Genomic DNA, 72,089 nt, shown 5'->3' with positions numbered 1-72,089 from the left:
GCGAGTATGAAAATTAGTATCGTATATGTGTTTTCTTGCAATAAACAGAATATGTAATATATACTACACAAAAGTTTGATGGGTTTTTTTTTACTTTCAAATACAATAAAATTAGCTTAGTACCATTTTCATTTGAAGAGTCAGCATCTCTTGTTTCGGTGGGCTCTTCGACGGGGGCTCCGTCCATTTCTATGCCAGGACATGTGTCGAAATACCTGTTTCTATTCCATTTATGGGAGTGTTGCCTATAACCCCTACATCTTTATCCTGCAATGGATTCAGCTCTTCGGGGGGGGGGGGGGGGTCCAACGCCAGTTTTCTTTGATTATCTGCGTATTCTGGCAGCCTGCTTTTTAGCATTACTCGTGTGTGTACTCCATTTCTGTCTTATTTCATCTACTGTTCTTCTGTGGTCGGTGTTTTACTGCAGATGGAATACCAAGCCCTCTACTTAGCACCATAGGTTGAAACATTCGAAAGCCTACTAAATAGTAGTCTTTTTCTTTTCAACTTTGTCCAGGAGAATCTGTAGTTCAGCATCTGCAAAATTCGGATTTCGTCTCCGTATTTATATCAAAGATGCACGAAATTTCACATCGACCTTTTAAAAGTATGAGACCGTGACACTTCGGTGTGAACTCACTCAAAACATAAGATGATTTTTACCGATTATATATCTCGTTTGTTAAATTTTATATGAAAACCAAATTTTTAGAATTAGAATTTAGTTTTGTAAATTGAATACTCACCTTCATAAATTTAGATATCCGTCCACTCGCTGCATTATCCACTGTCAACATCTGAAATACCACCTTGGTCATCCACAATGTTACCTTCCTAACTTCTAGGAGCCAAAGACACTGAGTCATCTTCCAACAACTGTCTAGGAGGGTCCTGTGCAGGATCTTGAGACAGACCCCTAGACTCCATAAGATCAAGCCTGTTAACAAACTCCAAGAACTTAGCATTAAAAGAAGCACGTATCTTGTGTATGGAGGTGGTAAGACTCTTCATCTCATCCTTAAAAGAGTATGACTCTGAAGAGGGTCTACCACCAAACCTCTGACCAGACCAAACTGATTGAGCCGAATCAAAGGGCTGGGGATAAGGCGGCAAGTTGGGCATACCTATATATAGGTAGGCAAAATTCATGGTCCACCTAGTCCTAGAAAAGGGGTCAATCCTGATGCCAGCTGGTAGAGTCTCCTGCCTACTTGTCGTGCAAGACAAAGGAAACATTGGTATCTCTGCAGGCCTAGCTACGGTATGTGATATCCTACTTGGCATAGATAGCCTCAACTGACTAGCACAAGGAGTGAATGGCATAGTCCGGACAGGAACAGGTTCTGAGTCCTGTTCCATACCAACACCCGAAACACCTGGAATAAATTCCAAACTTCTATCCCAAAAGTGATCAGAATGGGTGGCCGAACTCCAGGGGGACAACAAATTACTATTGAAGTGTATTTGACTGTCACTTCTTACCACTTGGGTAGCCGAAGCTGGAATTTTATCCGTAATATTCAGATAAATGATTTTAAATTTATCCATATATACTTATAACTAACAAAAATATCAATTCAAATTTCTATATATATAAATTATCAACTTGTTTGCAAAAAAAAAAACTTTTTCCTCCTCCACAAAAGCGTGCAGCATGCGATGTTGAACCGGAAAAAATGATAAAGGTTTAGGACGCGCAGGTGGGAGTGGTTGTCACGGGGTCATGGTTCTTTTTCTGGCTGGTTTCCAGTTGAATATTGCAGTGAGTGGACTGATATCTAAATTAATGAAGGTGGGGTATTTAACGTAATAACACGTAGTAATTAATTTTGTTTTATACATTTTAAATGTACAATTAGTATACACTAAGTATTTATAACTTTAATTTAAAACTGATAATTAGTTTCTAATAAACCTCATCTACACAAAATAATGCTATTTTCTTCTACGCCCATTCTTAGGACATCATAGCTAAGACTATCCTAAGATAGCTTCGATGTGCATTCTGAGACATGTCATAAGTCGCGGTCCTTACTTTATCCTAAATTCTGTCCCAAGAAGTATTCAGGACGGATCTTAGGACAGTTTCGATAAAACAGGCCCCAGAATGCTTTCGGTCTTTTGTTTGATTTTTTCTGTAAAAGACCATTGGCGTTTAAATAGAACTGTTCCTTTGCATAAATAATCATGTTATTTTCTTTGCTGAACTTCAATTCTTTTAGTATTTTGCTCAAATCTCAACCTTCATATTTTTTTATAAAAAATATCACATAGACTAATCTTTTTTACGAATTTCCTGTTTATCTGATTTGATTATCTATTAGTGGCGGTTTCAATAGGTAGTGAATTTTTGGCCATTTCTATATATTATTCTATGAGAAAATAGATTACTTTGCTGAGTGACCTGTTTTTCTGCTACCAGTCTTTCATATAGCTTTGGATAGTATGTATGCCTCTCTTTTGTCGTGAAAACCTTGGATGTCCTGATTCCGTCTTTTTGCTTTTAGACGTCTATAAAAGGCCCCGTATAATGGTATCTTGGAAAGCTAAATTGAACTGAATAGCTAATAATAGCTTTACAATACAACGCTTACCGAATGCTGGTGTACGTTTTATTCCCGAGGGTATCACAGCCCAGTAGTTGGCACTTCGGTGTTGGCATGAATATCAATTGTGTGGTCATTTTTATAAATTTCCTGTTTACAAAACTTGAATTTTTCGAAATTAGGGATTTTCTTATCCCAGGAATAGATAACCTTAGCCGTATTTGGTACAACTTTTTGGAATTTTGGGTCTCCCATGCTCATCAACTATGTACTTGTTTAGCTTTATTACTATTTTGATCTGAGCGTCACTGGTGAGTCTGATATAGACGTAACGTGCGTCTGGCGTACTAAATTATAATCTTGGTACCTTTGATAACTATTTTCATACTTTTTCTTGATATGAATATAGCACAAAGTGATGCAATGTGGAGATTATATACATATATGTTAGCGGCAATAAGTGAAATTAGGCATTAAGCTTAAATCCTATGCAATAGGCTAACGCCTAGGCAGTAAGTCTAATGCCTAAATGATGTTAGGCATTAGTCTTAAATCCTAGGATTTTAAGCTTACATCCTGAAAAATGTGTGCAGGCATTAAGCTTAATGCCTAAACTATAAATGCGAGTAAATAAAAGACATTTATTAATTTAAATGAACAAAAAATTATTTGTTACATCATAGCATTATAAGATCTGTTTATCAAAACTGTCCTAAGATCGGTCCTATAAGATACTCTTCAAATAGAAATTATAATAAAGTTACAAAAAATATAGGACCGACTGACCACATGTCTCAGCATGCACATGGAAGCTATCTTGGTATTATCTTAACTAGGATGTCATAACTGCTGTCCTAAGTATTGGGGCCATAATTAAAAATATTTTGGTTTGCCCAAACTCTACCCAAAGGTTGAGACAGTGGGTAGGTAGGAAGGCATGTTCTTTTTTTTTCAAAAAAAGAAAATGAAGTATCAGATGTTTATTAGTCTTCATGCCTATTTCATTAAAAAAAACTTCTTCAAATCAGGACAATAAAAGAATTAGAGTAGGCATCTTTTTTCTGGGTAGGTAGCGTTTGGGCAAACACACCTATTATTTATTATGGCCTGGGGTCAAAGAAAAATACCAATTGAAAATATTGAAACGTTGTATTAACTTTAACCAACAATTCTAATTTAGAAAAAAACGATTAATTATCAGAAAATAATTATTAGTTTTTAATTAAAGTTTATAAGTAGTTTTGATATAATAATTATACATTTAAACTCTATAAACAAAACATAAGTAAAAAAAAAGATTTGAACAAACTGATTGTAAATAGATAAAATTAAATATATATTTGAGGGAGCTGAATTTGAAGTATCATGGTTTCAGACCGTTGGTTTTCCCGTTTGAACGGGTTTACACTAGTAATTTTGGGCCCTTTATAGCTTGTTGTTCGGTGTGAGCCAAGGCTCCGTGTTGAAGGCCGTACTTTAACCTATAATGGTTTACTTTTTAAATTGTTATTTGGCTGGAGAGTTGTCTCATTGGCACTCACACCACATCTTCCTATATCTACTTAAAAGTTCAAAGTCAAATCTCGTGCATCTTTCATATAAATTATGAGTACTTCAACAATTCTATTTTATTACTGCAAATAACATACGACAGGCGTGTTAATATGACTGAGCAGGAGAAGAGATTCGAATTTTACTGATGCAGGGCCCATGCAGTTTCATCCTAATTATAAAAAAGAATATATGGTATGATTGCCATGAGGAAACTCTCCACAAGAGACCAGAAATAAAATCACTAATAAAATATGTTATTTAAATTGAAACTCATCAAATAATAAATTTAAAAATATGAAAACTTGATAGAAATTTGTTTAAAAAAATGTGGAACTGTTAACAAAGGCAATTTATTTATCCAATACAAAAGATTGAAAATGGTGTGAGCAAAATATCATATCTTAATTTTGTCTAATTTTGACCAGCTCAAACCAGCTCGAATTAATTTTCAAACAAATATTTTAATTATTCTATAGAATCTCCCCCTTTTTGAATTAAATACAATCACTTTTTTAAAATCTTTGCAATACTTTGTTTAACCACAAACACATGAGAAAGCCTGAGTTAATTCTGTTTATAACCATAATTAATTGCTTAAATTACTAAATAAACTTACTAAACATGCTTGATTTGAAGATCTGTGAAATGGATTTATATTTACACATGTTATATTGGAAATGTTATTAGGAAACAACTTTATATCAAGAATATTCACCTAATATGCATAAATTCCAGAGTTCACTTATTGCCTAAAATTATGTTCGGCAATAGGATGAATAATCATCATCAGATTTCAGGCAATAAGCTTAATGCCAAAAAATTCCAGGCAATAATTTAATGCCTATGCGTTAGCTTATTGTCTAGGATTTAAGCTTAATGCCTAATTTCACTTATTGCCGCTAACATATATATTTTTTAGAGAGTATAATTTTTTTTCAGACTACTTAACGATTTGAAAAGCCCTAAAATTAAAGCAAATGTACTAATTAATTAAAGACTTCATACATCTTATCATCGTAGTGCATTAACCGGTATGGAATTTTAAAAAAAATATCAATAAATACGCATATGCTTGTCTTTAAAATGTAATATGTCTAATTAGACAAGTCGTACACTATAGCTTGACAGATTTTAGAAGAGTAGGCTGGAACTGTGTACCCTTCCTTAGCATTCGAGTTTACCCAGTGTTTTTGTTGGGTTTGTGTTGCTCAATCTTAAATGTTCTTACATTGTTTTGTAGAAGTGAGCATCTTTTCGGGTTTTTTTTACCAAGGTATCGATGTTTGTTTTTTTTTTTTTCTCGATTTGTGAGTTTTGAACATGTTGAGTGTCTTCTTTTGTATTTTTTCTATGAATTTACTTTCATATATGTTTTTTGTAATTTTTCACATTTATATATAGCTATTATATATACTTGTGTTTAATTAACAACTATTGTGTTATAAAATATTACTTAACCCCACATATCCCAGTCAGATTAAAAATACAGTTTCTTTAGCATGTTTAGTAAGACAGTCATTAGAACTGAAAACGGGAGACCCAAAACAATAATTTGAACTGCTATTTTGATAATATTGTATTGTTTATTTTTGTATAATATGTTATGTCTGTCAAACAAACAAATATATCTATTTAAATTAAGGTTTGTGCACCGACTATCTTTAAATAAATAGTACAACCTTTAGCATTATCCCTCATTATACAGAAAATATTTTTAGCAATGACATCATCATGATCATTTGAAAGGTTGTTACTAAAAATAGACGTTAGAGGATTCTTGTTGTTGTTTACATTCGCTCAAAGGTGATGTTATACATTTTATGTAGAATGTATCTTCTTATGAATTAATTGATAACTTTGGATTAAGAATTGATATTCTCTAAAGCTTTAAGTTATTACCGATTACACTGTATAAGATACACCATTATAACGTATTGATTAATCTTGCACATAAGATATATTTTAAGATTGTGTGTAAATTGATTTTCTTTTTAAAAGCAACATATTAAAGCAATTTATTTTGATTGTAAGCTAGAGCTTAGCGCTAGTTTCACATCACAAGTGTATATAATATTTTGTTAACTATTCGATTAATTAATATGATCTTCCTCACAGTACTTACAAAAATGTATATATTTCACGAATATATTATGAAAATTACTGTCTGAAACGATGTGTGTAGGTAATGTATGATTACGTACTAAAGTGTGTGTGTGCATGTTAATTGTACTACTACCACTCGGAAATTCACCTATATTTTCATGGGAAAACACATCTTCTAAACACATCGAAACTTTATTTAAGGTCTGATTAACTTGAAATTTTCGTTGTTACTTTTTCGCAGTCATGGCAGTTGAATCCACATTTGTGTACAGATTACTATGACATTTTAGAACTTGACATTGCTTACTCCGAAATACTTATTTATATATGTATATATATATATATTGAATTTGCTATCTCCAAACGGACATGTGATACTGTCTCCGACTATTTTAAGCTGTATCATGGTAGGACCCCATCCCCTTTTCAGCTTTATTTTTGTGTGGTCCCTTTTAGAGGAACCCAATTTTGCGGAAAACAAAGTGACAAATCTTAAATTTGTTTCCCTTGGATATATAAATTTGTTAACATTGTTTATGAAGAACCTTTCCTTATCATGCTTATGAGTTAATTCAAATGAAATTCACAGTTTATATAATTATTTGATTGACAGATATGATTTATACGTGTATGTTATTGTTATCATGTCATAAGCCCGTCGCAAAATTTCTGTCTCTATCAAATACCCTCATTTTCCAGTGGCAATCAAAATTTTCCCGACCATCATCCCAAATGGCCTTTATTATGACAAGATCTACCTATTGCATTTATTGTGAACTTGTCTCGTCCTGAATATGCGTGAAATATTTGCCACAGGACGTTAAGCAACCATCAATCAATCAGAAGCCCGTCCTCTTACTCGACTCGTCCTGAACATGCATGAAATATTTGCCACTGAACGTTAAGCAACCAACAATCATCAATCTTTTCCTCGACTGAGACAATAAAGAGACAGTAATCGCCTTTGAACATTATGTGTACTATATGTGAAGCATGATCTAGCTGCTTTTTCTTCTGGTGCAACTGAGATTTCCTGAATAATGGCGTGATTCCCGTCATACAGTGTTCATACGCGTAGCCAGGGGTAGTTCGGAGGGGGGTATTCGAACCCCCCCCTTTTTGAACCCCAAATAAGCACTGTTTAAGTCAACGTTATGTTCAAATTGTGACAGTTAAAGTCGAGTTCATGAGTTCAAACCCCCCTTTGGAAATTCCTGGCTACGGGCCTGCTGTTTAGTTTTGACTTCTAATTGTTTTATAAAAAAAAAAAATCTTTTCAAACTTTTGATTAGGATTTTTTTCTGAAATCGTGTGTTTAACGTAGGAAAATCATAAAAAATACATATACTTTTTCAGATATGGTCCGCTCAACTTCTTTATGTCATCGTATACTGAACTGGGTAAACAAGTCATGCTGCTGTAGGCGCTTATGCAGTAAAAAAGATAGGGAGGCCTCTTCATCAAAAGAAGCAGCTTTAACAGGGGAGATTGAAGATTTACCGGTTTGTACTTCTGTATTATATAAAACCCTTCAAAGTAACTAGACTTTAAACAAATGGAAATAATGCTTTAATGATTTGATGCGTCCGATGCGCTTTTCGGGATTATTTTTTCATTCCACATGTCAATTTATAGATATAATAAATTGTTTTTCCTGTCTTATTAAGGTTTAGCGAAGAACTCGACCAGAGGGACTAAAATGACTTAGTTTAACTTTATTATACAGAATGATCTGGTGCAAAAAAATGTTATAAAACTTCTTATCGTATAGGGCAAAATATTATGCACAAGAATAACGCAACTTGACCTCCATTAGTGTGTGTATTTTTGTTTTATTTTAGGGGGGTTTATGAAAACAATTTCGGGGGTTGTCTGATCGCTAAGCTTCTAATTTAACACTGTAGTCCTTTGTTAACGTGTCAAGCCTGATTGAAGCGATGGCCATTGTGTACTTTCTCTTTTTAGAGTCGGTATTATTTAGATTTTGGCATATTTTTTTTTTTTTTTATCTTTAGATTTTGGCATATGGAAAGATACTTATGTATCATGCTTAAGGTGGTATGGGTGTCTTTCGCCATCTTGGATTGTAAAAAACAGAGAATATAAGGTCCATATTTTCTATCAAGTTAGCAAAATTTGATGCAGGAATGCAGAAATTTAATGTGAATTTTCATTTAAAAGAATCAATTTATAAGAATATAACTTAGAAATATTAATATTTTTACAAGTGTAGATTAATTTTGGTTGTTTTTGAATATTTTCAAATTGGCATTTTAAGGGGAGGTACCTCTATAACAGTGCATTTTCTGAAGGACTCTACATGAAATTTTCCTATTTTGATTTTTAGCCGGAAAAAACGTACGGTGACCCTATCTTTTCTTTTGATATTCTCAAAGCATTGTCTGAAAGCAATCTTTTCCTAATTTATTTAACAATTCTATAATTTTGTTTAGTTTCTATTCACAAAATGGTGTTTTTTCCTGGATAATCCATACAACATTTGTCATTTTGTCACAACCTGTAGCTTGAGAAAATGCACGATGACCTATCATTTTTATAATATTTTTGATCATGTATCAATAGATACTACATTTTGACAAAGTATGAACAAATTCTATCATTTTTATTTTAGACTCCCATACCACCTTAATACTGTATATATAACCTCCAAACCGTTTATTTGTATTTTGTCGTTAATATACTGACGTGTTGACGAATACTTTATATCCCGTATTTTATATACTTTAGTACCTGATTTTTGCAAATGCGGTACGAAAATTTTGATTTGATTACACCAAACAAAATAAAAGAGATACAAGATTAGAAAAAGCTACATCATGTTACATAGTGCATTCAAAGTGCTTTTCTGAATTTTCTTTACCAGAAACACTCAAAACAAACAAAAAAAAAACCATTGAGGTTTTCAGTCTAAATGAGAATACTCGCTTATAAATAGCCTTATTTATCTGTTGTGTTAAGGTCACAGAACAGTAAATGGGCTATGCACAATCACGACGGTTCTGCAGTATATTAAACATCAGCATACTCATTGATGCAAGATGTACACGATCTCATGAACACCATGTTGCTTTGATTAATTTTTACTGTCGCTCTGTTGTTAAACTTTGTCTTATCTTTTTCATTTGAAATGTATAATATATCAATTATGTTGTCATTCTTATAAAGGAGTAGAGAACCCTTTTTGGCCCCAAAATTTAGCAGTTTTACAAAATTGTTAAAATGCAAACTTTTAGTTATTTATTATTGGACGGAAGAATGCTTCTGCTACATAGGTATGGGCTGTTTTTGACAATACAATGCACATATATCCGGTAGTTGCACCATTTAGTCATGCTAATTTACTGAAATCTTCACAATTCTAGCATTTTAGTTAAAATTTAGACGATTTCCGTGTAAACCGCATTCGTGTTCATCTTTAATATTGAAATGTAAGTTGCATTTGATGACAATACATAACATATTATATCTTTATTTGTCATATAAGTAACATTATACTTGTGACATATATAAAGGTTGAGGATGAACACGGATGCGGCCACTTTCATTTTTGACAAATACTGTACCATCTAAAAAGTGACATTTTTCGACATATTTGGTGGATTTTTCATATTTGAGCTTGAATCGGATCGTTTTTAATGACTAAATCAGTTAAAATCTTTCACATAAACTAATTAATCCAAATAAAATAGACACTTAAGGGTTTAAAAAGTGGTCAAACTCTTTCGTCAGATGAACATGACATTTGAGGCCAAAACCGGTCCTTACCGGACCTACTCTTTTCCTGTTAGCAAAATTTTTAATTTATCGAAAAACTTAGGATTTTCTTATCCCATGAGAAGATTACCTCAGCCGTATTTGACACAACTTTTTGGAATTTCGGGTCCCCAATGCTCTTCAACTTTGTACTTGTTTGTTCTTTTTAACCGTCATTAGCGTCACTGATGAGTCTTATGTAGACGAAACGCGCGTCTCGCGTATTAAATTATAATCCTGTGGTACCTTCGATAACTATGTTATATGATGCATATTTCATTTTTACAGGTGTTTTCCTCTTACGACTATCCACTAAATGTATATCAGGATGTTTTCCATATAGGAGTTGCAGAATGCCATCAAAAACTTGACAAACTCGGTGAAGACAAGAACTGGGACGAGCTCGTTTCTTTGGTTAACACTGGAAATGTAGATTTCTCTAGACTCCCTATTAAAGATGATTCAAATTCTTTACCCTCCTTGTATACACCACTTCATCATGCGGCTGCTGGGAATGCTCCAAAGTATGTATTTGAAGATCTTTTGAAAAAAGGGGCAACTAAATGCTTTAAAACAACAAATGGAGAAACCGCATACGACTTAGCAGTGGAAAATTCCTTAGAGGAGGACATATTAAAACTTCTTGAGTTACCAGAAAATGTAAAGAATAAATTAGAATCTATAGCTATAATGGAGAAATCTCTGCATGCAATTATATTGGAAAGAGTGGAGAAACTAATCCAAGAACATGGAGTCCAACTCCCACAACTTGCCTTTTTATATGAAAAGGGTCCGTTTCATTATTCAGTTCCAATGATGTATGGTGGATTTAACGTGAAGAAATATAATGATGGCATAAAAGTTCACAGTTTTTGTCGTGTATGGGGTGGAAGTGAGCAAGACCATATAATTGAAAGAAATGGCAAAACTACTCTAAAAGCTACAGGCCATGATTGTGCTTACTAAAAAGTAGAAAGAGAGGTCGATAATAAATCTTTATATACTGGTTTTAAATTTTGTGAAATAAATGGAATTCCTTTATTTATATGTGAAGCTGATACTTTTATTTTTATTTTTTCAAATTGTTTATTTTAAAAGAGAGGCCGACGATACCTATGGAATATCCAATCTCATAAGTCGATTAAAAGCCGACAAAGCAATGGCCAAATAAATAACGACTAGGATGAACGAAGGTATACAAAGCACTAATACAAAATGACTCGAACCGAACAAACAACCATTGTTATCTCATGTTATCTCATGTTCTTTGAAAAGTGAGCAGATCTTGCTTCATATATGGCAACCAGCGTGTTGCTCGTTCGATTACAAATGCATTTATAATAGGAAAACCATAGATAAAAAAAATCAGTACATGCACAACACAAATCACACAAAAAGCAAAGGAACGGCGCAATTATTGTAGTTCTTCATCTCAAAAGAAACTGCCATCGCACTGCAAGTGATTCGGATAGACTTTGTAAGATGTATCAGTACTAAATCGGGCCATATCGATGATGTTTCAGGTTTATTTTTCATCGGCACATCTAACTCAAATCATGGTATTTCTCCCTGCCTTTGATTCGAAATGTTATTTATATAAGATATTTGGTAAAAGAAAACACGACACACAAGAGAATCAAGTTTGAACTTTGTTCAATCCTTTCCATGTCATTTTTATTAAATGTTCTACTAGTATTTCATTAAAGGGCACTCGAGTGGATAGAGTGACTTCAAAATTTCGACGGGACGTATTATCAGTCTATGGAAGAAGCGTATCGATAAACACTTTTCTTATATCAATGAGCGATATTGTTTAATATCAATTGTAAATATGCAGACATTCCATGCGGAAAATGGTGTTTTCGGCAACGAAAAAATAAGAAAATACTAGCTTTAAAACTTTTTTTTCAAATACTGTAAATTCAGAAATTATTGCGTGCATTTATTATTGCGATTTTGTCATTTTAAACTTATATGCGATTTTAATTATTGCGATTTCGAGAAAAGTCATGCTTAATTCAGTTAATATATTACAAAATGCGAGTTTCAATTATTGCGTTTACAACTCTTTCGCATTATTCGCAATAATAAAAACCTCGCAATAATTTCTGAATTTACAGTATAAACAATAATTGAGTCTAAATATACATTCAGAAGTTAGTTAGAAGCTAAAGTTTATGTCAGTGTAAAATTTGAAGTGCTGAGTTTTTCTTATATACACAATCTAGATTGTTATATACATAAAAAGACAATGCGATACTTTTAAAATATCAATGCGATACTTTTATAATATCATAGCGGTGTTTTTGTAATATTGATATTAGTAATTATTAGTATTAATATTTGACTGCTGTATTCATATTTTTACATTTTCTCCTATTATGTCTGTTTTGTTCATGCATCGTTGTAAATATGACAGAATTTGATGATACTGTCACACACGTGACAGGTTTTGCGCAATATAATTTTTCAAAATTTGAAAAGGCCAGTACCAATGGGGTATAATAAACAATGTCGTAATCAAATAATCATTGTTCACATATATATAAAATTTAGCAAATTTATAATGAACGCACCGAAATAATATATATCAGATATGCTCGCAACGCATGCATTCAAGACTTTCTTCAGTATTGAAAACAATGAAACTAACTTTTGACAAAAATGAATCATACTGTCCTCGTTCAGATTGATTCGACAAAATTTGGCCTCTGCATTTTTTGAATCTTCTTTTTTTATACAAATTAGACTGCTGGTTTTCCTGTTTGAGTGGTTTAGCACTAGTGATTTTTTGGTTCCTATATAGCGTGGTGTTCGCTGAGAGTCAAGGTTCCGTGTTTAAGGCCCTACTTTGATCTATAATGGTTTACATAAAACAAACTATTACTTTGATTGAAAGTTCTCTCATTCGAACTCATGCACTATCTTCTTAATATATCTGTAAATCTTATATCAGATAAACCCTTTATAAATAACTGCTTTATTGTCCTTCAAAACGTCATTTGGGTGCTGAATCTTTTGTTAAGTGCAATATGAACAAACACACTTCTAAAGCTTTACAGGTAACGACAGTTATGATGGTAAAAGAACGATTTCGTCAATAAAAATACCAAATAAACAGCACTGAACGATCTTCGTGTATAAATATAGAAAAAATATATTCACATTTCTAACGTCAACAGACATTAACATCTTATTCATTTGATTTCTAAACATTTTTTTTTTAGTATTGACTATTCATTGAAGAAATGAATTTATAACAAGCGATACGGATTGTTATTTATACGATCGATTACTAGTCAAATTTGCAAGTCAAATCTCTGTGGTAACAAAGCAACGGAATGCCCTCACGGTCATCGCGATGTAAAAGAGCGTCCAGGCGGCGAGCTGATTATGTTCATAGTGATATCGATTTACCAACGGGGAAAGTCTTTGATATAAAAAAAGAACCGCTTTCCTTCTCAATATTTTGTCTATGTTAATAATAAATTCTTTTTCTGTTTGACAAGATTTTTGATTTTCGTTGTATCTGAAGTTGTTCAATTTATAGTCTGAGGCTACTCGGTTGGTATCTTCAAAGTTCGGGACATCAGCATTTGTACATTTTAATTTGTTTGGAATATTTATTTTACCATTTGAATATTTATTGTTATTTGGAGCTGTATTGGATTGGACTGTTTGAGAAAATGTTGGTTTTTTTTAAGTAATGATAGGTATGGTCCGTAACGAAGCTGTCGGTGCCATATAGCTTTAGCCTCGTTCGAAATTCCGTAATTCCAAAAATCCGAAATTCCGTAATTTCGAAATTCCGACACTCTGAAATTCCGTCAATTCGTAACAAACCATTATACGGAGGTTTTTTTTAAACGCCTTCATATATTGGGCTGATTATTGTTATGTGAGTTAACCATGATGAGTTACAGATCAAGTTTAAGTTTTGTTCTGCTTGGCTATTTTTTGCCGAAATTACGGGCTATGGGCTTTGATAAATTGTTGAAAATCTCAGTTATACAGACTTTTTTTCTAAATGCTTTCAGATATTGGACTGATTTTGTTTTGTATATGAGCTAACTATGATGATTTGCAGATGAAATTTAATATTGTTTTGCCCCGCTAATTTTGGCCAAAATTAAGGGTTAACAACTTCGAAAAATTTTGAGAATCACAGTTATACTGACTCTATACGCCTCTAGATTTTGAGCTGATTTTTTACATGTGAGACTACCATCATGTTTGTGTCCACATTTGTTATTGAAATTGCAGATTTTTCAACATTTTAAGACGGGACAATTCGTGTTGCTTTGACATATCTAGTTTTTGTCTGTTTCGATATTACCCATGTGGATAGGCTAGTTAGCAGTGTGACCTCAAGGGCAGATCCAGCAATTTTCGAAAGGGAGTTCCAAACCTAGGATAAGGGGGTGGGGTCCAACCATATGTCCCAATTCAATGCATTGATCGGCCTCTAATAGGTTGGTAGTCTATTTACAACTGCATTTAAATTCCACCATTGCATCATCACTTCAAACAGAATGAGTCGGTTAAACCATGTAATTGAAAACAATAGACTGAACAGGTTGTTAACACTTTCAAATATCAATAGGGTCAAGCAACATTTTTAAAATGATAAGATCGTGTATGCGTTAATTCTGTTACAGATGCGAAATTTTAGTGATATTGATCCTCAAACATTAAGCCGGTCATGAACTAATTTTGTGAATTATGTTTGCGGTTCTTTTGACATGCATTGTGACGTGTCATCGTATTAATTTTATATTAGAAAACTATAGCAGTTATATTAGAAAAGTATCGCATTCATAAATTTTTGATATTAAAAAAATATCGCTATGATATAAGACAAACATCGCATTGATATTTTAAAATATAGCAGTATCTTTGACTTATAGGCGATTTTGGCTTATCCAACAATTGAATATATCTCAATTGCATTCCACATAATTTGCTACATGACATTAATTGAATTTGTACATCTACAAATGATAAATCGTGCATTTATGTCTCATTTATTCAACAATTCAATTTTCTCGTTTAGATACACCTTGCTTGGTATAACTTCAAATAATTCATGGAAATTATACAGCAGACGTATGTCTTCTTAAATGTCAGCCTGTTTTTAGAAAAGAATCATTACTTTATACCGAGAAATCTTCGTTCCTTCATAAAAATGTAAACATTCGTCTGAGATTTCCCACATTGCAACTCGTTGATATAAGACAATATCGCTCATTGATATAAGAAAAGTTCTAATCGTATCGCACCTTCCATAGACTGATTATGTTATACAAATGTCCGGTGACCGTCCGTCTGTCCGGCGTCAACATGTCGCACCGTAATTTGAGAACGACTTATCCAAATTTCATGAAACTAATTATAGTTTTTTCTTATGATGGTCAAATGATCTGTATAATTTTTGGTCAAAAAAAAATTAAAACTCTTTGAGTTACGGCAACTTGTTTTTGTAACTAAAACAGGGGTGGGGTTTTCACATGTCGCACCGTATATCAAAAACGATTTTTGATTATTGCTCAAAACTTTACACACTTCTTAGTTATATTAATCTCAAGATCTGTATACTTTTTGGTGATAATTCAAAATTTCATTTTTGAGTTATTGAGTATTTTGTAAAAAAAGGGGGAGGGGGTTTTACATTTCGCGTCGTATCTCAAGAACGATTAATGATTATTGCTAAAAACTTACACACTTCTTTGTTATATTAATCTAAAGATCTGTATACTTTTTGGTGATGATTCAAAATTTTATTTTTCAGTTATTTCGTATTTTGTAAAAAAGTTTGTATTTTTTACATGTCGCGCCGTATCTCAAAAACATTTTATGATTATTGCTTAAAACTTTACACACTTCTTTGTTATATTAATCTAAGATCTGTATACTTTTTTGGATTTGATTCAAAATTTTATTTTAGTGATATTTAGTTGGTTTTTTTTAAATGAGGGGGGGGTGGTCATATGTCCCTATGTTTCTCATAAACAATATACTGAGTAAAAATATGGTTATTGCTTAAAACTATCATGCGCTCATGGCGCAGCTGTTTATTTTCATATAAAAGCTATGCACTTTTTGTACGACCGTAACATTTTTCAGGACAATTACTTGTATATATACTAATAAGCTAAGTAAAATTGAGAAGGAATTAAAACAGTGAATGTGTCCAAAAGATAAGAGAACAGCCTACTGCCACTAATAGGTTTTCAACACTGCGAGAGGCGGGCTTCGGCTGCTCCTTTAACAATGTATACAAGTTTTTAAAAAAAAACATACAAGACTAACAGAGGAGAGATGTTCCTGACTTGGAACAGCCGCAAAATCGAGGCAGGATCTCTATGTTCCATACAACACAAGGTCTCAAAAGAAAAATTGGGATGTGTTTTGTTTTGTTTTGTTTTTCGGGGGAAACCGTTTCGGAATTAGGGACTAAAACAAGTACCAGTCTTTGGATCTCTATGAAATTGTAGAACAAGTCTCCATACTAAAGAAGCTGAGGATTGTCTTGAGCAATTTCAATTTGATTTAATTCAAAGTCTCGAATTTTTTGTGTGCAGTGATATACTGAATCTAACATCAAATTTGGATGATTTTTGAACCCGTTTTTCAATTAGTCCACATTAAAATCATAAGGGTCCAAAATTAATATTTGTTTGATTTCATCAAATATTAAATTATTTGGGTTATTTGATATGCCGAAACTTACCATGCATTTAGAGATTTTGAATTGTGGGCCTTGTTTTCAAATTGGTAAAAGTTACAATTCGAAGGGTCCTATTGCAAACTTTGTTTGATTTTAACAGAAAATTAGTTCTTGCTTTCCTGGATATTCTGAACTTGACCGCGTGTTTAGATTTTTCACAGCCGATTGCATGCATTGAGTATGTAAAGGTAATATCTTTGGTTATATGTCTGTAGGACTAGATTACTTCGAAAGGAGGGTAGTATACCTTACCTAATAATGACTTCACGGTTCAGCTAGCACGCGGCAAACCAACCAAAGATATTACATATAACTACACCCGCAATGCAATCGGCTGTAATTCGAGGCCGGTTTTCAAATTTGTGCACATTACGGTCCAAAATTAAGTTTGAGTTTAACAAACAAATATTTTTTGAGGTTCTTTGGTGTGCCTGGGACTAGTATAATAGTACCAGGATATGCTGAATATAAATATGTACTTGATGTTAGGCACAATTTTCAAGTAAGTAAAATTCGGTTTCTAAGACAATACTGTGTTTCATTTCAACAAATATTGAATATATCAAGTTCTTCGATATGCTGATTCTAACTGAATTCAGATTTTGGATTTTTGTCACAGTTTTCAAATAAACCCACATGGAGGACCAAAGTTTTCAAAATTTACACTTTATCATTAATTTAATAATTGGGGTATTTTGATAAAATGAAAATAACCATATATTTAGATTTTGGATATTTGACCACATTAGAGAAAAGTCTAATTTCATTTCTCAATGCTTTTCAACCTTGTACTTGTTTGGCTTTATAAATATTTTGATTTGAGCGTCACTGATGAATCTTATGTAGACGAAACGCGCGTCTGGCATATTAAATTATAATCCTGGTACCTTTGATAACTACTTTAATTTCTTAGGCCACATTCATTTTGTCTCAGAAACCTATGATGTGTCAATGAAAAATCTAATCACAATCAAAATTCAGAGCTGTTTCAACTTGATTTTTGTCCATACGTGGTTTGAATGTTCAGGATTCGACCTCTGCTGTTTTATTGACCAATTTGAGATATAATGTGTATAAATATAACTCCAAATTATTGAGACATGTCTTTATTTTATAAATCAATTACATAATCATATATGGTAATATTACTACAATTGAGGCAACAAAACAAGTTTAAGATTGTACTAATGACAATTGGAAATATCTGTGGGCATCTGTGACAGACGATAGATGGCATCAAAATAACAATTCATCAAGATATATACGTCTTTTAAATTTTTGAACACGTATGTTTTAATAATAAAAAAAAAATGTTTTCGAGTTCTTTTGGATACCCTTGGATTATTTTTTTACTTATAGAGAGTACAGTTAACTTATAGACTTGATTGTTGTCTCTTTGACACATTCGCCATTTCCATTTTCAATGCTATTGATGTTTTAAAATGCATGGACGGGATAATGAAACAAAAATAAAAAATCTGCGAAACAAAAACTTCAATAGAAATTGATAAATATCCACAGAACATAATAGTTTACTTGGAATTCGACATTTTGGTTAATTATTATTATTAACAGGAAGTCCTTGAAGTTGATTGGGAAATTTCTATCTTTATCTAATTATTGTGTATTTTTTCTATGAACATTGCAATATCACATCTTTATTTAATGCAGCAGCGTGTTATTCATAAAATAAATTCATCTGAATACAATTAAAACTACTGTTGAAACAAAGGAAGGTTTGTTTTAGTATTATTAATCGGATTTTTTTGACAAAAATGTCGGTTATTGATTTGGGGATGAACGGCGGGCGGGGGCCGGGCGGCAATCAAATGTTGTCCGTGCATTATCTCTTAAACCGTTCAACCAAAGCTTTTAAAATTTTAATATGTTGTTATTGACAACTAAATGAAGGTCAAGTTCAATAATGGCGAATTTGACTTTTACCGTTTAGGAGTTATGGTTCTTGAAAGATTGAAAAATGGTGTTTCCAGTCGTGTCCGTGCATTTTCTCATGAACCATTCAACCAAAGCTTTTTAAATTTTAATATGTTGTTACTAATGACAAAATAGAGGTCAAGTTCAGTAATGGCGATTTTTACTTTTACGGTTCAGGAGTTATGGTTCTTGAAAGATTGTAAAATGGCATTTCCAGTCGTGTCCGTGCATTTACGCATGAACTGTTCTACCAAAGCTTCCCAAATTTTAATATGTTGTTACTGATGACAAAATGGAGGTCAAGTTCAATAATGACAATTTTAACTTTTACCGTTCAGGAGTTATGGTTCTTGGAAGATTGAAAAATGCTATGAAGAAGTTTGTATTGGTAGCTTATTCAATCCAACACAAGAACAAGACAATATTCACAGTAATCTTTCTTACAGACCAAAATAGATCACTTTTAATAGACTCATATCAATACTAATTATATCCCAGAACAATATTACAATGGAACCCTCTTCATGTAGTTGCAATAAATATACTTCACTTTATTATTTCCGAGAAGCGATTCCAATATCTGCTTACGCAGCAAACACCTTCATATCTAAATTAAACATACACTGTACTCAGTTTTAACCAAAATTTTAATGTGCAAAACAGAAGAAAACAGAAATTCACTTATGAACTTTTATTTGTGTGTGTCAAATGTAAATAGAAATTAGACTTCACACAAGCGGCAAAGTGACATTACTTCACGGCATATTATCATCAGTATGTTGATGCCAATGATAGGGTGATGAACTAAAGAAGAAAAACTTAAGTTAGCATGTAAATCTTATTTTGTAAGAAACTCTTACGATAATCTAACACAGCTTATCTCGGCTTTCATAGTTTCCTTTTTTGACACTTCCCCAATCCATAAAACTTCATGTTTGTCAATGTGAAGACTTATGGGATATTCTATTCCCAAGCTTCTTACATCCTTGCATACAATAATCTCCCCTGTCTGATTTATTACATGTATAGCATGATTCATATAATCAGAAACTAAAATCATATCGGAAGAAGTTATTGCCAAATCTCTTGGATTAAATTTATCCTGATCAGAATTAATTCTTGTACAACCATTGTAGGTCCAATGGAGTAGTCCACAATAATCCAACATTATGACTTTGCCGGCTTTCTTAATATTTGAAAGTTCCACAACTACTATCTTATCATTTAAAGTTTTGATTTTATAAGGACATGATAACAGTCTCTGGTTATCTTTGTCGTATTCAATAGTATATTGTATATCACCATTTAGGTTCATGACTACAAGTCTTCTGATGCTAGTTTCTGTAGCAATCACTTCTAGGGAATCTGACAATCCTACTATTATCTTACCATTTTTTGTTAAATGTATACCTAAAGTTCTTAAGGGAGTAAATGTCATAAAAGTCTTTAATGTTCCATCTTTGGTATAAAGTAGTATATCACCTTCCCCATATGACACAAGTAGTTCACCATCTTGGGTCTTTTCCATATCATTCACTATTATCTTAATGTCTGTCTCTACTTTGATGCGGTCATTGTCAAATTTGACTTTTTGTAGTTTACTGCTAGCAAAACTGGCTATGAATGCAGTATCATCTTCACAAAAAGTAATATTTGTCACGCTTTTATTTTTACTTTGGTAGTGTTTTATAACTTCAAAGTCTGGAACTGAATAAAGGTCACCAAGAATGTTACTTCCCATTTTCACTTGCCTACTGTTAGGAATGAACTTTGTTTTACACTGTTTGAATTGTTTAACTAAATATATTGGTACTGACTTATCTAAAGTTTGAGTTGTGGAGAAAAGTTCTGTCACCTGGTGAGTTTGCAGCGCTTGGCATAAATTGTTCTTCCTGATTTCCAACTCATCTACATTCTGTTTTAAGGCAGACAGTTCAATTTTGATCATATTTTCAGACAGTTTCCATTTCGCATCTAGATCTTGCAAGAGGTTACTAGCATGGTTTGAAATAGCCTCTTTCATATCCTTCTCAGTTTGTAGAATTATATTCCTGGTTTCTTGGAAATTTTTATCCCCATCTGCAAGCTTGTTTTCCAGTTGATCCCTTTCATTAGTGATGAACTTAAGATTTGTTTCAAATTTTTCTATAAGTTCCTCCATTTCACAGATAATATTATTATACACTTCATCAAGGTCTTTATAGTCATGCATTTTGTGAGTCTCATGTCAAACATTTGCAACAAACCGGTTCATTGCAGTCTTTGCAATAAATAATACACTTTTGGTTACTATGAAGTGTACATTGCAAATTTTGGAGGTCCACTTTACGCATTGTTTTAGCAAAGTTCTCTGTATCCATATCTTTTAGATTTATAACTTCATGTTCCATGGATGCTTTACTTTTACTGTGTATCTTTGAACAGCATTGGTTACATAGAAATAGTTCGCAGTTTATACACTTCCACTTAATCTCTGGTGATTCTTCACAGAACTGACAAATTGCTGGAGTTTGTGCTTTCTCCGTGGACTGGGAACACGCCATTTTGGGTATAGTTTCTAGTCACTATCGGTGATCTAAAAATAGGTTTTACTTCCTCATTGAAAGAGCACTATTAAAATGACAAGAAGGTCATATCTTACATTTAGGAAAGTTGTATAATAGTGTTTTGATCATTGATATATTTTAAGATCTGATAAAAAAAGAAGAGATTATTATAGAGAGAGACATTTAAATGTTTAGTCCATACGTGCGGGTTTAGATGGCGGCCCTTTATTTATGTATTTTTTAATTTCTTAAAACATTTTGTTTGTATTTTTTTTATTACTTTTTGTCCCTTATTCTCTATTGTTTATATATTTGAGCATCTCATTATTCTCCATTATTCTTTTTCTACTTTTCTCTATTCGTTATATTTTTATGTCCATCATTTTCTAGTGTCTCAGTCTCGGTCTCAGTAAACCTCCATCCACACACTCATACATTCAATTGAATATAAATTATTTACAAATCAAATTAATTGTTAAAAAAACCATGGCCAATGGAAAAATAACAAAGTAAAAAGAGTCCTTGAATGATCGACTTCCCGTCTCTAATAATATTGGAAATTATTTATGTACTGAAAGTTTTTCGAAGCTTTGCTGAATACTGTCAGGTTACTTGATAGTATAAAAAAGAAGATGTGGTATGATTGCCAATGAGACAACTATCCACAAAAGACCAAAATGACACAAACATTAACAACTATAGATCACCGTACCGCGGCCTTCAACAAAGAGCAAAGCCCATACCGCATAGTCAGCTATAAAAGCCCCGATAAGACAGTGTAAAACAATTCAAACGAGAAAACTAACAGCCTTATTTATGTAATAAAAAATGAACGAAAAACAAATATGTAACACATAAACCAACGACAACCACTGAATTACAGGCTCCTGACTTGGGACAGGCACATACATAAATAATGTGGCGGGTGTAAACATGTTAGCGGGATTGACCCGATACGAAGGGGTTGATTTTAATTTCTAAATATTTTATATTCAATATGACGGTGTTAAATCTGTCCTCTACGCTTTCCACTGCAGCAGCCCGCGTTGTCCATCCCACAGGCACTTGTCACACACAAAAAATCCTATATAAAAAAATATTCTGCGACCAGTGCCTGTGGTCCCTCCGTATCAGTATGCTGAACGGAGACTTTGCAGTCTAAATTTTAACTATCTAAGTCTATTCTGCAAGCTCGTAAGTATTACTTCACAAACGCTTGTATAAACAGTATATATATAACAACGGACCTGTGCGTATTTAAGTTTATAAGAATCATGATATATATCAGATTAAATTTTACACAAAAAAACACAGATCTGAAATTTAATTATTTAGATTTTGATGTAATATTAGTTAAAATGTTCTAACATTGTAATAGGACAGCGACAATAATAGGACACTGAACAAGACCTTGTCTTCCTGTTCCCGATAAAGGTCCTATATCCCCCCTCATTTGAGCATGCATTTTTTTTTATATCATAAGCTAGATTCAAATTTAATCAGAGAATTGCTTACATAAATGCAACATAAAACTGTATAGATATAAGTAATTTACCATCCGACATTCCAAAATTTAATGTACATATAGTATAATATTACTTCTTTTTCCTGGTTAGCTTGAAAATTATCAAATTTCATAGATCGCTTGAAAGAAGCAACTAATCCGGAATTACATATTTCACCGTAATTGATTGTCAATTAACATCGATCAGACGTTTCCGGAGAAGACGACACTCATTCTTGAAAAAAACTTTAATGTCAAGGAAAACAAGCGTAGGTTTAATCCATTACGATAATTTAACAATATATCGATCACCAATAATTTATTTTGAATAGATGATCGTATTATATATACTGAGTCCACGTTAGTGTGGTTAATAATCTGCATATATTTGCTCCTGAAAGATGCATAATTTTTTTTATAAAATTTACTGTCTTACTGACTTTTTTCATACACATGATACACCACTCATACCTGACAACTGTCACTATTTGCGGGGGGTTTCCCCCATGGAAGCACCCAAAGGAAATTTTGAAAAAGCAATTTTAAACAACACAATTAAGTTTACAATGGCTTTAGGCCTCAAAAAGTATGAAGAAACCAAAAAACAACATTAAAATGTATTAAAAGACCCCTTGAAGGTTTTTAGGACTAGGTCAGCCATTTTGCACGCAAAACCCCCATGCGCATTTTGTAAAGTTGACAGGTATGACCACTATACTTATGATATGTACATGTGTCGTCATGTCATATGTTTTCATATCAACCACATTTCGTTTGTTTGGACTGCAAACGAATACATTGTAGTATGTTTTTCGGTTTCTATAACAGGAAAAACAACAGCAGTACGTCTACAACCTGACAAATGTTTAACAAATTCATAATCGCTTTTTTTTTAAGATGTAAGAACTAACTAAATACACCTAAACGCTATTTATTCCATTCCGGATAAGTTCTAAAATTACACAACTTTTTCGTCCAGTTGAAGCTTTATGGGACCCTGTTAAAACAATTCACCATGCATGATACTTTTTAATGAGACTTGTTTAAACTACCTTATCTACTTAAAACAAATTTTGTTTTAACTTCTATTTTAATTCCGTAAAAGGTTGATCATATTCTATCAAAGTTTCTTGATGATCGCTTTCTTAAATTTTTCCTCCCTCAGATCCCTTCTGATGACCTCTATTATCGACAGCCTGACCCAAACAGAAAGTTGTATAAATGATTGTTTTTCACGGATTGGACTTAATAGCGATAAGGTGTATTAAACTAACCTGTTCAGCCATTTTTATTTAATGTTAAAATTATGCCTTACTAGCTAGAATAGTTTGTGAATAATTCTGTAGTTCTGAGAGGTTACTTGAAGTATAGCTATATCGTCTGCCTGTCAGACACCTGATCTTCAAAACATGTTACTGTCATGTGTTTTTTTGGTCATTTTTATTACAAACCATTGAGTCAAAGTTATCATATCATGGTTCTTATATATATATAGAATGTTTTTTTCGATACCCTTTCATTCAATATTCTATTGACAATTTTATTTATACATGTTATACAATGTACATCCTTGATACATAAAGAAGAAAACAGTCTTAACTTTATATGTTTATAAATCTCAAATTTTGAAAATGGCTTTATATTTAAAAAAAAAAATAATGTCCTTTGTAGAATCCCAATGCTAATTATCTGAAAAAAATCACTATTTCAATTCAGCACTTGAAACACCATACTATTTACTAGTTGTTTTTAGTAATTATGAAAAGTATAAAATAACTTTTTTATAATTCAAGCAATCACCAGAACCACAACTTTAGAAAATACTCATTTCCAAATTTTAAAGTTATTACCTGCTTGTGTACTGAACAAATTTTAATTCAAACTTAAAAAAAACATACATTTGTACATGTATGACGCTATTATTTTGACATACAAAAATCGCAAATAATCTGAAACACTAAAAAAGTGTAGTAAGCCTTGACTGAAAAATCTAAATACCTAAAAAAAAACATGGGACAGAACATGCTTATAAAATTTGAGTAAACACTTGTATAAAAACTCAACAGTGAAAACTGAAAGCAGTGAAAATTGTTTTAAATATGAAAACACATCACAGGAGTATACTATTGCATTATGTGTATGATTTAGATATAGAATTTAATCTGATAAGAATAAGGTCAAATCTGTACATGTACATGTATGTGAGTAACTGAGCAAAAGGTAGAAAAATCCAATACACCTTACTGCTATTCTGAAATCTGCTGCGATAACCATGTTTACCAGAGTACCTGTGCCTCTTGAACTTATGATTGACATCATACAACTATCCATTTTCCATTGTGGCTTCAAAATGTTATGTACCAGAACCTTTGACTTGTTCAATAATGGCGGATAAATAGCGATAAGATGTATACTGACCATTATGACTTTTTCTTATAATGCCAAAAATAACCAATAAAATGTTGCATGAACTGAGGCATCAATAAACCAGATTCGTAACAATGTTCTGTTGCCTTGGTGAACAGATTGTTTTCAAAACAGAGGACAATATTATGATGGAAACATGCATGGATGCACAGATTTACAAAAACTACAGATTGTTCTCCATTTTTTCAGCAGACATCCTTTTCAAATTTTGAAAAGATTTGCAAGTCACTTGTTTTATATCCATTGATAGCACAGGAAGTATATAGCATAATGTCAGTCAAAGTGTTGATTCAATTCCAAGGGTTTTACACAATGACATTATAAAATTCACATCAGGGCATGAAGGGGGAAAACTGAATTTTACAGCACCGTATTCATGGTATTATCTTTTTATCAACAAATTATTATATAATGACTACATTGCTGTACTAAAGTGTTTAATTGTTTAATATATGGTAAAGTATTATTTCATATACAACTACCCAGTATTCTTGACTCTGGACATTATATACATTTGTAGAGCTCAATACAATGCAATATATTCTATGTCTCTCGTCTATTCACTATTGTTGAAAATTGTATTTTATTAATACAAAATGTATCTGGCTTATTCTTATAGTGCAAAAAATTTATGTCAGTATTCTAATTTCAGATTTATAATGTCTTGGGCTTGTCTGCTTCCTGAGGAACTTCTATGTAGACCTACTAGTCTAATAGTGCTGACTGGTCTAGATGTTACTTACAATGCAATTCATAAACTGATATGGGACTCATTTTGTAACAACAGGAGACCAGATCGTGTACCACTGCAGTTTAAGGTCTTCTCAGGAGATCATGAGTACCCTAAATGTAGGACAAACAAGGTAATTAAAACAAGATGTTCCTGTGTCATTACATTTTGTCATAGGGCCATAATAAATAATAGGTTTGTTTGCCCAAACGCTTCCTACCCAGAAAAAAGCTGCCTACTCAAATTCTTTTATTGTCCTGATTTGAAGATTTTTTTTTTAATCAAATAGGCATGAAGACTAATAAACATCTGATACTTCAATTTCTTTTTTTGAAAAAAAAAAGAAGAAAATGTCTACCTACGTATACCTACCCACTATCTCAATCTTGGGTAGGGTTTGGGCAAACCAAAATATTTTTAAGTGTGGCCTAGTCGCATCCATTGTAGACACCTTTTGGATATACTAAAGTTAGTTTTCTAGCTTGAACTTCTTTTACATTTGTCATTGCATACCTTTTATATATAGCTGACTAATAAGTCACTATGTGACTTCAGCTCTGCTCATTGTTGAAGGTCATAATTGTGACCTATAGTTCTGTGTCATTTGGTTTCTAATAGAGAGAGTCTTGCACTGTTTTTGTCATGGAAAATAACTCGTAAAAATGACAGATATGATTGTGTTAACCATTTTCATAAATATTATCTAAGCTTTTAAGTAACAGAGATTATTAAAGAATTCTGACAAAGCATTGATCAAACTGACTTTTTCATGAGCATTACTGAATATAAAGATTTATCTCCCTTTCTACCATCTTTAATTTAGAGGGTTGGTTATAAATTGTTATAATTTTATTCAAATGCATACTTAGAGATCTTAGCTTGGTTAACATGTGCTTGGGTCTGGAAGGGGATAATTCATTTATGTATTCTTTATTAATTTATGTCATTTTTCTGTTCTTTAATTCTTTTATCTTTTTTTACCCATTTAATATTTTCAACTTCTTTAACTCGATTCAGACCTTCTTACATTGATTAAATGTATATTGTAGAGACAGTCATATGAGTGGTATATACCAAAGGGCATTGTCAAGACTGGATGGATGCACAAACATTTACAGGAAGTTCCTGCTGTTGTCGTGGTTTTCTTTGACCTTGACTGGGATGAACCAATGTGGAAAGAGAGACAAATGGAATGTTCTACAAGAGTGGAAATTGTCAGGTAAGATTTTCGTCTTTTATACAATGTAGATGGGTAATGAATATACATACAGGCAAGGTTTTTTTCTGCAATGATCATGATGATAGAATATTTTGAGACCATAAAAATGTGTTGGTTAAAGCAGGATGTTGGAACTCAGGTGTCAGATTAGGCAGGTTATATGCATGCATTGGTTCAATAATTTGGATACCTATTGAATTTCATGAACCTTGTTTCACATGACTTTGATTTATTACAGAAACAGTTTACAAGGCAGATCAACTAAAGTAGCTGTTGTTTTGATACAGAAAAATGCCCCTCTACCACCTGGAGAAGATGTGATTGCTGCAGAGAGAGCTGCTTCCCTCTGTAGTGCATGTGACTTGTCAGCAAAACAACTATATGTGCTTCCCCACACAGACCACCTCATAGGATATACTATAAGGTAGGAGGGATGTAATTTAATGTGCTTCCCCACACAGACCATCTTATTGGATATACTATAATGTAGGAGAAATGTCATGTAATGTGCTTCCCCACACAGACCATCTCATATGATATAGTGAAAGGTAGGAGAGATGTCATGTCAGCAGCTACATTTAAGCGTTGACCATATGGTGGTTTGGATCTGTCAAATATTTCTGTTTTCCGATACATAGAATTACAAGTGATGTTTACTATATAGACAGTTTTAGTATATAACATACCAGACACATAAGCAAACATAAATTTCATTCATAAAAAAAATCAGCTGTAAAATAATATGGAAACTATAATTTAGTTTTGTCCTACATCATGTTAATGAAAAACTATAATTTAGTTTTGTCCTAAATCATGTTAATGAAAAACTATAATTTAGTTTTGTCCTAAATCATGTAAATGAAAAACTATAATTTAGTTTTGTCCTAAATCATGTTAATGAAAAACTATTTATTGTATATATTCACAATTGTTTGTAAGATTTAATTATTTAAGGAATGACTGTAATATTTTTTCTGTCTATGAAGAAATAACATAAAAAATTTGGTGCACACTGAATAACACGCATAGCGTGTTATTTAACAGTGTGCACCACATTTTTAACCGGATTTTTGGGACAAAAATGTCGGTTATTGATTTGGGGATGTCGGGGGGCTGCAATCAAATGTTGTCCGTGCATTAACCGTTCAACCAAAGCTTTTAAAATTTTTAAATATGTTGTTACTGACAACTAAATGAAGGTCAAGTTTAATAATGGCGATTTTGACTTTTACCGTTCAGGAGTTATGGTTCTTGAAAGATGGAAAAATGGAGTTTCCAGTCCTGTCCGTGCATTTACGCATGAACTGTTCTACCCAATCTTCCCAAATTTTAATATGTTTTTACTGATGACAAAATGAAGGTCAAGTTCAATAATGACGATTTTGACTTTTACCGTTCAGGAGTTATGGTTCTTGAAAGATTGAAAAATGGTGTTTCCAGTCGTGTCAGTGCATTTTCTCATGAACCATTCAACCAAAGCTTTTGAAATTTTTATATGTTGCTACTGATGACAAAAAAGAGGTAAAGTTCAATAATGACGATTTTTAGGCAGTTAAGCTGCCTTATGCGAGCGCTCTAGATTTGTGTTCTACCCAATAAATGCTGAAATATGTGCCATAGTTATTATCTAGCTGGATGTTATGTTATTTATAACTAATTGGACATTTTTTTTATACTTTTAATTCTTGATTACAAAAAATATGACCAGAAAAACCTTAAATTATCGTCGATTGATCCAAAAGTTTTGAAGTTGCACGTAGGAAGTAGGACACATTAGGAATCCTTATGTAGTATATATTCCCCTGAGATTTTGGCTAAGCTGTCAAAGAACAAATGTATGAAATATTTTATCGCCGAAAATCTCTAAAGACAATTGCAAGTAGTTTGGATTTCCCAAATGGCAAAAGTCGTAGGAATATTGTTTGTCATCAATATGTAGTCAACTACGTCAGAAGTCTTAAAAAAAGTTCCACTGTTCATGCTGATGGCGGCAATTTTAAATTATAAGACGAAATTTTTGTATCTTTTCAATTTGGAGGCAGGGTTCAAATTAGCAGTTGTCCGAGGTCTGCAGTCGGACTTTTGACTTGGTTACTAGCTACGCTCGACATGCCCGACTTGAGAGGAAATAAAAAAATAACTGTGCAAACCTTTTTTCCAAAGTCTCCTAATAAACCGATCTCAAACTTATTTTTAGCATTATTTTTCATGACAGCGATGTTCATTTTGTTCAACCGCTAGCTTTATACAGAAAATCGCCGACAAATAATGTGTAAATTCTAGTAAAATCGTATCTGACAAAAACAACATTGAAAACAAAATGGCTGACGTGAGAAGAAATTACAATAATGGATCCGATTCCTGAAGCGGATAAGGGTAATTCCGGGTTTAGGCAATCACAAAAAAAAATCAGACAGATGACAAAATACATCTATGCATGGTAAATAAATATAAACACTAGAATTGAAAACCAAAAATTAACATGTTAAAGATATATGTAAAAGAATGAAAAAACAGAAAATATTTTGTACAGAAACTCAAAATTACTTTTTGACAAATCCAATACAATGTGACAGCTGGGAACAGTATATTTAACAATATATATGGTCCTGGTGACAGTATAAATTTTCTTTATCAGTGATAAATGTTGATAAAGCAAGTTAGATGCTTTTAAAGTGTAAACATATTATTGAAATTTCAATGGGTATTTTTTTCTTTCTCAATTTTGATGGGTCAGTTAAAATAGCTTGAAGTTTCTTATTTTACACAAATGGTGCAACTAGATTATATGATACCTGAATGTAAGCAAATCATATGATATGTATGTGGAGTCCTTTGGGGCACTCTACTCCCTCCTGTTTGATAACTTTGAAACGGATGAGATCCCCACCTCTCAACCATATACATTCATGTATGGGACTATATAACTAATCAAATGAAATATAGGTGATGTCCCTAGGGTCACCCCACCACCTCCTTCTTTAGAACTTGGAAACAGTAGAGATCCCCACCCCTAAACCATATTTATTCATGTATGGGACAATATAACCAATCAAATGAAATACAGGGGGAGTCCCTGGGGTCAACCCAACCCTCCTGTTTGGGATTTTTGAAACAGTTAATATCCCCACCCATAAACCATATATATTCATGTATGGGACAATATAATAAATCAAATGAAATATAGGGGGAGTCCCTGTGGGTCACCCCACCCCTCTTGTTTGAGAACTTGGAAACGGTCTAGATCCCCACCCCTAAACCATATATATTCATGTATGAGACAATATAACAAATCATATGAAATATAGGTGGAGTTCGTGGGGCCACTCTACTCCTTCCTGTTTGAGAATTTGAAAACGGTTGAGATCCCCACCCTTAAACCATATATATTCATGTATGGGACAAAATAACAAATCAAATTAATTATAAGGGGAGTCCCTAGGGTCACTGCACCATCCTGTTAGAGAACTTGGAAACAGTTAAGATCCTCACCCCTTAACCATATATACTCATGCATGGGACTAAATAACTAATCAAATGAAATATAGGGGGAGTCCCTGCGGTCACTCCACCCCTCCTGTTTGAGAACTTGGAAACAGCCCAGATCCCCTTCTTTAAATAAACCATATATTTTCATGTATGTGACAAAAAAACTAATCAAATGAAATATAGGGAGAGGCCTAAGGGTCACCCTACCCAATTATGCCTGTTTGATAACTTGGTAACAGATGAGATCCCCACCCCTCAACCATATGTATTCATGTATTGGACAAAATAACAAATCAAATGAAATATAGGGGAAGTCACTGGGGTCCCCCACCCCCTCCTGTTTGAAAACTTTATAACGGTAGAGATCCCCACCCCTAAACCATATATATTCATGTATGGGACAATATAAAAAATCAAATGAAAAATAGGGGTAGTCCCTAGGGTCACCCCACACCCTCTTGTGTGTGTTTTGAGAACAAGGTCAATCTCATAGGCGTCACATATGCATATCACTTTGCTAGACCTAACACCTGTCAATTTATTCCAAACTTACACATCATGGACTTGGGGTGAAGGTGGGGGTCATTTTACTTTTACTATGGAAAGGTCAGTCAGACCTCACCATTGATCCCTGTAGTAGTAAACATTTGTCTGATTTGTGTCTCATAAATTTTGTACTGTAGAACACAAACTCTGTTTTCTTTCCAGAGAAGCAAGTCCATTCATACTTTTACAAGCTCGTACTAAAGTCAACTTGAACTACTAACAGTCAACTAATTGGCCCGAGAACACAGTTATTTCGTAGTGCATTTCTTTTAGACAATAAATTCAAATTAAAAAAATCGTACCTGCTCTTTCTCAAAAATATTTTTACAGTGTAGTGTACTACCAGTGAGACAAATAATATCAAAATTATAGAAACTTCTACCAGCTCTAACTCAAAATATTGACAATTCTGAGTTAAGGGGGTGTAAAATTCAGTTTGACAGCTTCAGACGTGATAAAATTTGACCTTTTAGAACTGGACCAATTCACTACTTAACATGAAGTTTCAGCACCCAAATTTTTTTGACATGTAATTACATCCCCCTACTTAATATTTCATGCATTTAATATAAAGAAATAAATTGGGAAAGTGTATTAAATAAAACATGCAAGTTATACACTGTTTACACTAGGGACTATATTCGTAGACAACGAAAACCAAAGGACGATTACTGTGTCCTTGGACCTAATAGGACAGAAAGACTTGACCAATCTTTATAAAAGTTTGCATAACCTAGGCTTAGGCAATAATGAGATAGTCTGCCAAGTTTCATGGCCATATGTCATATATAAGAGAATTTGGGGTCATTTTAGTATTGACATTTAGATGTTTATTTTTGATGTATAAATTAAATATCTTCAACTGTCAAGATTTTGGCCTAAAAACTTGAAATTTTGCAAAAATTTGCTTTTTAAATGCTCTTGAATATTAGATATTAAGTATTAAAAGCATCTGCATACTCATTTTATTTATCAGATGTATTGTATTTATTCCAAAGTCAAATTTATATGCGCCTATGCCTGAAAATAGAGATTTTCCAATTCAGGGAAGCCTTATATAAATATGCATTTTTCTCAGCCAATTTGAAGTTTTTGAAGTTTTTTAAGCTTAAATTATTCTTTCATATATATTAAATGTACTTTAAATGTATAGAAAAGTTACAAAAAGTATACCACATGAGTATAAAATGGTCTTGGAGCATGTAGTACTGAGAATTATTTAGAGTCAATTTAGGCGGTAGTCCATATTGACATATAAAAAGAAACCAGTGAAACAAATAATATCAAAATTATAGAAACTTCTACCAGCTCTAACTCAAAATATTGACAATTCTGTGTTAAGGGGGTGTAAAATTCAGTTTGACAGCTTCAGACGTGATAAAATTTGACCTTTTAGAACTGGACCAATTCACTACTTAACATGAAGTTTCAGCACCCAAATTTTTTTGACATGTAATTACATCCCCCTACTTAATATTTCATGCATTTAATATAAAGAAATAAATTGGGAAAGTGTATTAAATAAAACATGCAAGTTATACACTGTTTACACTAGGGACTATATTCGTAGACAACGAAAACCAAAAGACGATAACTGTGTCCTTAGACCAATTATACGAACATTAAATATCAACTAGAAAAACTGCAATCATTGCGAATTTGTACCACTGCAGACTCAAAAATTTGCTTGATATATGCGTTGCTTTTGAAAACCTTGATAAAATATGAATTATTTGCCTAAATGATCAATTCATTAAATGAACATAAATGTACAAGGATAGATGAATGTTTAATGTTTGTTCTTTTAAATCTTTAAAAAAAGATTGAAGCAACATTGCCACAGTTTTCATAATTATGTTTGCCTTGCCTTGGTTTTTGGTTAACTGCCTACAGTGCTTACAGCGCTTTGATAACTTTTACCATTTAGGAGTTATGGTTCTTGAAAGATCATAAAATGGCATTTCCATTCAAGTTGTTGCATTTACTCATAAACCATTCTATCTTAGCTTTTCAAATTTTAATATGTTGATACTGATGACAAAGTGGAGGTCTAATTTGATATTGACAATTTTCACTTTCACCATTCATCAATTATTGTTCTTGTGATATTGGAAGGACACAAATAAATGTTAATAAATCCAGTTTGCTGTCGTTGTGACAGCCTCTTGTTTATGTTATTTTTATCTAATAGACAGAAAAAATATTACAGTCATTTCTTATAATTTAATTCTAAATTCCATTTTAAAACGTAGAAAACCATTAAAATCGTTGATGACGTCACAGTCACATGACTAAATTATGTGTATGGCTCATAACAAAATAACGTCGGCCAATCAGAAGACATGTTACATCCAAATTTAAATTATTATGAAAATAACTATAGGATCTCCTTCCCAAATATAGAATCTAGCAGTCTAAAATTTGATAGCATTTTATTTATCACTATAATAAAAGCACACACAAATTACTGAACTTGCAAAAGTGTATATGTTATAATGACACAATCTCACACTATTCATTTTTGAACAGGCTTAAGATTCTTGTGTAAGTGACAGTATAAGTTGAACTGCTTCATGATATTATGTCTGCAAATTTTCTTGTTTAGTCCTTTTGTCCCATTTAGGAAAGTGTCAGTTATTGCTGTTATTTTGTCTTTGTTAATTCATGTAATTGATGTCTAGTTACATTGTACCTTAGATTTAAATCATCTCTCAAACAACTGGACCATTTTGATCCAAACTTGGGAATAATAATATTTTGAAAAACAATTCAAGCTACTTTGAGGCTCTAGTCTTACGTGTATATTACACACAAGGGAATTCAGTTCAAATTCTACCATGGTGGGTTGTGATTTTCACAACAAAGGCTTGCAATTAGCATGATTAGGTGGGATTCACTCTGAAATACAGATGTACCATTTTGTAAAATTATTCTTCATAATCCATATGAACATGTATCATTTAAGTATGATGAGGTCATTTATATGAAAGTATAACCAGGGCTGTGTTCAATATTGTAGCCTCTACAAAGATTTACAAAAATGATTTAGATCATTATCACTCAATCTTTTCCACAGTGATTCACGTTACACTATCAATGGTTATTCTGAGTAGAATTATTTCAACAAAGTGTGTACTATAATTATATAAAAATGAAAAGATGTGTTATGATTGTCAATGAGAACACGCTCCACAAGAGACAAATAGTTTTCCACTCGAAAAAAGGTCAGAATGGTGTTTTCATACTTTAGTATTTGATCAGTGAGTCAGAATCAGATTTTTATATCAAATGGCATATTATATATCACCTGTTGGTGACCTTCTGTGGTCGGGTTGTTACCTCTTTGACACATTCCCCATTTCTATTCTCAATTTTATATATCCCTTTTTCTTACATATTTAATGAATTCTTGATTATCTGCATATATATATGCACTCTCAGTCATTCTACGTAAATATGTCAAGTATTTATCTCTTATAATGGACAGAAGTTTATATTTACTTTGTTTGCTTTAGTCATCTCTTCGTTTTGTATCTTCATTCATTTCTATGATGAAAAACTTTTACAATGAAATGAATTTTAGTAAGTATTAAAGAATGATTGTCATCAGAGAACTGAGATTAAATGAACCATTACTTGATTTAGAAAAGCAAAACCCTTGATTTTGTATAATGTAGATCATCTAAGTGGAAAGAAAGGATTATTAGGCCCTCGTCTTAGTGAAGGGTCTATTAAGGTTTACCCTTGTCTGTCCATCCGTACATATGTCTGGAAATCGGTTATGAATTTATACACAATGCTTATTACCAGAAAACTCTGATCAAGTTCCATTTAGGAGGATTCACTTTTACCATTCTGGAGTTATGCTCCTTTAAAACATTATTTACAAGCAAGGGCATCATCTGCTTTAATTCTTATTTATTTTTTATATGGCATGTGCAACAGCAAAGACATATTCACTTCGCTTCCTTACCTCATCATTCTTTGAAATAGAAAATATAACCTTTGAACCCTTATTTGTATACAGTCATGACAGTCATATTTCACAGAAATGAGATAAAAATTGACAATGCATTTAATGTGTCAAAAGTATTTGTTTACATCTTAAACTTTTGAGATTAAAAAAGTAATTTTTAAAGTTAGTGACATCTGCAATTTTATAATATTTAGACATGTTAGATAAAAAGAAACAAGCAAATGTTGTAGAATTTTACAAAAATCTGTGACCTAGTTTGTTTACAGTACCTTGAATGTATTCCAATTAAAAACTTCATTGAGTTAATATTTACAATTTTTCTAGGATATATTACATAAAAAGTTTATATTTTACAGATTAGAGAATGCTTTTTATGAACTAGCCCAAAGCTACTACCATAGTGAAGCACGAAAAGTAAAGTCACACAGAGACTTCCTCAATAAGACAACACACCAGGTAACTATAGTAACATGTATACCCACTTTGTTTAGGGAATAATTTATTGCTGTTCATGGTTTGATTGAAGTTTTGCATCTATGCAGATAGGCCTTGTTTTTTTTATAAAAACTCAAAATTTACAAATAATGGAAGTACAATGTACCTTAGAAAGCACAAAAAATAAACAATCATTCTTATTTAGAAGTGACAAACGGGTTTAGTTTGATTATACTTTTCTTCCTTTTACATTAACTAAAAGAAAAATAAATGCAGTTTAAATTTTTAAAGTGATTGGAATCATCAGATAAAAAATGACAATTACTGAATTATATCTGGATTAACCAAAATCTGTTCTAACACATGAATGAATGAATGAATGGCAGATATAAGGTACCACTATTTGATGTATCTTTTAAAAAATGTAAATATTAAAATAAAATTATGAAAGGAAAGAAAATGACAATTACAATAGATAATGAAAATAATAAGATGTGGTTTGATTGGCAATAAGACAACTCTCCACAAGAGACCAAATGACAGTGAAAGAAATAGGACATTGAAATAATGTAATATGTAGACAGCGCTCTCACAAGCAAAAAAAAACCTACCTGTAAAAATATAAGGGCATTAAAGTCCAATAACAAGCAAACTTGTGGAATCTATACAAAATAGTTTGAAGTAAATATGAACTGACACAAGACTGTATTTGTAATTTCAGCTCCTGTTTGTTAGACATCAGTTTAAGATAGCCTTCTTTAATGAACTAAAACAAGACAGTCACACAGCTATTAAGTAAGTATTAACACAAAGAATAAGCTAGGTTTTCATTGCCAAAATGGTCCTATTTTGAAAAATCTCCTACAACTTTGGTAAAGTAAAATGAATCTATCTAGTACATTTATTAATAAGATGGATGATGGCTACCCCGGAGGAAGATTATCAGGAATCTACATGCTGTTAAAGAAAATGACACACTGAAAGTTTATAGTACAAATTTACTAAGAATATGTAGTGCAAATATAAACAAAATAAATGCAATTACAATTCAAATGTTTATTTTCAATGTTCCCTTAAGGTTTAAACAGTAAGTTTGCTACAAGTACAATATAAGTATAATTGAAAATTTAAATGTTAATGTAGGTATTAAGTATAGAAAATACCTTTTCATTAAAAAGTTAGCAGTCAAAAAATCTGAGTGAAAACTTTTCAAAATTCTTGGGAAATTAATGAAGTTTGCTATTGGAAAGTATGTCTTTTACAAATTGTCTGCTTATATTTCAGGAACTATAAGCAAGCCTATGGACACTTACTGGAACTTAGAATGCATGATACCAACTTGTTGGAGATTAAGAGTATAGCCGGTTTCATCAACTACAAAGTTTGTACTTAAGATTTTTAACATTATAGTCATTTATCATTATGAAAATAAGAAGATGTGGTATGATTGCCAATGAGACAACTATCCACCAGAGACCAAATGACACAGAAATTAACAGCAATAGGTCACTGTATTACCAGCACAAATGAGTATACCACATATCAAGCTATAAAAGGCCCTAAAACAATGATTTGTCGCATTGGCTCTCATACCACATCTTCTTATATCTAAAAAGAGAAAACTTACAACCTGACTAATGTGCAAAACAATAAACGAAAAAAAATGATATACAGCACCAAAAGACAACCCCTGAACGAATGTTTACAGGTGCCAAACCCTCCCCCTAACCTGGGACAGTGGTGTAATAGTACAACTTAAAGAACAAACTGTAAAAATCAGTTGAAAATGTCTTTACTCATTGGTTTATTCAGTGATACCCAGCTAGACCTATTTTAAGTTTAAGATGTACTGCATGTTTTTGAATTGAAGTCAGATGGGTTTTTTTTTGTCATTAGGTCTGATTTATTTATACCTGACATCTCTTCTTATTCACCTAAAAAAATCAAGTGCTTGGTGATTTCTTTTAACAGTATTTTTCTCAAGTTATGTAAAATAGAATTATATATTTTGGAATCATATTTTTAGATAAAACAAATTTTCATTTTCAGATTTGCAGATTATCATTCCAACACAATGCACCTCTAGATGCTATAGCACAGTTTAGGAAACACATTGACTTCTTTAAAGGGAAGATTGGAATAGCTGAGTTAGCATTTGAGCACAGTGCATGGATGTCAAAACAGTTAGTATATATCAACTTTAGATACTTTAGATACGCATCTCCGATAATGAAAAAATTAAAAGTAACATATGACAGTCATAACAATTTTGAGTATGATCATCATATTCAGATTCAGAAAGGAACCAGTCAAAATACTGGATTTGGTGTTTGAAGCAAATATTTTGTGGTCATTGCATTGAGTTACTTTTATGATGGAAAACCAGGAATATGCAGACAAATATTACACTTGTATGCTCTCAATATTAGTTTAACTCAATTTTGATTTAAAAAGGAAAAAAGTCTGAAGAATATCTGGTATGTATTTGGTTTTATTTTCTGAAATAATACCCTGTTTGAATATTTGTTTAGGTTTCAAGTTTTTGGTGACTTATTTGATGAAGCTATCAAGTTGGGACTTACTGCTATACAAACTCAACATCCAGGTTTCTACTACCAACAAGCTGCCAATCATGCTGTTGCTAGGAAACAGTTGTGTAGAGGACTATGTAAGGTAAGAGGAAATGTCCAAGGACCGCCTACAAAAAAGTTAGAAACAAAGTTATTATATATATATTTCTCTAATTCTATGGAAATTTATCCCTTTTCGAACCCATTGTATAAAAAAATTTAATCAACGTGTGGTTGCTGGTGATCTCAGAAGATCATTGGATGATTTTAAGGGTCATGACCTTTTTGGCTGACTGGATGAACCAAAATATGATAACAGGTGTTAATGAAATTGACAACTTCGTGCAATGTGAAAGGCACTCGAAGGGGATTTTCGGTAAACAAAAAAAGGAAATGTCTTTTTAATCATTAGAGAAACAGATTCTTACATAGTTACTCGTGGATTATCAGATTTATCCAATCTCGATAGTTAAATTATAAATTTAACTATCTCGATTGGATAAATCCGATAATCCACTGGTATCAATGTAAGAATCTATATATATATATATAAGTTATAAAATTTATATCAAAGATGTTTAAGAAGGAAATTGGTTAGCTAGGTTGATTGGTACAAAAATATTAAAACAAGTTTACCTGTGTTAAAACTTTGTTTTCTTAAAATATTTCATAAAATGTTCATTTATCATTTTACACATTTTATTTTACATGAAAGGTTTGTGTTCCTACAATCAATATATTTTCAGATAAAAGTAGTATAGATTGAGTCTCCTATCATAACAGAATTATCTCAAACTACCAATTACTGTGCATTCATTAAATTTCGTGGGTACCAATTTTCGTGGTTTGAGAAAAATTTGCATATTCATAGATATTTAATTTTGTAATTTTGGCAAAGTCTGCATACTTTTCTTTAGAAAAATTGTTATTCGTTGAACATTTGAATTGATGGTTCTCCTACAAAATCCCCCAAAATTAGTATCCAACGAGTATTAATGAATTCACAGTAGTAAACAGATTATATGCCATTTAGATGTCATTAGATGTCATTTAGTCTTATATTGTTTGGGCTCTGTTTAAGTAATGCTTTACTACCATACATGTATTCTGTTTATTCTTATATTTTGACAAGCTAATGAGATTATATCTGCTTAAAAAATCTCAAAAGCAAAATTTAACATTTATTCTGCAAGAAAATAATAGTAATTCCAACCAGCTGTCTATTATGGTATTATGTGCAAATTAAACAATATATAACAATTGAATCTTGTGTAGTTGTCATTTAGGGAGATTTTAATTCGTTGTTAAAATAAGAGTATGTTACTTCTTACATTGTTTGAACATTGTGTTCTATCACTTTTCAGCCTCTGACACAGGTCCTCCACCCTGATCCATTAGAAAACCTGTATAAATTAGACTTTTATGGACAAAGACCATGGAGACAGGGACATCAAAGTAAGTATTTTAAGAAACTTATCTTTTTACTGTAAATTCAGAAATTATTGTGATGTTCTTATTTTCATGAAAAACTTGCAACAGGATATGTTCTGCATAAATAAAAACTTGCATTTTAGATTTTGAAATAATTGTTTCAGCTTTGTGTCTGTAATTATTTATTTATATTCATTAATTAAAATTGAGAATAGAAATGGGGAATGTATCAAAGAGATAACAACCCCACCATAGAAGAAGTAACAGCAGAAGGTCACCAACAGGTCTTCAATGTAACAAGAAATTCCCGCACCTGGAGGCATCCTTCAGCTGGCCCCTAAACAAATATATACTAGTTCAGTGATAATGAACGCCATACTAATTTCCAAATTGTACACAAGAAACTAAAACTAAAATAATACAAGACTAACAAGGGCCAGAGGCTCCTGACTTGGGACAGGCGCAAAAATGCAGCAGGGTTAAACATGTTTATGAGATCTTAACCCTCCCCCTATACCTCTAGCCAATGTAGAAAAGTAAACACATAACAATACGTACATTTAAAATTCAGTTCAAGAGAAGTCTGAGTCTGATGTCAGAAGATGTAACCAAAGAAAATAAACAAAATGACAATTATACATAAATAACAACAGACTACTAGCAGTTAACTGACATGCCATCAGACTTCAATTAAACTGATTGAAAGATTATGATTTCATCATATGAATATCAAGCACAAACCTTCCCATTAGGGGTTTAGTATCATACCACCATAACATATATGAGAAGAACATAACCCGTCACCCCGTGTCATGCCAACAACTGGTTTTTTAATAAATGTGTTTAGTTCCGATGCAAAGACCCTATAAGTGAATCAATATTAACACCAAAATATGTAATCTTTTATGACCTGACAACAGTATCGTATGTATTGTATGTTCATTTAATCTCATGTATGAGGAATTAAAGATATTCATAAATTGCAATTATGAGTGAAGCATTGAAGGAAGGTATAAGTGAACGTTTTTTTTTTAAATCTGCTTTATATTTTTAAGTAAAATTAGATCCTGTTTATGAACTTAAGAAATATTATGCAAATAGATCAAACAGAAAATGTACAAATTGCTCATAAAACCATTGAAATTTCCTTCATTTAGATCTCTAACCCCATTTTTTTAGTGTCAATATACATGATATATAGGTTAACAACAAAAACAGTTTGAATTACAATTTTTTTTTTTTTTAGATTTAAGCAAAAATATCCTGTATAGAAAGATTTCAACATTTTTTGTCATGCATTTGACTTTTACGCGGGTTTTGTGTGTTATGTTAATTGTTATATTGTCATGTTAAAGAAGAGGGATAAAAGATACCAAAGGGACAGTCAAACTCATAAATCTAAAACAAACTGACAACGCCATGGCTAAAAATGAAAAAGACAAACAGAAAAACAATAGTTCACATGACACAGCATAGAAAACTAAAGAATAAACAACAATTGTTCATACAACATCAAGATAAAATTGTAATATTTGATGATGCTTAAATTTTAATAGGTATAGAGGCTCCAGATCTTCAAAGAGAAAAGGATGGTGTTCTAGCTTTGCAGAGTTTAGAAGTACAGGAAGATCATTCTGTAGGTGTCAGATCAGTAATGTTGTTAGAAATAATCTTGTTTAAGCATGAAATACACACATAGAGTCCATGAATGCTCTGTTTAAGAATTGAAATAGACCATAGATAGATATAAAAAGATGTGGTATGATTGCCAATGAGACAACTCTCCAACCAAGTCACAATTTGTGAAAAATTTCAACACAGAGCCTTGGCTAACACCAGAAACAGCAAGCTATAAAGAGGCTGAAATATGACAAGTGTAAAACCATCATGTCTAATCCATGAAAACAATGATAAACGACAAACACTTATGAACCACATCAACAAACGACAAACACTGAACTGTTTTTGATATTGAAATATTTTTGTGATAAAAAACATGAAAGATATGATAATTGTATGACATAAATTCATTATAGTCAGAGCATACTTGAAGTGTTACACTTTAAAATATTTTTTGGGGCAACTCAAACGATTTAAAAATGAAGCAATAAAGTTAAAAAATCGATCTTATTTATTAGCTAGAATAGACTACATGCAATAAAAAGATCAGTAAAAATAAGTTTGTTAACATTAATAAATGTTATTATATATTTCAGTGGTTGATTATACCATTGCTGAGTAGTGCTGTGGCTCAGTTTAAGAAATACAAATCTCCAAGGATGAAAAGATATCTAAGTAAGATTTTGATAGTTTTATTCAAGGAAAACCATAATAAACAATACTATATCTTATAACTCTCACTGTTACTTCAACTTAAGTAACATTTAAAGTATTAAACCATTTGTTTTAAATGAGATTTTACAGAGGGTTTCTGTGAATTCATTATTATACTTTGGATACTATTTTTTGTGGATTTTGTGTACAGGTAAACTAAGAAATTAAATGTTCAACAAAAGACAAATTTCAAAATGTAAGAAATGCAGACCTTTGCAAAACCATGAAATTTAAAAATCCACAAATATGTATGTTTTCCTTTATCAACGAAAATTGGAATCCACGAAAATAAATGAGTCCATAGTAAATGAAGGTTTAAATCTAAAATACAACTCACAAAAATAAAGCATGAATAAGATGCATGTACAGTTCTCCATATGTTTTCTAGAGTATATTCCAATATAAAAGGAAAAAGATATACTTGTTTATAACAGATTATACACTAACGTCAAAACTTCTTGAAAATTAAGGACAACCCTGATTACTTGAAACTACTGTAAATTCATTACTTCAAACTACTGTAAATTCAAAAATTAATGCGTGGTTTTTATTATTGCGAAAAATGCGACTGAGTTGTAAAGGCAATTATTTAAACTTGCATTTTGAAATATTTTATATGAATTTAACAGGATTTTTTCTCAAAATCTTAAAAATTAAAATCGCATTTGAGCCTAAAATGTCATAATCGCAATAATAAATGCACGCAATAATTTCTGAATTTACAGTATATTAAAATAGTATATTGTATGACATTGTAGTGGTACAGATGGGTGAAGAGTACTTTCATGCCAAGGACTACAGTAAATCTTTGATGTAAGTATTCATATGACCTGTCAGAATATTTCATTTAGATAGTAAAATTCATTGAGTATGTAGCTTAATGTAGAATCTTTAGTTAACTTGCTTGTTAGTTGAACTGTGAAGTCGTTATAAGGGAAGGTAAAATACCTTCCTTTAATAATAGACTAGTCTGACAGATAACCAATCTATTTGTCTGTAGGACTAGACTACTCTAAAAAAGCTATATGAAAGCATAGTCAGCAGGTCTCAATATTAAAGTCAATTGTTTGATGACTTAGAAATGTCATTATTAACTTATTTGACCAAAAATGGTAAGGTAACATATATACTGATGGGTGAAATATGTGCATCATACAGACATCTAGCCATTCTAGGGTAAATAAACACCTCCATATTAAAAATGTCACTTTAAACAATTTGAACCCAACACAAAGTGAATTGGTTATTCTTAATTTGCAGTATTTTTTCAGCTACATGGTACTAATCGCAAATATTCAAAGATTGCATTGTCATTTTCAATTGTTGACTTTAATATTTGTCAGGTTGTTGAACAAAGTTATGTGGGATTATAGAGCAGAAAGATGGTGGCTGTTACTGACCTCAATACTGGACATTTCCTTAAAATGTGCCTACCTAACAGCTAAAGTACAAGATTATGTCTCTAATTGTATGGAGTTGATAGGAACATGTATCCTTAATACTGAAAATAGAAATGGCTTTGATTGAAAGAAACAGCCATTAGAAAAAATGGCTCAAACTAAATAGAGCTGCATTGGTTACTCTTGAAAAGATGAAAGTTTGAATAGATAATATTTTAAATCCAAAAATCTTTTCTAGAAATGGTGATGAGGCACTTGAAATAAGTATTTAGTTGATTGTATCTTCATGAGATCAATATTGACTTCTGAAACTTTTGTGAGTGTTTGAGATTTTTAATTTTATTGTATAATTTTTTAAAATTTTATATTTTCCAATTCAAGATGGCAAAAAAAGTAGCATTCCTCCTTTAACTGCTTTTGAATTCAAACTTTTAAATATTTTGGATTCTCTAATGGGGAAAAAAAGATAGATTTTCTTTTATATTAATTTAATTAGATTTATCTTTTTATATAATACAACATAAACCAACATTGTAATTGAAATGACATAGACCTTAACTGTTTATAAGATTCTAAATGTAGTGTGGAAGAAAAGACAAGAATCCAAATGAATCTGATCAAAGTTATGTCTGTGAGTAAAATTATAATCTAAGACACTGTTGTTCTCAATATCACTGCTGATAAAAAAAAAAAAAACATTGGGGTTTGATGGCTTCAAAATCCATATTTCCCTGTTTGAAATCTCTAAGTTCGTCGTAAAAGAAACATGAGAAAATATTTCATCTTGTCAAAATTTAGCCAAGAAATGTTATCAAGTGAACATTAGCTGATATTAATTTTGAATGCATATTCTAACGATGAATTTTTAAAGGTTTAAGCTGATTATGAGATATCAAAATAGATAAAGGTATGATTGTCAGCAAAACAACTATCTATAAAGTCTATAGGACAACGATATGATAAATTTCTTGATTTTTTAGTTTTGAAAAAAAAATATTACAGAATAACCAAATTTTCAATGAGTACATACAAATTTAACTAAGAATGATCTCAATGAGCATGTCAATAAAACTTGTCTATAATTAGTCTGAGGTCCCATCATCCCAGGTATTCCCCAAAAGATGAGTAGAATTATCTCCCTTGACATTGTCAATTGAAGTTATTTATTATAAGAACTGAAATATGTATAATACTAGAGTAATATCATTTAGTAATTTTTATAGAGTTTTGTTTTTATTCAGCTGTCTAATTATGGATGTTAGGATATGTAAAATAACTTTATAATTTTTGAAAATTCTTTACTTTCCTAAAACTTTTAGTTATCAACTTTTGCATGTATTTTCTAAAGGTGAATCAGCTTATTTGTAGTAACACACGTTCTTGGAATGATCTTTCCAAACTTTTGATATTAACCTACTGTAAGAAACTGTAGGAGTAAAAGTATTATTAGTGGTATTGTTTTGATTTAAGAAATAGGTGTACTTATGTGTTATAAATTCAAAATGAAAATAATAATAAGTAATATTATTTCCACTGGGACAAATGTAACAGGAACTAGTATAATGGCATATAACTATCACTGTATTGCATAAGAGACTACAGATGTGAAAACTTATTAAGTTTTTAAGTAAATAAAATTAGAAAGTTTTTACTCAGATAATTATATACTCTGAATTCAGAAATGATTGTGTGCATTTATTGCTATTTTTTGAAGAATGAACAAAAATGCAAGTTAAGTTATTGCAATTTTAGTAAAAGCTATATATCATATGTACAGAAATATGTATTTGATATCAGATTGTTAGTTTTAATTATCACAATACTCAAGTACATGTACAAAAATGTAGTTTTAATTTTCACATTAATATAAAAATGATTTCAATAATTTCTGAATTTTCAGTATGTAGTTGGCAGTTACAATATCAGATGTGTCATGACAATCTGTTATGACATGCATGTCTATTGTTTATTTTAATTTAATTTGTTCTCTTCATGCCCCTGCTGAAGGCTAAGGGGGCTTTAAGTATTACCCTTGACCATACATATGTCTTGCCGTATGTCCCATTTACATTTACGAACTCTAACATAAGATCTAGATTTCCTCAAATGTTTTAAAACTCATACACAATGCTAAGACAACAACATGCAGTCAGAGTTATACGTGTTTTTAACTTGGGAAAATTGCAAACCTTAAGCCAGTCATCAGCATCTTCAGACACATTCTTCTTTTATTTTTGCTTGTTTTAGGGTAATTTATCAGATAAAAAAATTTACTAACAAGCATAAGCAAAATAAAACACAACTTTGACCTTAATCTTATGCACAAGGAGATTATTTAATATTTGTCATTTGTTTATATAGCTTATAATATAGATTCTGTAACACATGACTATGTTTTTCAGAATGACCAACCTGAACCAGAGCCAGGTCTTGACCCTCAGGGATCAGAAGCAGCTAGAAGGTTATGGCAGACTACAATGGATACTCCCTGTACCTTCACCATAGAAATGCAAAATATTGTTCCTTTTGGTAAAAATCTATTTTATATCTATCCAAAAATTCCAAAGAATTCTGTAATAAATAGTAAAAACAATCCTTTACAAAAATTGTACACAAATGCAATGAAAATGAAAATTTTGTTATATTTTGTTATTTTGCGAAAGAATGGACTAGATTTGTATTGCATCAATTGCTTATAATTAATTTAACTGTCTTATTTGGAGAAATTCCATATGACACTCTATGCGTTGCTTGGATCTATATGTATCTTTTGATTATAGCATTTTTGTGGTAAAGATATTTTTTTTGAGTGTATTTATCTGGTATTTGTCTTCAGAAGCTAACAATAAACTTTTGTAAAAGCACACATTCCTTGAGTTGTTTTTTTTTATAACAAAAATTTCTTTTCCCCATTACAGTTGAGTGTAAAGCCAGATTTACTGTTGATACTGTGTCTGCAGATAAAGAAATAGAGTTGGATGTGTTCCTCAGGTAAGACAATAACTCTTACCTATAAGTGCTAAAATAAATACTTTTTTAAAAATCACTACAAAATGGGAAATAAAAGTTGGCAATAAGTTTAAATTTTCCTATTGCAAGTGTTATTTTTGCAGTGAAATCTGTGACCAAATCTTAAACAAAAACCTCAATTTCTTGTTAATGCCTTAAATCTACATATAAGTTTTAGCAATGGTACAAATTGACAGAAAGGAACAAAATGTTAATGAAATACAGTTTGGATTGGAATTTTAAAAACTTAACCACAAATAATTGTTATGCCCAATTTATGGGCATTATGTTTTCTGGTCTGTGCATCCATTCGTTCGTCCATTCATTCGTCTGTCCCACTTCAAGTTAGAGTTTTTGGTCAAGGTAGTTTTTGATAAAGTTGAAGTCCAATCAACTTGAAACTTAATACACATGTTCCCTATGATATGATCTTTCTAATTTTAATGCTAAATTAGAGATTGTCCTCCATTTTCAGGGTCAACTGAACATAGAAAATGATAGTGCAGATGGGGCATTTGTGTACTAGGGACACATTCTTGTTTTCCCCTAAAAAAAAGCTTAATTTGTATTTTTAGAGCAAGCTGTCAATTTCCAGTGAGATTTTCAAAGTTGTCAGTTTTCTTTAGTAACCAGGTATGTTGATGTTGCTATAAAACTTTTAAGCAGGCTTAACAATAATTTAATTTTACCATTTAGTTAATTTCTTGATAATTATTAAAAGGGAGATACTATTTTTATACGACCGCAAATTTTGAAAAAAATTTCGTCGTATATTGCTATCACGTTGGCGTCGTCGTCTGCGTCGTCGTCGTCGTCGTCCGAATACTTTTAGTTTTCGCACTCTAACTTTAGTAAAAGTGAATAGAAATCTATGAAATTTTAACACAAGGTTTATGACCATAAAAGGAAGGCTGGTATTGATTTTGGGAGTTTTGGTCCCAACATTTTAGGAATTAAGGGCCAAAAAGGGCCCAAATAGGCATTTTCTTGGTTTTCGCACTATAACTTTAGTTTAAGTGAATAGAAATCTATGAAATTTTGACACAAGGTTTATGACCACAAAAGAAAGGTTGGGATTGATTTTGGGAGTTTTGGTTTCAACAGTTTAGGAATTAGGGGCCAAAAAAGGGCCCAAATAAGCATTATTCTTGGTTTTCGCACAATAACTTTAGTTAAAGTAAATAGAAATCAATGAAATTTAAATACAATGTTTATGACCACAAAAGGAAGGTTGGTATTGATTTTGGGAGTTTCGGTCCCAACAGTTTAGGAATTAGGGGCCAAAAAGGGACCCAAATAAGCATTTTTCTTGGTTTTCGCACTATAGCGTTAGTATAAGTAAATAGAAATCTATCAAATTTAAACACAAGGTTTATGACTATTAAAGGAAGGTTGGTATTGATTTTGGGAGTTTTGGTCCCAACAGTTAAGGTAGTAATACACAGTTAGGAGTTTAGTTTCGCATTATGGCCCCTGTGGATTTTTCAAATAGGAAAGTTATTGTGTAATAAAATTCATTTTTAGACAGATGAGTGCTAATTTAGCCTTCAAAGGTGGTTTATAAGGGCATCAAGATTATGTTTGACATGTTTTATGGGCTGTTTTCTGTTTTTCAGTCCGTATTTTCATAGCTGGACCGGCCATCGGTCCAGAAATTAATGTACTGTTTACAAACACGAAAGACATATGATTTTCATTGGATTTGCTGAATGATATATGTACACAGTTTCAGAAAAGGTATTACTTCAAGCGATTGAAATTCGACTTTTAGCCAAATTTTGGGGAAATATGTGACATCTTTCCCCCCCCCTTTTTGCAATATTTTATAACAAATAAATGCAGATTGTTGCCATGGATACACCAAAAAGAAATTATATTTTGCAATTTTATATACTGGAAATAAAATCTATGGAGGATTCTGATTACATACATATGCCCATATATGACACAAACAGTAAGCTTGATATTGCAAGAAAGCAATGAAAAGGGAATGGTAAAATTCATAAGGGCAAATTTTAGTATTTTTTCCTAACTGTTTATTGCTACCTTATGGCATGCTTACCAAGCTCAGAAGGGTATAATTTAAGACTTTTCATGCCACAAATCTATTGATATTTAGATTCAAAATCAACTTCTGAGTAAATTAAGTGTTTAACAATGACAATATGTGTCAATTTTATTGTTTACAGTCCTTAGCAACCAAAATTAGACATTTTGACACTAGGCTTATATTTGTACTCTTTCGGCTTAACGCTTGCTTCTGATGGACTGGGCTGCATGTAGTAGCCCAAGTATTGAACGCGTTGGTTTTTTTCTTGCGAATATGTCACATTATTATTTTTATCAAGATTTCATGTTACATTTTGGCATATATTAAATGTATAGTTAAATCAGATGTAAGAAATTGATACCCTATCACCAAGTTTTTTAATCAAGTCTGTGGTATGCAATAAGCATACAGATTAACATTTTTATGCTTAAAATAGCTAAATTTTGTACAATGTTGCATCATCAGAGATCTTATTATGATATTCAACATTAAAAAACTGACAAAAGAGGTACAGTTTTTAAGATTTGGCTAAAAATTGAGGTAGAGACAAGATTTTACACTTTGACTTGGCACCTTTCTTAAAATCAGTTTTTGTCGCGTTTCAGTGTCAACTGCTAACCTTCATAAAATATTCATTACTCAATCAATTTTCAAAAATAAAAGGCCATTTTACTTGTTTTAGCTAGCAGAACTCAGAAAATAAGTTAAAAGGGAGAATTTGAAAAAAATATTTACTATTAAGGTAGTAATACACAGTTAGGAGTTTAGTTTCGCATTATGGCCCCTGTGGATTTTTCAAATAGGAAAGTTATTGTGTAATAAAATTCATTTTTAGACAGATGAGTGCTAATTTAGCCTTCAAAGGTGGTTTATAAGAGCATCAAGATTATGTTTGACATGTTTTATGGGCTGTTTTCTGTTTTTCAGTCCGTATTTTCATAGCTGGACCGGCCATCGGTCCAGAAATTAATGTACTGTTTATAAACACTCTTTTTCTACACGAAGTTTTTGACGCAATTTTACAAAAAAATGAGACGAAAGACATATGATTTTCATTGGATTTGCTGAATGATATATGTACACAGTTTCAGAAAAGGTATTACTTCAAGCGATTGAAATTCGACTTTTAGCCAAATTTTGGGGAAATATGTGACATCTTTCCCCCCCCCCTTTTTGCAATATTTTATAACAAATAAATGCAGATTGTTGCCATGGATACACCAAAAAGAAATTATATTTTGCAATTTTATATACTGGAAATAAAATCTATGGAGGATTCTGATTACATACATATGCCCATATATGACACAAACAGTAAGCTTGATATTGCAAGAAAGCAATGAAAAGGGAATGGTAAAATTCATAAGGGCAAATTTTAGTATTTTTTCCTAACTGTTTATTGCTACCTTATGGCATGCTTACCAAGCTCAGAAGGGTATAATTTAAGACTTTTCATGCCACAAATCTATTGATATTTAGATTCAAAATCAACTTCTGAGTAAATTAAGTGTTTAACAATGACAATATGTGTCAATTTTATTGTTTACAGTCCTTAGCAACCAAAATTAGACATTTTGACACTAGGCTTATATTTGTACTCTTTCGGCTTAACGCTTGCTTCTGATGGACTGGGCTGCATGTAGTAGCCCAAGTATTGAACGCGTTGGTTTTTTTCTTGCGAATATGTCACATTATTATTTTTATCAAGATTTCATGTTACATTTTGGCATATATTAAATGTATAGTTAAATCAGATGTAAGAAATTGATACCCTATCACCAAGTTTTTTAATCAAGTCTGTGGTATGCAATAAGCATACAGATTTAACATTTTTATGCTTAAAATAGCTAAATTTTGTACAATGTTGCATCATCAGAGATCTTATTATGATATTCAACATTAAAAAACTGACAAAAGAGGTACAGTTTTTAAGATTTGGCTAAAAATTGAGGTAGAGACAAGATTTTACACTTTGACTTGGCACCTTTCTTAAAATCAGTTTTTGTCGCGTTTCAGTGTCAACTGCTAACCTTCATAAAATATTCATTACTCAATCAATTTTCAAAAATAAAAGGCCATTTTACTTGTTTTAGCTAGCAGAACTCAGAAAATAAGTTAAAAGGGAGAATTTGAAAAAAATATTTACTATTAAGGTAGTAATACACAGTTAGGAGTTTAGTTTCGCATTATGGCCCCTGTGGATTTTTCAAATAGGAAAGTTATTGTGTAATAAAATTCATTTTTAGACAGATGAGTGCTAATTTAGCCTTCAAAGGTGGTTTATAAGAGCATCAAGATTATGTTTGACATGTTTTATGGGCTGTTTTCTGTTTTTTAGTCCGTATTTTCATAGCTGGACCGGCCATCGCAGAAATTAATGTACTGTTTACAAACACTCTTTTTCTACACGAAGTTTTTGACGCAATTTTACAAAAAAATGAGACGAAAGACATATGATTTTCATTGGATTTGCTGAATGATATATGTACACAGTTTCAGAAAAGGTATTACTTCAAGCGATTGAAATTCGACTTTTAGCCAAATTTTGGGGAAATATGTGACATCTTTCCCCCCCCTTTTTGCAATATTTTATAACAAATAAATGCAGATTGTTGCCATGGATACACCAAAAAGAAATTATATTTTGCAATTTTATATACTGGAAATAAAATCTATGGAGGATTCTGATTACATACATATGCCCATATATGACACAAACAGTAAGCTTGATATTGCAAGAAAGCAATGAAAAGGGAATGGTAAAATTCATAAGGGCAAATTTTAGTATTTTTTCCTAACTGTTTATTGCATCCAAGTTGAATAATTGGGGTTCTTTAATATGCCGAATCTAACTGTGTATGTAGATTCTTAATTTTTGGTCCTGTTTTCAAATTGGTCTACATTAAGGTCCAAAGGGTCCAAAATTAAACTTAGTTTGATTTTAACAAAAATTGAAACCTTTGGGTTCTTTGATATGCTGAATCTAAAAATGTACTTAGATTTTTGATTATTGGCCCAGTTTTCAAGTTGGCCCAAATCGAGGTCCAAAATTAAACATTGTTTGATTTCATCAAAAATTGAATAATTGGGGTTCTTTGATATGCCAAATCTAACTGTGTATGTAGATTCTTAATTTTTGGTCCAGTTTTAAAATTGGTCTAAATTAAAGTGCAAAGGGTCCAAAATTAAACTAAGTTTGATTTTAACAAAAATTAAATTCTTGGGCATCTTTGATATGCTGAATCTAAACATGTACTTAGATTTTTGATTATGGGCCCAGTTTTCAAGTTGGTCCAAATCAGGATCTAAAATTATTATATCAAGTATTGTGCAATAGCAAGTCTTTTCAATTGCACAGTATTGTGCAATGGCAAGAAATATCTAATTTCACAATATTGCAATTTTTTTTTAAATTAAGAGTTATCTTTCTTTGTCCAGTATAGTAAGCAAGAAATATCTGCAAGAATTTTTTTTAATTGGAGTTATCTTTCTTTGTCCAGAATCAACTTAAATCTTTGTTATATACAATATACAATGTATATTCACTTTTTACTACCAACTGATAAATTTAAATAATCTTTACCATTCAGTGATAACAAGCAGTTTTTTTACATCTTAATATTTTATGATGTATTTAAATGAGTAGTAATTGTTGCAAACTCCATTAGAATATTTTAATTGAAATTAGTTTTGGAATAAGGGAAAGGGGGATGTGATTAAAAAATTGGGTTCAATTTTTCTCATTTGAAATTTCATAAATAAAAAGAAAATTTCTTCAAACATTTTTTTGAGAGGATTAATATTCAACAGCATAGTGAATTGCTCTAAGAGAAAACAAAAATTTTAAGTTCATTTGAATACATTCATTCTGTGTCAGAAACCTATGCTGTGTCAACTATTTAATCACAATCCAAATTAAGAGTGGAATCCAGCTTGAATGTTGTGTCCATACTTGTCCCAACCGTTCAGGGTTCAACCTCTGCGGTCGTATAAAGCTACGCCCTGCGGAGCATCTGGTTTTCATATTGGCAACTATTTGTATTTGCTTTATTTTCTCGTCATTAAAATCGCTCATTAGAATTAGTGGGTTATGGAATATTGACACTGTAAATTGCTTAAACAACAATCTGTTAATATTTACAGTTATACAACCAGTACTGTATTGTTATTGATGGCCATGGTGTGTCAGCTGCATCAGAGTCTGAAAGCACAGGGGCTGATCTATATTTAGTACCAGGAAAACCCAAATCTTATAAATTTAGTTTTCTACCTGTGAAAGATGATGTGGATACACAGCTAGAGGTAAGCAATGTTATAAATAAGCCTCAATACAGTTGACTCTTCTTATCTAAAACTTTTTTTTCTCAATTCTTTATATTAAAAATCTTTTTATTTGCTTTCCATGTTCAAATATAATTTTTTTTAATGATATACTTTGAAATCCAACTGTTTTCAATAGTACAAATTTTTGTGAATTGAGGTGAAATTTCTATTTTCCTGCATGTTTGATTTAGTGGTGTTGCTAAAGTCAGTATAAATTAATATTCTTCTTCATTTAATATTTGATATCATGGATAAATTATATCCAAGGTATCAACAATAGTGAATACCCTACAAATATTGATGAAGCTTCATACTCTGACATTTAGAACTAAGATAATTATCAATTTAGTTCAACCTTCTGTGAATTTCAATACCTATTGTCTTCGTCAGATGACCTCATTGTTTTTTTCCAGTTTGAATGTAGACCTAGAATTGTGTTGTTCTTTTTAGATAACTGCAGTTGTTTTAGAGTTTGGTTTAGAAACAGGAAGTTTAGGAAAGTTGAAGTGGGTTGGCGGGGGTGGAGATGCTGTCACACCCTTACAGACAGCTTTGTCTATCTTACCAAAACATATAAACAGCCAGGGACCATTGGAGTGGGATAATATTGATGTTAAATCTGCCATCAAGTAAGTAGCTTTTTATAGCATGTATGCCTAATTTTATAAAGATATTATTAAATTTGTTATGGGTAGATCTTGTTCATTTGAAATAAATTTTTACCCGATATGATTTGGCTATTTTTTTCTTTGTCAAACTAACTACCTTAGTGCATATATAATGTTGTTGTGAACAATAACATGTCTTTCTATGGACTGTTACATTGTAAGAAAGCATGTTACAAATCTGACTATGTATGTTCTAAAACAAAGCAAGGTTAATGTTTATATCTCATGAGATCAACCTGAATATGTATGTTATATTTGGTGCTGGACTTTCAGCAGTAACCAATCTGTCAATTAATTTCTGTGAACAGTATGATAAGTGTCAGATAATTGTTTTCGCTTTAAATGGTAAGAGTTTACTTATAAATGAATAGTAGTTAACTGTTTAATATTAAAAACTTGTTTTAATTTGTAGAGTGACCCACAGACCAGCCAATGTAAACTTTACTTTACACCATGAGCCACCATGCCTACTGAATGAGTTCTACCAACTGGTGATAGATGTAGAAAATAAGGAATCATTGGATATTATGGATGTCAGGTAGGATTATATTTAAAAATAAAGCATTCTGATTGTCATTTAGATATTGGCATTAAATTTTGAAATGTAAAAAGAAAGTGTTGCAGTACATCATGGCTTATATTCATAACTGCATATGGTTTTAGCTTAATTGTAGTTTTGTGCAAGCCTTAATCAAACATTACATTTCCAGCAAAATGGTTTCAAAAACAACAATGGATTACAAGATGAATGTATGTTACTCTGGTCTTCTTTAGTTATTCTTTTTATACTAAAAATGAATCAATGTAGAAGTAGGGTATATCAATATGAGTGCAACCAAACAAAAATAATTCATATTTTTCATGATAGTCAGCATTACAACATAGGCAACACATGAAATATATTGAAAAAATACATCTTCTTAATTTTTACGCTTGTGAAAGAACTGTTAATATTCAACAACAGTTTATTTGTGATTTTGTCCTATCTTGGGGTTCCATAATTTTGTAAGTTTTACTTTATTTGCATGATTTAATCCTTTACAGATTATCTTTTGGATTGAAAGACCAGAGTCAGAATGCAACAAATGAACAAACAGGTACTACATGGTTATAGTTGTACTTTAAGAAAAGAGAAATGATATAAAACAAATATTTATTTGAGCTCAATTCTTTTACTATCTATGAATGTCGAATAAATTTATTCAAAATTAGAAGTTGTAGTACATTGTGATTAGATAATTCCTGAATAACAATGACATGCCTCTCTCATTCTGCTAACATATACGAACTAGAATCTATGGTTTGCTAAATATTTTTAATATTTTCTATAAGTGTACTCATTATAATGATATTCATTTGCATCAATCTCTTACAAAAATAAATAATTTAAAGAGATTTTCATATTTAACTACTACTTGTTTTGATATATTACTCTGCACTCCATCACTAAAAAGGTTCAAAGGTTAAAAAACCCGAAAATATTAATGAAACATTAAGAAACATGTACTGCTTTACTTATTCCAGCTCATATAAGTATGGACAAGGCAGAATATGATGGTAACTTGGAGATTCAGAGAATGGAAGCTAATATAGGTGTTATACAGGCTGGAAAAATGGTAAGTCTAATTAAATCTACATCAATCTTCTTAGAATTCAAAATATTTATATAATGTACCAACTCAAATAGCTTAATAACAGAACACCAAATTAGGATTGGTAGCTTGAAGTAAGTATTTTCTTAATTGTTCTTGTAACATTACTTATATTAAAAAGAATCCTACAAATTACTACTGTTCCATAATAATTATATAGGTTTTTAAAAAGATGTGTACAAAACTTACAACTTAGTTTTAAAAGTAAGCATTTACAAAGTGCACACATTTGAAACTCGTCTATTATGAAGTTTGGTTTGATGTTATGTCAAAGGGACAGAAAAAAAATTATGAATTGGGTTTTATAATAGTTTAAACAAGGATAAGTTTATAAAGGGATGCTGTTCTCTGCTATACTGTAAATTTAGATATTAAAGAAATGACAAAAAATAAAAGATTACTTATAGCTAATTCAGGCAAATCTGCATTTATATATATATGTATCAGATATTAATAGAATGCAAGAATATGAACATTTATAATAAACCCTCTCAATAATTTCTGAATTTATAGTACATCCATACTGAATTCTGAATACTAATGCTTTATAGGATTTATGCAAAATTGACTGGTTGTTCTTTCTTATTTCAGTCCAGTAGAAAGATGTACATCAAGAACATGCAAACAGGAAGTAAGACAGTTTTTGTCAAGGTAATCATATTGAAATAAATTTTTGAAGGGGGACCTGATGATTTGGAATTTTCGTTTAAATAATGTATCATATTGTCAATTTATATAATTTCATATTGAAATAGACATTTGTTTAAAATGATCAGTTATTACTTTTAATCATTAGCAATATTAAGTATTCATTCAAGAGGTTGTGATAACACTGTGATGACAGATAGGCCAGTTGTCATGTATCAACCGCCTCCAATTATAGTATGTACAAAGTCTAGTACTGAACCTATCAGAGAACATTTAACCCAGAAGTTCAATATGACAGTACAAACATATAAATTATCAATATTTAAAAATGTACTTGACACATTTTATCAGATTACATTTTATTAGATTACTGGATCACACGTTTATAGTTATCTATATTCAGTGATAATTATAGCTATGTTGTCCAGTAATCAGATTTGAAACTTTGAGAGCTGATAAATCTCATTGACACTCTTCTCTTATCAAACATCAAACTGCATGACTTGCATATCTTGGCAAAATATGAGATGAACGATTGATATGTAAAACTGAGAATGGAAATGGGGAATGTGTCAAATGTGTAGCTAATAATGCATTTAAATTAATGGGATCGAAAAGGGTCCAAAAAGAGTTCTGAATGTCTCTTTTAAATTTTTAGCTTTATGGGTTGAAAGATGTTAAAATCAAAGGAAAGATTAGATTTTTATCCATAAAGATTACTTTAAAAAAAAATGTTATTTTTGCATTGTTGCATCAATTGTTAACAAAAATATCAGGTGAGCAAGACAGGCTTCTTAGTTTATCATTTGGGGGAAAACTGGACAAGACAAACAAACAAGGATGCAATGATTCTGGTTACATGATGACAGTCTTTATTTTGCCAGTGGAAAACACAAAACTTTGTACATGGCCTTTTCTTCATGTTCTTTGTGTGCACATATACATTTTTGTAGATATAATCAAATTATAAATTCATTCTGTTTGAAATAATAAAAAGAATATTTGTCAAATTTATCAATAAACTCCCCTCACTTGATGTCGTCCCTTAGCATATCATAGATTAGTATAATGCAAGCATGCAGTAAAATTTTAGTTATCAATACATGTATTAAAAAAAATACAGAATTTTATTGATAAATTTGACCAAATTTTTTTTATTATTTCAAACAGAATGAATTTATAATTTGATTATATCTACACAAATGTATATGTAAAAATTGCTGCAAGTTTTGTTTTCTTTGACATAGATTTTACTTTTATCCATATTGGTCAAGCAATTTTTCCCAATATAGTTCAGAGGGGGAGAGGGGTTGGTCAGTGAAAAGACTAAGTTAAAATTAAGTGATTAAGTGTTTTATTCTACATTGCACTTTTTTTGTTGTCCATTAATGATATGAAGTTTTACCAGATACAATGAACTGCATGTAAACTATAAATACACCAGGAAGAGCAAAATGTATGTACCCATACAATAAACAAAATGTGAACCTTATACTCATGATACTTTACCAGAGATAAAAATCATTTGATAATGTTATTATTTCGTGTACTGTTGTCATTACTATAATTGAACTGTCAGAATCACGTTGGACAATGGCTTCCGTCTCAGGACATGAAGCTCAGTTTCCAATTTGTTCACAATGCAGAAATGAAAAAATAACAAACTTGCTTTGTATAACTTGTAATAAATCAATGTGTGATGACTGTGAAAAAACACACGGTAAAAATGAGACTGGGGACGTCAGCGAGCATGAAATTAAGCGTGTAGGAGATTTGGCAAGAAGAGGATCAGAATTGAGTGGACTTGAAAGATGGAGACCGAACCTTGTTGATATTTCCTGTAATAATCATAAGCGATCGTACACAAATCATTGTGTGGACTGTAAGAAATTTGTTTGTCCAGAATGTATGTCGGGGAAACATGGAAAACATATGGTCCAGACCATAGATCAATTTCACGAGAAAAAAATGGAGGAACTTAATCAATTAATTACACAGTTTGAAGAAGATATTTTACCGTTGATATCTAGAAAAATCAATGCTTTGAAATATTTAGATCTACTTTATGAAGAAAAGTATGAAAATGAAAAGACTAAATTATTAAAACATGCTGAAATGTTGAAGAGGTTATTGAATGAGTATACCATTGAATTAGTAAATGATTTGAAGAACGATTTTGATACAAATAAGCAAAATATTTCAGAGAATAGGTCAAAGTTGAAATCGGATGAAAGTAAATGCAGACTGAAAATGAAAGATATTAAGAAATCGAAATTAAAAGATAATATAGACGACATTAAAAGTGATGTTGAAAACTATTCTGAATTCATCAGTCAATTTGATCATGAAGTAGCTTTCCCACAGGAAGTTCCTACTTTTTATGCAGGGGAGATAAATGATATGACACAAATTTTAGGATCTATGCAGTGTAACAAGATACCAATGGAAGTTAGTATTCAGAAAGGCAATTCCGATAAACTGCACAGATACATGGATAGTAAAAGCTGTTTGGCAGCAACAGAGGATAAGATTTGGGTTGGAGATAAACTAAGTGTGTTTGAAATGTTTATGAAAACAGAGAAAAAACCTAGAACAATCTCTGACCTAAAGTCTGTTGTAGATAGTGCAGTTTCAGAATCAAAGGATCTGCTTTTCATTTCAAGAAAAGATCCTTCAGTTAAGATGATAAACTCAAAAGATGAATCAAAGGTACTATATACCTTGCCAGAAAGTAATAATTATCCTTTGGCTTTGCATGCAACTGAAAGTGGAAAGATTTCTTTACTTTATCTGAAAGATTGTCCACACATTAGCTACTTCAGAAACTCATGTTCCATTCAACCGAACCTACTTTTTTTAACCAAAGATGGAAGACGAATGCAAGAATTAAAGTGTGAAGGCCAATATAATTGGGGCGAGGATGTTTCTATGAATAGATACAGAATTACAGAAAACATAAAAGGGCATATAATCTTATCCTGTCTTTACCAAAATGAAGTCATAGATTTGAGTCAGAAAGGGAAAGTGATGTGGAAATACAAAGAATGTACCAGACCTTATGATCTGGTCTCGACAACTTTTGGGAATATAATTGTAATTGATCATGTTGAGTCTGGGACAAGTTTAACAATTTTAGATTATGACGGAATGTGTACTAGAAAAGTCGATCTGTCAGAGGCATTAGGAGCATATTGTTTTGTTCGTAGTTTGTGTTTTAAAAACAATCAGCAACTTGTGGCACTTTCAAGAGAGAGATGTAGTATATTGGAATTTTCTGCCATAATATAATTACGAAAGAATTCTAAAGCTTGAGTGCCTCTTTGTTTTCAATAAAATCATTCAACAGATGTATATAACATTTTTTTTTTTTAAAAGACACATGAAACAAAATCACCAGAATTACATAAAATTAATAAATACTGTCATTTTAAAATTTGCATAAGTAATATAAAATATTATGTTTTTAAATTGTTTTGTTAATCCTGCTGTATTTCACTCCCTTATCAGAGTCCAGGGTACATAAGAGTTCTTAAGTTCATCTGTCTGCCCTATTTCCATCACACGTTCAGTTTCCAGATGATAAGTGGAGAATACCCTTTTCAAAATTGATTGAAATATATTGGAATGTTTTGAATTACTTAAAACGTTTAGATTTCCATTTTTATTGTCCTTGAGTTGAAGTTCCTGGTGTCTACAAAATTCACTTTGTGGTTTTTGGATGATAAAAAGTGGACCCCTTTTATAAATGAATAGATATTTTAAGGGGAAGTCCTGGATGCTTAAAGACTAACGAAAAAATAAGAAAATGTGGTGTCATTTCCAATGAGACAACTCTTCCCCAGAGACTAAATGACATAGAAGTCAACAGCTAGGTCACTGTACTGTCTTGAGCAATGAGCAAAACACACAACCATGTCCAGTTGTACTCCTACATGTCTGTTTACTAAATTAAAGGATTACTGTACATGTATTGCTGTATTTTTGCATTATATAACCCATTTCAATGGGAGAAGAATTTTCTTTCAATAATCACAGAATGTCAGATCCAATTGAGATATGAATTGAGGTATACTAAAAATCAATCTGTAATTATCAGAAAAAATTCAGGAATGGGACCATTCTTTACGAGGTGAAAATAAAAATGAAGACTTTTTGTTGAGCATGCAACTTCTTTCACAGAAAACTTGACGTAAAGATACCTATGCACTACTCACAGAATGCTTTTTTGACCTTGTCTTCATTTTTACAGTTCGTTGCTCAGTGTTAAGTTTTTGGTTTTATTAAAAAATTTGGTCGTATATTGGTATCACAATGTCGTCGTCTATGTCAGTGTCGTCCTAAGACAGATGGTTTCTGGATAATAACTTTAGTATAAGTGAATAGAAATCAATAAAATTTTAACACAATGTTGGTAACCACAAAAGGAAGGTTTGGATTGATTTTGGGGGTTATGGTCCCAAAGGTTTAGGAATTAGGCACTACAAAACAAGCATTTATCTAGTTTCAACACAATAAGTTTTGTATAAGTATTTCAATTGCTCTGAAATTGTAGCACAATGTTTAATACCATAAGTAGAAGGCTGTGATTTATTCTAAGGGTTATGGGGCAAACAGGATAGGAAATAAGGGCCAAAAAGGGGCCAAAAACAAGCATTTTTCTAGTTTCTGGATAACTTGTGTGTAACTCACTAACTGTATGGATCTCTCTGACATTGTACCACAAGGATCCATATAACAAAGGGAAGGCTGGATTTTAGGTTGGGGTTAATTTCCCTGAACATGTAGGAATAAGGGGCCATAGTCTAGTTTCCTGGTGCCTTTGATAACTATTTACTGACAATAACTTGTGTTTAAGTGTATGGATCTCTTTGAAATTATACTACAAGGTTTCTTACTACAAAGGAAAGGCTGGAATTGAGTTTTAATGTTCTTGCTCCATGGGGGGTTTCAATAAGTTTGGGGCCAAAAAATAAGCAAATAAGGAATTTTTTTTGTATTTTTCCGTCAATAACTTGTGTTTTAGGTATAAATCTCTCTTGAATTAGACCACAAGTTTTCATACCTCAAAGGAATGGTTATGGGAATTATGGCGTATCATTTAGCAAATAGGGGCAAAAAAGGGAGATACACAAGGTTTTTTTTCTGGTTAAAAGACAATTTAGACAATTTAAAAGCAATGTAAGGGAGGTTATCCCAATTCCATTTAAAGAATACTGTTATATATATGTTTCATTACCTCCCTTACACTGCTTGAAAATTATGTATTAAGAAATGATAAATATCTTCAGATGATTTGCTGTAAAAATAAATTCAGAAGTACCGGTAACTATTAATTAATACTAATTTTAACCCTGACTGTATGTCATTTTATATATTCTAATATTTTATGAAGTATTTAAATGAGTAGTTAGTGTTGCAAACTCCAATAGAAATTTGAATTGGTATTATTTTTGGAATAAGGAAAAGTGGAGGTTACAACAAATTGGAGAGGGAGGGGTTACAATTTATCTCATTTCAGGTATCAGATATTAAAAAGAAAATTTCTTCAAATAATTTTTTTGAGGGGATTAATATTCAACAGCATAGTTAATTGCTCAAAAGCAAAAAAAAAGTTAAGTTCATAAGACCACATTCATTCTGTGTCAGAAACCTATGCTGTGTCAACTATTTAATCACAATCCAAATTCAGAGCTGTATCCAGCTTGAATGTTGTGTCCATACTTGCCCCAACTGTTCAGGGTTTGACCTCTGTGGTGGTAGAAAGCTGCTGCCTGCGGAACATCTGGTTTGGTCTGTTTTTCTTATACTATAAGCAATAGATCAACTATATTTGGTGTATGGAATGATTGTAAGGTGTAAATGTCTCTCTGGCAATTATTATCTATACATGACCTCATTTCAAGGTTCATTGGTTAATCTTAAGTTTTAAAAACATGTCTATCTGACAGGATTCATTTGACCTTGACCTCATTTTTATGGCTCATTGATCAATTTTATATTTTATTCAGATACTATGTGCAATAAGTCAACTATATTTAGATATAAAAAAGAAGATGTGGTAAGATTGCCAATGAGACAACTCTCCACAAAAGACCAAATGACACAGACTTTAAAGGGGCACTAGCTACGAGATATATAAAAATCTAAAGTTTGATTTATTTCTGTTCAATCAATACTGGAAGTGAAAAAGTGAAAAAACCTTTCGCTTTTTGCACCAAAAAAGGTTAAATTTTGTCAAATTACGCTAAGAAACATTGATAATGTGTTATTTCACTTGCAAGTGAAAGAGTCAACCTCTTTAAATCCGTATTCATGTGAACTTCAATTTAACCCCTAGCTAGAAATCGACAACGCATGCACTGTACGTGTACTGGTTATTCAAAGAAAAATAATGTCAACAATGAAAGAGAAACTACAGTAAATCATTTGATTACTAATTCGATGCACATAAAATCATTCTTATACGGTTAAAACAATGAGAAACATCTAATTTTAATCTATAAAATAAATTCAAACAGACCTATAGAAATCCAATTGCACGTGTTGGTTTAATCTAATCATATTTAAATTTATGTTTACATCCCTAATATGGTCATCTGAGGTCAAATCGATAGTTAATTAGATGGCGTCTGAAGTAAAATACACACGAAGCGAACCTATATATTATCTACCCCATGCTCTGTAAACTGTTTATTTTAGACTTTTAATTGTTTGGTAAATGTTTTACATTGTTATAAATCAAATATGAGAATTTGAGTCAAATCGGTGACCATGACAGCTAGTGACCCTTTAACAACTATAGGTCACCCGATGGCCTTCAACAATGAGCAAAATCCATACTGCATAGTCAGCTGTAAAAAAAAATGACAACTGTAATACAATTCAAAATGAGAAAACTAACATATACGTTTTCCAGAATGATTGTGAGGTGTAATGGTATTTCCAATTGGGTTTATCTGAACTTGACCTCATTTTCTTTATCATGTTAAGTTTATGTGATCAGTAATAGTTGTAGTAAAGCTTTATATTTAGGACTATCAACATAGTAAAGAAAGATAGACATTTTAGTGTTTGCACTCTTATTATTTCATATGGACACAATCATTGTGTCTTATTGGACTTTCAACTTTGAAAGTACATGTAATACTTTATCCTGATCAAAGATAGATGAGCTGAGTAATGACAGATAAATATGAGAAGAAGAAAAAAGGAGAAGTGGCAATAACCCAATCAGACATTAATTGAGCAACACAAAAAAATCAGGCTTTTAACTTGAAGTCTACAAATACAAACAGAATTTTTTTAATGAACAGAGACATGTTAATAAAATATGTCAAACTAGTATTCTTCCAGAGTTTTTTTTATAAAAGTATATAAAATATATAATTCCAGAGGGACAAAAGTTGTAAAGATACACTGACAAAGTTAGAATGCAAGTTCTTATTGCCATGCTCACACAGTCCCACTATTTGCATTAATAAAAACCTTGCAATGATTTCTGAAAATTTTGACAGTATGAGATTTTCAACATGGACTATTATTGGACCAACAAAAATTTAAGTGGCATCACCAGGAGGGGATAGGCAATTTACTTATTTTGAAACATGATGAAACTGTAAATTCAGGAATACCATTTTGACTTTGCCAACTAAAAATTGAGATTAGTTATTGTGATGTCAGGAAAATCTACTTATAAATACATGTATGAATTAGCAGAATGCAAGCTGTTTTTTTTAGATGTTTACCCAATCACGTTATTCACATTAATAAAAACCTAATGGAATAACTTCAGAATTATCAGATGTTGAATGATAATCAAGAATTGAGTTGTATTTAATTAAGTTTACATAAAATTGAAAATGAAAAAGGGGAAATGTGTCAATAGACAACAACCAACCAAAGAGCAGAAATAGCAGGGTCATCAACACATCTACAAGCTAAACAGTTTTTCATGTTTTTAAGCCTTATAATCTATTATTTACAGGTTGAATATTCTATCTCTGTACCAACTAAACAGGCACAGATCACATGTTCTTGTCAGAAAGAAGAGTTTATTACCGTGACAACTGTGTCTCCGTTTGATGTAGCTGTCAAACTCCAGTCTATGAAGGTAAGTAATTTGTATTAAAGTTAACTTATATGTTAAACAGTTTCAACGCTTGATAAATAAGAACTTTCTTCAGGCTACATAATGTAAAGGTTTAAGTCCAATATTTTAAAGGTAGAAAATTAAAGCAGGTATTTAATAGACATCGAATATTTATTTATTGTGTTTTGGATTCAGTTAGCATTTGTCTGTATATTTAAAGTTTTGAATCAAGTTTATCCATACACATAATGTCTTTTTAACTTATAAAAGTAGGAAAATGTGGTATGATTGCCAATGAGCCAATGCTCCACAAGAGACAAAATGACACAAAAATTAACAACTAAAGGTCACCAATTGGCCTTCAACAGTTGGCAAAACCCATCCTACATAGCTATAAAAGTCCACAAGTTGCTGGAAAGACCTCTTGTAGAGATTGAGCTGACAGACAAAACCATCACAATCTTCTATTCCTATGATAGATTTAATATGTAAGGCCTAAAATAAAATATTGTTTGTTTCCCCAATCCCGACCGACCCTGCAAAATTGGTGCTGCTCATAAAATTTTATTGTCAAAACTAAGTTGAATATTATTTTATTCATTTTGGATTGTCACGCTTGCTGGATCGTCTGATAATGTTCAAGCTTTTTAGAAAATAAAGTTATTTCCCTACCTACCTACCGTCACCTGGCTTGGCAGGGTCGGGATTGGGGAAACAAACAATATTTTAATTTAGGCCTAATAATCAATGACATTATGTTTTTCTATAAACTATGTCTGTATCAAATGTACAGCTTTGTTTATCATTTGTTATGGGTTTTTTTTATTGTAGTTTGAAGAAATAGAGAATATCCAAGCAGAAGAACCTTTCATTTTACTACCGGAGTTAACCTGTACTTCACCATGGCCTGTAGAATTTAAATCTAGTCAACTTCAAATGGTAAGAATGATTTATGTTTCATTTAGGATGTGACCATAATATGATTCTTCCTATATCTATACTATTAAACGAGAAGACCTCATTTTGTGTGTCACTTCTCTTCCTTCCACGATAAATTAATCATCATGCCTCTATAGGTTCATGCATAGTCACATTTGTCATCCATTCTTATGATTATTCAGATTGAGTTATTTTTGGAGAAAAATGACAAAAAAGGAAAAATAAATAAGCCAATCAAAGCATTCTCAATATCATAGTGTTTAGATCGCAAGAACCACAACTATTATACCTCCTTAGAGAGGACAATTATTTTTCGCGTTTATCTACATGTAAGCTACAATTATACTTCTTTAATATAAAGAGACTCTCTGTATTCTGTCTACTGTTTTCATTGAAATGTTTACTATTGGGTCATACCAATTGCATATATTAAAATAAGTAAAACATGTGGAAACAAAAATGCGTCCATAGTACACAGATGCTACATAGGCACTATATTGACTAAGTTTCGAATTGAATGGACTATAAATTCATCAAAAACTACCTCGACCAAAAAGGAGTAGGTTCAGTAAGACCCCTTTTTGGCCCCAAAATATAGCAGTTTTACAAAATTGTAATAATGTAATCATGAAGCTATTTTATGGAAAGTAGAATGATTCTGCTGCATAAATATGGGCTGTTTTTGACAATACAATGCACATATATCGGGTACTAGCATCATAAAGTCTTGCTAAATTACTGAAATCTTCAAAATTCTAGCATTTTAGTTAAATTTTAGACGGTTTTTGTCTAAAATGAAAGTGGCTGCATTCGTGTTCATTCATAATATTGAAATGCAAGTTGTATTTGACGATAATACATAAAATATATAAAGGTTGAGGATGAACACAAATGCGGCCACTTTCATTTTTGACAAAAACCATCTGAAAAGTGACGATTTTTGGCAAATTTGATAGATTTTTCATATTTACGCTTGAATCGGAGCATTTTTAATGACTTAATCAGTTAAAATCTTTCACATAAGCTAATTAAATCAATTGAAATAGACACTTAAGTGTTTAAAAAGTGTCTAAAATATTTCGTCAGATGAACTTGAAAATTGAGGCCGAAATCAGCCCTTACCTACTCCTTTTAACCTGAAGGGACGAACGAACTAACAAACTCACAGATGTACAGACTAGAAAGCAAAATGCCCATAAATGGGGCATAAACATTTATTCTTGAAAGTGAAAGTAGTGATTTGGCAAAAATGAAAGTAGGGAAGAGATTAGAGGGAGACAGGACCATTTTTTCAAAGCTCAGGATTTTGGAATTGATCCTTACAGGATCTGGGAATATATTTTTCGATCCCAAGATATGAATTTCTTTAAATTCTGCATCTCAGGATTTCATGTTTTTATGCCCGGGATTTCAGGATCAGAACCCCTCCAACCACACCTCAAATTAGCCTTAGTCATCCTTAATCATTTTACAAGATTCATATTCGACCATTGGCATGTTAATAAGAATGTTAATAAGGCTCTTCAAAGAAAAAAAAATACACTGATGGATTGTCATAGAAGCATATTTTATTAGACTAAATAAATAGTGGTCTATCTATATATAAACAGTTACATTTATTTTATGTTTGAAGGGGTGGAAATTTTTTATTTAATTTGACTTTTACCAAAAGATGCATTGTAGCAAAGGAGAAGAATAATTATGGTCTAAGGCCAGAAACAAGAAAATAATAAAATTTAACAGAAAGGAAACAAATATCGGACTTTGGAAAAAAGGGAGAGGGCTTTTCTAAAATTCTCCATACATAATATCTTTAACAAAAAATCATCCTACTACATTTCACAAGCTATATATGTCCGCGATTTCGCGGGTGTGTTCTAGTTTACATTGAATTTTGAACAGTTAAAGTAGGCACACAATTTATTATTCAGTTTTTTAAGGTGCCTTGTAGAGAAGTTAGATAAAAAGCTAATCTACCATGAAATTAAATAACTTGTTACAAAGTACACGTTCTTTACGCCAAGAAGTTTTTAAATGAATGTTGAATTAGGGTTTTTGATTTGTGAATAAAGGACATGGAAATATGACTAGATGAGCATGCAAATGTAATTTTCTCTTTTGAACACACATTCTTGTTAGTAAATATGCAATATTAAGGTTTTGACAAAGCTACACATGGAAATGTGATGGTACGCCATAGACACATATTTAGGTTTCTCTATGTTTTTGTGTACTTTTTGTGTGTGTAATATGGACTGCTGTTTGATAAAGAATTGTAAATTATTACTTCGTAAATGAATTTTTGGATATAATAGATATGAACTTATTTTATTTTTAGCCTACAAACATACAGAGTACAGATGAGGAAACAGTTTCACAGATTCAAGGAGGTATAGTCACTATTCTGTTCTGATTTATTCTTTCTCAAATAAAAAAAAGGATAACAAATAGCTTTATTCATTTGAATTTTGTTAGAGGGTAAAAAAATATTATTTATATATTCATTATTTCTACTTGTACCATCTTAAAGTTCTTAAAATTGATTATATGAATATTCATACTTTTTTTTAAATGGAAATGAAATGAAATTATAAAAAAAATCTTTTGTATTTTACAGTGTGTTTAAACAAGAAAGAATGTGCAACTGAGTGTTTTTGTTTGATAACCAAATCAACATCACAGACCTCAACATCACTAGGAACCTACACTGTTTCATGGAGAAGGTACAATGATTTATGATATCTTTGATATAACATTTATACATGTTATATAGACAATCAACATTTAACTCCCCAAAAAAAATTATATTGCTTTTCTATATTGATAAAATTATTTCTTTGCATTTAACATTTACAAAAAGTTTATTTTATTAATTTTGTATTTCTATATATTTTGTCTCTGGTGGAAAGTTGTCTCATTTGCATTCTTGTCACATTTTCTTATTTTTATTTTTAGCTGAAAAAATGTTAAACATCTATGACTTTATGTCAAACTTTCATGGACTATTATGAAACTGAAACTAATTTATCTTTGTTTCGTTCATAGAAATTGGGACAGCGATGTGGAGCTACCATTTGTAACAACTTCCTTTCCTTTACCTGTAGTCAACATAGAACACATTCCAATATCAGTAGATCTACGACTACCAGCATATGGTAGTGTGAAACAACTGCTCCCTCTCTGTTATGTCATACACAATAGGACCTCCTATCCACAGGAAATGGAAGTTTCCATGGAACCTAATGATAACTTTATGTTTTCTGGTAACAAGCAGGTAAATCATTATAAAAGTATGATATCAGTTGAAGCACAATTGTAAAAAAAATTAGATATGATCTCCATGAATAAATAGTATGCTGCTATACATTTTTATACAATACCTAGGGGCATTATGTTTTTCGGTCCATCTATTTGTTCATCTGTCTGTCCAGCTTCATATTAAAGTTTTGGTCAAGGTAGTTTGTAATGAAGTTGTTGTCCAATCAAATTGAAACTTAGTATTCATATTTCCTGTGATGCGATCTTTCTAATTTTAATGCCAAATTCAAGTTTTAACCCAATTTTTGGATCCACTGAAGATAGTAAATGATAGTGTGATATTACTTTGTACATTTTCTTGTTTGTACTAATTTAATCATTTTCAAACAAATATATTCATCAAAATGGCTACTGTGTTATGGAACAGAAATTTAAGTCTATTCATACTGTTTTCATCATGTTATAAATTACGGTCAAATTTTATTACAATGAAGGTCTAGGGCTCAAGTAAAAGCTGTCATAAGCCTTAAATTCTAATTTGTAACTCAAACTAACATAAAATATTTATTAAATAACCACAAACTCTTACATGGGAGATGCCACTTGCAGAGACAAGCGCACATTTTATTATATTTATTATAAATATGAGTATAATATTGTCGAAAGTTCATATATATACATGTATATATAGCTATTAAGCCTCTTGTAATGGTTTCCCCATACTTGTGGTCCACAAATCTGAAAATAAATAATATGATTGATAATATTATTTATTTTGCAAAATGCTATTGTACATTTTGACTGCAATGGCTTGAATGAATTTAAACCACCTGAGTTCACTTGTGCATGAACTCAATATCCCAATCGAACCGACCTTTTTATAATTAACCAAACATGTGTTAACTATAAACAAACAACATTTTACATGTTCGATTTTGTACAACTTTGATAATTTAAAAAAGAAGATGTGGTATGATTGCCAATGAAACAACTATCCACAAAAGACCAAAATGATACAAATATTAACAACTATAGGTCACTGTACGGCCTTCAACAATGAGCAAAGCCCATACTGCATAGTCAGCTATAAAAGGCCCCGATAAGACAATGTAAAACAATTCAAACGAGAAAACTAAAGGCCTTATTTAAGTAAAAAAAATTGAACGAAATACATTTATCATTCTGCTTCTACTATTATAATTGTCTATCAATAAGAAAAGTTAACGGACAAGTTGATGAACATTTGACATGTTTGTAGCGTGCTGTCTTTTTAATGTTACAGTACTGTACTTCATTTCAATTCTAAATCTTTGCAGACACTATTAAGACATCTTAAAAGCAATTCTAAAAAGGTATTAAGGATGATTTTAAGACTTTCTGTGAACATTCTAAAAGGTGCTTCCCTTCAACACAAAACAGTGGATTCATTGTTATTTGTGGGATACCAATGAACATTGATTTCAGGGTTATAGATGACTCACATATTCAAAAATTCAACGAAGTACACAATTTCTATATAATTGTATGGCACACCACAAAAAAGAGATTTTCTGCATATCAACAAAAATTAATGAATCCACAATATAATAGTATTTGTATTTTCAAAATATTATAGATTCACTTCCGAGTCTTACCAGGAAAGCCATACAATTTGATGTACAACTTATTCCCTTTAATGGCTGGACATCTGCTGCTACCAAAACTTGCTGTCAACATGGTTAGATATCCAGGGACAATAGATCCTATAGTACAGAAAATGTTACCCTCTCATGTCTTTATAAAGGTAATGTTCATTTAAAGTTCAACATATGATCAATAAATAAAAAAGGGGTGCTTGTTCTATGACAAATTGGCTAAATTCAAAAACGTGTTTTTATGTGTTTTATGATTGTTATTGGTTGCTTTATGCATTTATGAGTAACCTAAATCTACTTGTGTGTCCGAGTGAGAACTTCTCTACTTCATTATTTTAGGAATATTTATCAAAAAGTAGTATTAGACCTCTTGGTGACCTTCTGCTGTTGTTTTTTCTATGGTCGGGTTGTTTTCTCTTTGATACATTCCCCATTTCCATTCTCAATTTTATTGAAATCAAATAGTATTAATTTTTAAGGGATAAAATTAGGACACCTTAACTCTGATTGGCTAAATAGCATTTTATAATTCATTTTAATAGTATATTTATAGACTGTGCTCAGAGTACTGTCAGTATAAACAATTATCCCCAAATATATTGTTAAAAATGTTAAAAACTGGAAAAACAAGTGATGTTTTGAAATACTTTACAGTCTTAGCTTGATCTTTGTTTTTCTTTTATTTACAGCCAACCGGGAAGACATTGTCAGCTGGTGTGTGAAAAAAACATGGAATGCATTGTGGATAGAATCATGTACATTTCAATTTTAGAATTTAGATATTTAAAGTTCATGTTATTTCCTTAGTGGGAGCAGTATATATGTTATTTGTAGGTCTCTGTACTAGCTGATTGACACTAAATGTATGTAAATATTAGTTTCTAACATACTGTAAACTTTTAAGGCAGTTATGTTTGTATATACTGCTGAAGTACCTACTTGCTTGGGTGGGTTTTTTTTTCTTTCTTTCTTTTGAATGTACCTAATGTTAATTGGGAAGTGTGCAATATCAGTTATTTAATTGATAAATCTGTTAGATATTCCATCTTGTCACATTTGACTAATGTTATTTTAAAATATGACTTTCAAGCTTGTAGTATTATGTGATAATAAAAATTATAATTTTCTGTGACTGTTGTAATAATATCCCGATGCTATTTATGTATCTGGAATTATTTTTTAATGACTATTAGTTTCAATAAATTATGTTCAAGATTAAAGATTTTCACCTTTCGATACATCATTGTTATTGCAAATAAAACTAATTCTTAGTATTGTATGGTTGTGCTGATATTCAAAACTATATAACAGTAAAATGAAAGCTGTAAAGAACAATAATTCTATAAGTTTGATGTTCAAAAACTTGATTATATTGATGTATTAAATATTTGTGTATAAGGTTGATACATTGTAATGTGTTTGTAATTATTTTCATTTCTTTTAAATCCTGTAATGTACAAAAGTTTTTGTATTTTACAATGTCAGTGTTTGCAAGATGTTTCTTCATAAAACTCTCAATATTTGCAAAACAATTGAAAAATAAACATTAATTTGACTTGATTTACACCTTCAATATAAAGATTTTTGTTGTGTATATATTTATTGAAGTTAAAATTATATAAAAGTGTTACTTATTTATATGTTCTACTATATAACAACATTCAAAGAAGATAAAATGAATAAATTTATTAGGTGTTTTCCTTTTTTGTGTCCAGTATAATAATAGTATTTGACATGTTTATGCTTGATTTGTACTCCCAGAGTACTGTTAAAAACTGTTTCACTAGCTGTGTGTGGGATTTCAAACCATGCATGTGGCAGTTGCATTTAAATTGTATAAATATAATTTTAACGGACTCAGATTGTCAGTTTTAAACTTTCTAGTTTGCTCCTTGTTATGCTGTTACACCACTCACTGCCCTAGGTTAAAAGGGAAGATTCTATATGTGCCTGTCCAAAGTCAGACTTTAATTCAGTGGAAGTTGTTGGTTGATGTTTGCCTAAATTGATTTTATGCCCCACCTACAATAGTAGAGGGGCATTATGTTTTCTGGTCTGTGCCTCTTTTCGTCTTTCCGTTCGTCTGTCCCTTTGTCCTGCTTCAGGTTAAAGTTGTTGATTAAGGTAGTTTTTGATGAAGTTGAAGTCCAAACAATTTGAAACTTAGTACACATAGTCCCTATGGTATAATATCTCTAATTTTAATGCCAAATTAGATTTTTTACCCAATTTCACGGTCCATTGAACATGGAAAATGACAATGTGAGTGGGGCATCTGTGTACTTGAGACACATTCTTGTTTTATTTGTTTTTGAGAAGCTCTTATTAAATATACTAGAACACACCCGCGAAATCGCGGGCATTCAGAGCGTAGTTTAAAGTATGTAAAGTGTTGGAAGAATTTTGTAAAATATTGAATGACTGGAGGATTTCAGCAAAAGTATCATAAGTCATATGTTATTGGGGACAGGAACATGCTTTTTTACAGGAAAATGCATTTTTTTATCCCTCCTCCTTTATTTCAAATATTCCAATTTTTTGGGTTTCTATCAATTTCAATATGATACATT

The 72,089-nt window shown here is 31.5% G+C and overlaps 3 protein-coding genes across 3 annotated transcripts; 2 read left to right on the top strand and 1 right to left on the bottom strand.

The window, feature by feature from the left end:
* The first annotated feature begins 5,833 nt into the window (after nucleotides 1–5,833).
* On the top strand, nucleotides 5,834–11,021 carry LOC134681903 (uncharacterized). Its single transcript, XM_063541539.1, has 3 exons — nucleotides 5,834–5,906; nucleotides 7,563–7,708; nucleotides 10,269–11,021. The coding sequence occupies exons 2-3, from the start codon at nucleotides 7,565–7,567 to the stop codon at nucleotides 10,944–10,946; spliced, it is 822 nt and encodes a 273-aa protein (XP_063397609.1). The 5' UTR covers nucleotides 5,834–5,906; nucleotides 7,563–7,564; the 3' UTR covers nucleotides 10,947–11,021.
* An 8,477-nt stretch (nucleotides 11,022–19,498) lies between these two features.
* On the bottom strand, nucleotides 19,499–20,854 carry LOC134727647 (uncharacterized). Its single transcript, XM_063592028.1, has one exon. It carries the CDS (start codon nucleotides 20,852–20,854, stop codon nucleotides 19,499–19,501), a length of 1,356 nt encoding a protein of 451 aa, XP_063448098.1.
* A 2,032-nt stretch (nucleotides 20,855–22,886) lies between these two features.
* On the top strand, nucleotides 22,887–71,207 carry LOC134680926 (trafficking protein particle complex subunit 11-like). Its single transcript, XM_063540238.1, has 31 exons — nucleotides 22,887–22,961; nucleotides 25,772–25,982; nucleotides 26,899–27,068; nucleotides 27,307–27,492; nucleotides 35,436–35,535; nucleotides 36,236–36,309; nucleotides 36,799–36,895; nucleotides 37,564–37,697; nucleotides 38,046–38,187; nucleotides 39,449–39,539; nucleotides 41,072–41,151; nucleotides 41,732–41,810; nucleotides 42,608–42,662; nucleotides 43,193–43,338; nucleotides 43,819–43,880; nucleotides 45,652–45,778; nucleotides 46,168–46,240; nucleotides 46,834–46,891; nucleotides 52,452–52,610; nucleotides 53,082–53,260; nucleotides 53,712–53,837; nucleotides 54,344–54,396; nucleotides 54,824–54,915; nucleotides 55,543–55,602; nucleotides 63,584–63,709; nucleotides 64,520–64,627; nucleotides 66,966–67,017; nucleotides 67,245–67,350; nucleotides 67,673–67,901; nucleotides 69,501–69,668; nucleotides 70,209–71,207. Exons 2-31 carry the CDS (start codon nucleotides 25,779–25,781, stop codon nucleotides 70,239–70,241), a joined length of 3,369 nt encoding a protein of 1,122 aa, XP_063396308.1. The 5' UTR covers nucleotides 22,887–22,961; nucleotides 25,772–25,778; the 3' UTR covers nucleotides 70,242–71,207.
* Nucleotides 71,208–72,089: the final 882 nt, after the last annotated feature.

The sequence above is a fragment of the Mytilus trossulus genome, chromosome 8 (assembly GCF_036588685.1).
Source record: "Mytilus trossulus isolate FHL-02 chromosome 8, PNRI_Mtr1.1.1.hap1, whole genome shotgun sequence".
In the NCBI taxonomy this organism is placed as follows: domain Eukaryota; kingdom Metazoa; phylum Mollusca; class Bivalvia; order Mytilida; family Mytilidae; genus Mytilus; species Mytilus trossulus.
This window is presented reverse-complemented; position numbering and strand designations above follow the sequence as displayed.

Bases quoted from the DNA above. Each gene is read 5' to 3' on its own strand.
- LOC134681903 (XM_063541539.1), top strand. From the start codon at position 7,565: ATGGTCCGCTCAACTTCTTTATGTCATCGTATACTGAACTGGGTAAAC. The intron at 7,709-10,268 runs GTTTGTACTTCT...TCATTTTTACAG, and splicing joins GGGAGATTGAAGATTTACCG to GTGTTTTCCTCTTACGACTA.
- LOC134727647 (XM_063592028.1), bottom strand. From the start codon at position 20,854: ATGCATGACTATAAAGACCTTGATGAAGTGTATAATAATATTATCTGT.
- LOC134680926 (XM_063540238.1), top strand. From the start codon at position 25,779: ATGTCTTGGGCTTGTCTGCTTCCTGAGGAACTTCTATGTAGACCTACT. The intron at 52,611-53,081 runs GTAAGCAATGTT...TGTTCTTTTTAG, and splicing joins ATGTGGATACACAGCTAGAG to ATAACTGCAGTTGTTTTAGA. The intron at 63,710-64,519 runs GTAAGTAATTTG...TTTTTATTGTAG, and splicing joins TCAAACTCCAGTCTATGAAG to TTTGAAGAAATAGAGAATAT.